Here is a 69,976-nt window from a genome sequence, read left to right as displayed (position 1 = left end):
AGGAGGATGCCCAGACTGGGCTCTCTTGCTGAGGACCTTCCTCACTCAGTCAAGTTGCTCCAGCACAACCTGGCAAGATAAGACTCAAACTTCCCAGGGCAAGAGGAGTCGAGGTGGGCTGCCAGGACCCATGGCACTGAAATGAGAGAAACTCCCCAAACTTCCCTCTTCCTCCTCCTCCTCCTCCTCCTCTCCAGCCCTGGCAGCACCTCTCTGCAATGGACACATAACAACAGTGCCCTGGCATTTGCCTAGCAGGGCTTCTACAACTGGCATTTCTGGGCACAGGCCTCCTGAGTACACCCATCTTACCTGACCCACATCTGTCCGCAAGCTGTCTCTGGGCAGCAGCAGCATGTTTTTTTAGTGCTGCTCATGTGGCCCCTGCCCTGCTAGGGCAGTTTTCCAGGCAGGGCAAACATTTCATCATCATCTCCTTCATGTTTCTTTTTCTTTCTCGTTTCCCTTTTTCCACCCCCATCTCTTTTCCTTAAATATTGCCTAATTTCCACACGGGTGCAGGCGGTGCGGTGAGCTCACTGTGCCGAGTGCTGCGTACCAGCCCAGGGGCCATGCAGAGCCAGCCCCCTCCATCCCACTGGAGACATGGGGGCTGCAGGGGCCACATCGAGCACCTTCACCCACGAAGACAATCCTCAGCTGCTGGCCCTGCTGCACATCCCATCATGACATTGGATGGAGGGAGCTGGGCCACTTCCATCAGCATCCCTGATGAGAAGACATGGCTCACTGGAGAGCAAAGAAAAGGGTCAGCCCCACCACGGTCCTCATCTCCACTCAACTGTGCAAAACCAACCCCTACCAAAAAGGCTCATCTTCTCATGTTCCCCACTACGGGAAAAGGAAAACCTTGTGTTTCCACAGGGCTGGTGACCTGGGCATGGGTGAAGCAGAAAGCGGGCAGGAACCACACACAGCTACCGAGGCAAGCTGCTGCCTTCCTGCACCTTCTCAACTTGTGCCTCCCAAGAGACAGAGTGGGAGCACACTGGTGACAGAGCTCACCAGGAAACGGTGCTTTCTGCAGGAAAAGCATTTTTTTGTTTCATTATTTTCTCTTTCTGCTCTTATTTTTTGGAGGGGGGAGGGGAATTGAGCTGGGGGATTTCACTGAAAGTATATATTACAGGTGAAAAAAGACCCATTTTTCTGTCTAATGCGGAGAATTTTCTTGATGCAGACAAATATCACTGCCCAGAGGGCTGAATTGCTTCTGCTTGCAGTTGCTGAGAACTACACTTTGTTAGATGGGAGTTTGATGAAAACCTTAAGTGGTGGCAAAAATGGAAATTTTGCAGAGATAGCTGCTGGAACCCTCAGAAAGGTCATGCTTTGTTGCTGAAAAGGCGCTTTAAACCTTTCTTTGGACCAGATCTTTCAGCAGGGTGGCTTTGCCAGAGAAGAAAGAAATGGGTTAGGAAGATGGGATGATGCCACTTCTTGGGGACAGACGTAGCAAGGAGAGATAGGGTAAGGAATGAAGGTTGCCTCATGCTAGCATATAGGCAGGAAGAGCAACCTGTGCCTGGAGGGTAAGAGTATGGCTGAGGTTTTGCTTGGGGACTTTTAGTCTTCTAATTCTAGATCTGGTACCAGTAACTTGCATTCTCCCCCCCAAAAAATATTGGTAGAGTAATTCAGAGTGCTACAAAGGTGGCGCTATGCAAATTTCTGGTGGGAAATACAGCTGTCTCAAAACATTGATAGCCTGTGGTTTCATTTATGTGGTGGATGTTAATGCGTCTAATGGTTCTGAGGAGAGCTGTCTGAACAAAAGGAATTTGGAGCTGTTTTGTTTCATGAATAGTTCTGAAAAGTCAGGAAGGAGGGAATTCAGATTGCAACTAGGACTATTTATTTAAATTACAGCAAACGTGAAAGGTGAGGAGAAAATGCTGCACTTTGATTTGGAACAATTTACAAGTAAAATGGAGGGGAATTTCAAACTGAAATAAACATTGCAAATGTACTTTCTTGGAATTTTTTTTCTCAGGACAAACAATTTAGTACAACCAGCACTAATGCTCAAAACTATTTGTCACCAAATTTGCATTTTTCACACAAGGGAACTTTCAGGTGAAAGAATTTCACCCATCCCCAGCTCAGAGCCTGGGAATTGAGGACAGCTCCCAGCCCTTTGCCATTGCATGACTTAACTCAGCTGGACGTGTGCACCCAACATCTCACTGCTGAGGATACATCTCCAAACCAGGCTTTGCATATTGTATTTGGGCAGCTCTGCCTTTTTAATGTTTTGGCAAGTTTTCCCCGGGATGTAGTATCACACAGAGAGCTCTCAGGTGGCACATGGAGGTCCTCCAGCTCCTGGCCGTGTTTGTGTGGGTCACCCTCCTTCCCATGATGGCAGAGGACACGAGGTCAGTCCCCAGTCTGAAGTCCAGGAAACCCATCCCAAGTCCCAGTCCCATGCTGAGACAACCTCTGTCTTGACCCTGTAGCAACCAGGTCATGGATCCAGAGACAAAAATATCACTCCCAAGCACCTAACAAGAGTTCCCTGCCTTGGCTGCATGGCTGCAGAAAACCTGACACTTCAGGGCTTTGCTCCCTGATGAAATTCTTCTCCCTACACCAGCACCCAGGGCTGGAGGGGATGAGCACCCTCCCAGGGGACAAGGGCAGGCGGTCGCACAGCCCAGCCCGGGTGGACCTCAGCCAGCCCTGGCTTTCTGAGGTCCCAGTGAAAATGACAGTAGTTAATAAAAGCAGGCAGCCAAGGTTAGGAGTAACATTTTTCTCAGAGATATGTTAAGTTAGAGGAAATAGCTTTTCATCCAAAATTACCTGAAAGTCCATTTTATAGCCATGTGCATTAACTCTTTAGCGGCAGCAAGGTTTGGAGACACCTCTAATGGCTTTCATGACTCTTTCAGAGCGGGATGAAACAGGGCAGCTTTGGAAATGGTTCGTATTTTCTGAAATGGCTCAAAAAGGCACCATTAGAGTAGCCTGAATTTCCCATGCTCCAGAAGCTAGGCAAAGAAACGTTAATAAAATCAGACATTTTTTTAATCCAACCCCCTATTTTTTCCCCATCACTTTAATCATTCCCTGTGACCTGCAACCCAAACAATGAAGCAGTATGCTGGGACCTGAGAACCATTCATTAATGTTTACAAGACACTAAGATAATAGGGGAAGAGAGCCACAGAAATAGCGTGTACGAATAAATGATAGAAACAGTATGTTCAGTCTCTGCGATCATTCATGCTTTCAGAGCTGAGCAGGTGCACAAGTTTTTACAGGTCTGGGTCTTGGTTTGATCCAAAGATGCCTTCAGAATAAGCTGTTTGATCTGTGAGATCCACTTGGCTGCTCTGGGTAGGAAGGGGGAAGCTGTCGGGTACCAGGAATTTGGCACTATCACTGCCCCACTTCAGCCATGCTAGTGATCCAGAGGAAGGTCACTCACCGAAACACTGTGTCGATAAATGCCACAGAAGTGTGGAGCTGGGGAGGTCCAGAAGGACAAACGCTGTTTAGGTTTTACAGTGCAAATTGCACTAGGAATGGAAAAATGTCTTTCCGTTTTCCTCATCCCAGACATTCCTGGCAGCATAGGCCATGGCTGCTTTATTTTTAAAATCAACAAGTTCTTCTGAAGAAAAAGCATTTCTTGATCTCGTGACTGCCACAATAGAAAGATCTGTCCCCTCGCAGCCAGGCAATGCGCTTCCTGCCAGCTGGACTCGCTCGCTGCCTAAGCCCTGTCCAGGCGATGCACAAGCTGTCTTTTTTCTGGCAGGTCGGGATGGAGCAATGGGATTGAGACATTTCAAGATATCATCTGGGAAACCAAGATAAATCAAGGTGAGTTGATTTGTCAATCTCTGCCACACACTGTAAAGCACGCAGCCCGTGCATTGCCCCTGCAGTATCGTCTGCACCGTGTGCTAACAGCACCTTTGTAGCACGCTGGGCCACCCACCCACCCCTGCACACCCGGACCTGGGCATGCTGCTCTCCGGGAACAGGGAGGCTGTTCTGCAAGGTCGGGGGATGCTATAGCCTCATCTAGCTCTCATCATGCAAACACACCACCATGCATGGGAAAGGCCAAGGCCACCCTTCCTAACTGCTTTGCCTTTGCATTCCCTGAGCAATCCGGAGGGCCTTGTACCAACTGGAGTAGCCATATCAAAGCTGGATTGTGGAAGAAAAGCAACTTTTTTCCCCTCACTGTGAAGTTGGATACAGTGCAATGGAAACGCCTGCACAATATGTTTTACATGGAAAAGTGTTTCACTCCAGGAAAATGCAAAACTCATCCTGCTTCCATTTTCTGGCTGTGTGCTTGTTCTCCCTTATCTCTGCATTACATCGCGGCACGCTGCGCCTGAAGGCTGCCGCCCCATCACCAGGCTGCACCACCTCAGAGATGCAGCCTTTTCTTGTTTTCAGTCCAGTTTTGTGCTGACTACTTTGCACCAGTTGAAACATCTCCTTTGCTGGATCAAGGTCTCCCTTCTCTGTGTCGCAGTTTAGCAGTCTGGCATATTAAAATTGGGTGATTTCCACTTTTTGGGGCAGAAATCCCTTTGCTCTGGAACCAGAAGGGCACACAGATGAGGTTGGGTCCCCAGCCTGAACAACACAGAGGTGTCTGAGAGGTGAAGGCAGAGCAGGATGGACAGCAAGCCCTGGCACCCCACTCTGGGTGAGCAGGGCGTGCTGCAATCACAAGCAAACTGTAAATCAGGTCTGGCAGAGAGAGCCCAGCAAAGCACAGCTGTGCCTGAGCGCAGCTCCTGGGAAAGCTGATCTGGGGAGCTGGGATCAAAGGGGCCTTCCCCTTTGCTGCTAGATGGTACAGTGCAGGCGCTGCTCCCCACAGCAACCTAACAGAGTAATGACACTGTGTAAGGACAGTAAAGCAACATTCACTATAACAACAACACTGTGCACTTGTGGTGACCTCCATCTGGAGGGCTTTGAGACATTATTTAACCTGTCCATCCTCCCCTAGATCATAAAAAACAGTTACCCGCCTTCTGCTGTAAGGTCAGCAAAGAGAAGAGATGGAGACCCATATTTCCCAAAGCCTCCCTTGACTTTCAGCCCTCTATTTTAGAATCATAGAATCATAGAATGCTTTGGGTTGGAAGGGACCTTTAGAGGTCATCTAGCCCAACCCCCCTGCAGTGAGCAGGGACAGCTTTAACTAGATCAGGTTGCTCAGAGCCCCATCCAACCTGACCTTGAATGTTTCCAGGGTTTTAACCCCAGCCATACAGGACCTGCTCGGGCACAGCCTGGCTCCGAGCCAGGGCACAGACAGTGCTCTGACCTGCTCAGTGCCAGCCCAGCAGGACCAGCCGCTGGGAACAAGCAGGGAACATCAAACAGGGGTTGTGTCTGAATATCTGCGAGGCTGGTGCTTATATCTGAGTCTATGCATCTGGACAGTCCATAAAGGCACTTGTAGGGCACAACCAGCTTACCATGGCCTGCTCCATCAGGATGAGATGAAGGGTCTCTTTGGTTTTCTGCACCCGTTATAAGAGAGGCACAGCTAGGCAGCCCCAGTGAAGAAGCTTATGCTGGGATACCTGCTCAGGTTCATGCTGCAGCCCAGCAGCAGGTTGAGGAGAACCGAACCATACCATCTGCCTGCTCCTGTCTTCACAGCCACTCCTCTCCCACCAGCTCTCAGACAGCAGAAGTTGTTCAAGTCTCCAGACCAAAATTCTCAGTATTATCGTTATTGTCACAGCATCTGGAGGGACCCAGCCAAGACCAAGGGACTTGTTTTGCTGGATCCCACGCATCACATGCTTGGAGGGAGTTTCTCTGCCTACGAACATACTCACTAAGCTCCTGGTCTCATAAATTCTTATAGGCATTACCATAAAACCTCTGAGAAATGACATGGAAAGGAAGATGACCAGGCCCTACGGAAGCTGTCTGTTCCTGTCCCTGAGTTTAATTAATCTGTTCGTGGGCTTAAGCTGTTCTGAAACACCTTGTAGAAGACAAAGGCAGAGCAGGGAGAGCTTGGGAGGAGTTAATGACCCAGAGAGCACTACTGAGCTGGCACCGGGGCTCTGCTTGTCATGGTCCTGTGGGCACATGCTGTTCTGGGGGCTGTGCTCATGTGTGGCTGGTGTCTCCCATGTATTTGACTCTATGCAGTCCACAAATGAGTTTGAATGTCTCTTCTGAGACACTCTCCCATCGAGGGTGCAGTTTCCTTGTTTTGCATTTCTGCTCATTGCACAAACATTTACTATCCCTGGGAGCCGTCTTCTGTAGACCCCCACGCCTGCGTGCAACAGCTGCAGTGCTGACCCCTCCAAAGCAGGATCTGCAGAGGGACTTGAAAGTCTGTGCACTGCCTCCCTCAGACACAGAGCTGAACTCTGTAGTGACCCACCGTGAGCCACATCGGTGGTGCCTGGCCGGTACCTACATGCTAGGAGCTTTCTCTAGCTAGTTCTCTCAATGACGGAGCTAGACCTGATCTGTATAACAGACCTGCTCCCTCCCGAGGGAAAGCTCTGCACCATCATCTTTTTGCCTTACCCAGACAGACAGACCGATGAACCCTTGAGATACTGGGAATGCTGGCTACTAATAAGGTTGGCCAATGCCTGGGATGTCTGGGGGCCGCAGGCGTCTTAGCTGAGCTCTTCCTGCTCAAAAGAAGGCTAATTAATCAGCTCTGCTATTCTGGCACCACCCAAAAGTGAAAATACTTTCTGGCAGAGCAGCAGGCACAAAATTAGCTGCTGCATTAAACTGCCAAATCTCCTTTACTCCTTTATTCGTTGCATTTGGTGATGATGAGGAGCGAGGCATTAACCTGTCCCTGATGGATAAAGAAACTATTACTCTGCTTTCTCTTTGCAGCAGGGAGGAGGAAATAGGTTTTATTACTGAGATTTCCTTGAAGACATTCACTTGACTTTGTGGCATCAGAGACGGAAGAGAAATGAAGAACACAGAAGTCTTGGCACAGCAGGAGAGATTGCACACAGATAATAAAAGAGAGAAGTACCAGGTCAATTGGGATCTGAAATGTACTTAGGTGATTCAATCCTTGTGTCAGGTCGAAGGTCTGACAATCTGCTGGGCTCAACTAATTTCGGCATTACAGCCAGGATCTCTGTGCTGGAGCTTATGGCCTAAACTGAGAAACTTGCTGGGAACACACATATGTGATGCATCAGAACCAAATGGAATAGAATGGAATGGAATGGAATAGAACAGAACAGAACAGAACAGAACAGAATTAATAGATTATTAAGTCTTTTTTTTTCTTTTTCTTTTTTTTTTTTCAAAATTAGATCTAGAATGAACTTACCCATCTTAGTTTTAGGCCTAGATCCTGGCTAACATGGCATGACACTGCTAAAGGAAGGTGCAGACTGGAAGAGCCCATGAGAATCACTTTATCCATGTCCTGAAATCTCAGAGGGTTCACTCCTCAGAGATCTGTGTCCTCCGCATACATCCATGAGTCACAGAATGGAATGGCAACTTCTTCAGCCACCACAGCTGTATCCAACAAGGGTCATGAACCAAAGCCCCATGTAGTAACTGCAGAAGGAGATTGTGATAAGGACATGGGGCAGGCTGCCAGGTTGGTGGCCAGGTTGCAGGACACATGGTGTGTTGTGCTCCAGGGCCAAAAAGAGGGGCAGGGATCAGTCAGTCAGAAATGGGCAGAGATCTATTAAATCACTTTGGAATGAGATGCTGAATTACCTAAGGCATAATCCCAAATTATTGAGTTTTCTAACCATTTTGAATCAAGACAAACACAGCCTGGACACAAATGTCCAAGAGACCTAGAGCATACAGGAGCAGGAGGGCAAAGCTGGTACAGATTTGGCCTAAGCAGGGTGGGGGACCAATGGTCTGTGAACAAACATAGGGTGGAAATTGGAAGAAGCACCCAAACAGTGTGGGGAAAGAAGTCCTGCAACAGGCAGCCAGAGGCAAAAAGCCGACCTGGTGAGTCTGTAGCTGTCAAAGAGGATGTGGTGGCCCAGAGCTGTGGGGACAGGGCTCCAAAGCCCACCAGGCCCCTCCTGTTCTTGGTCACTGAGGGACTGTCCTCATCCCGTGGGATTCTGGCATGTGGAGCCCAGGCACCAGGAGGGCTGGGAAGGGGAACCACATGAAACCATCTTGTCCCATCACTTCTGACACTGAGGGGAGATGACATGGGCTGGTGGCCAAGGGATACGCTCCTGGCCAGGGTGTGTTTGAACTTCCCAGGAGGGAAAGTTCAGGCTCCTGGCTCAGGAGCTGGCTCAAATATCAGCACGGCACGGTGAGATGAGCTTGCCTCGCAGGACAGGCCCACAAAGAGCCTGGCGGTGGCCGGAGCTTTGCTGGCTGCTGCTTGGGGCACCGCTCCCTGGCTCTGCGGCTCCTCCAATCCTCCTGCCTCCCTCCGCCTCACTTTCCACATCTACAACGCGGAGCTAAAGCTAATCACAGCCCCTAGAGCGGAGCTGCGTGGCTTGGCTTTACTCGCGTTTCGAAAACGCTCGGAGATGAAAGGTGCTTAAGAGAGCAGAGTATTGTTATTACTAATAATTACAAAAATTAACCAAATATTGGTCTAGCAGCATTCATCCCTGCTGCTGTTTCTTACATAAAATACACACATGCTCTGACTGCCAAACCAAAGCCCCAGAATCACTACATCAGCCCTACAGTATCGAGAAGGGGGGCAAAAAGTGCCTTAGGTCTAAAAAGGGTTGTCTGTTCCAGCAATTAATTTAATTGGCCTAAATATAACCCAGGTATACTGCAGATCCAAATTGCTCGCTGACAACAAACCCAAACAGGGCCCACAGGCTGCAAGGCAGCAGGTTAAACACTGCCTCTGAAGCTGCCGGGCTGATCCTGGCACCCGAGTATTTTTTTCTCCTGGTATTTGCCACCGCTTGCTGCTGTGGAGTCAGGCTCTTGTAAAATGTTTATCAATGCCTGGGCATCTTCCAAACCAAGAAAGGGTGCATGCGGAGAGAAGTGTCCCCTTGCAGTCAGCGGGGACTGGATTTCATCACTTGGTTTAATTCACGTCTTTATAATTTTATTGCTTTTTCCCCCCTGTTTTCTAATAAGCTCTTCTAACACCTAATAAAATCAGTCCTTTTCCCTTCTACTTACCTCCCCCTGCTGCCATTGCGATTACCTAGACAAGAAAAATACAGAGCACGGGGTCCTGCAGCCTGAGGTTTTAGTGACTGATTTCAATCGACGTGAGCAGAATCGGCAATAAACTTCAATGTCATGGTATCCTGATTCCTCTTTCTTCCGTATTGCGTGAAATATCTGAAGGGGACAAATGCCAAGGAGTGAGAAGAATTCTTTCGGGTCGTATAGCCAAAAATGAAACTAAGAAAGGAGCCATTTCCAGAGAGGGAGATGCAGTCAGCTGTGCAATAGTTATCTGTAATAGATGGCATCTCTCACTGACGTGATCTCTATTATCCTCCTGTCTCAGCATCTCGCAGTCTTTAATGGATTCCTTCCTCCAGCATCTTCGCGAGACCGTGCCATTGTCCTGTACGCATTTTACCAACTGGGGCCAGAAGCACCAACAGGCCAAGACCCAGCTCCCCTAACCTATGTTGGCACCCAGTTCCCACTGGTCACAGTCTAAAAATCCATCCGTAATCTGGGCGCTACACTGTTTAACCGTGAATTTATTCGCAAAGGTAGACAAAATGCTCTGTGACCACAGAGAGGCAAAAAAATCTCGTAAAACCCAAGTTTGTTATTTCCTGCTCTGCTTTCAAAACAAAACACAATAATTTTAGCAGACAATTAAACTCCCTGATTTCCAAGGGAGGGAGGCACACAAATACTTTTGAGGATCTGAGCCCACATGATTATGTAAGGAATTAGCAGGAGGGAATTAACCCAATCACTGGAGCATCCTTGTGAAGAGGATCTCATCCACACTCGGGGCTGCCATAAGGGAACGTGCTGGAGTGAAACATAAAACCCAGAAATACTTAAAATTTAAATTGGGGAAGTGCCAGAAAATATCCGAACATTGCTCCAGGTCAGGGGGACAGCTGACCTGACCCCCCTCTGTCTGCTGCCTCACCACCATGCTGCCTGTACTCCCCGAAGCCAGGAAAAACAAGCTCAAGTTTGCACGTACCCCTTCCAAGCACGCGGGACCTCTGTGCAGGGCAGACAGAGCAGCAGCAGCTACCTGTGGGCTAGTCGTCCACGCATTGCCCTCTGTGCATAGACACAGGGTCTGCATCGGGGCAGATGGTCCCGGGGCACCCACGGGAAATTTGGCAAGGGGGCCAGAAGCACCGATGTGCCGGCCCCACTCCGAGCAGCTGCAGGGATGTGGGGACAAGGCAGCGCAAGTGCAGGATTTCCACGACTCGGCAAGGATTTCGCATTCCTCCCTCCACCCCAGGGCTGCTTATTAAATATGCTGTCATATTAAAACAAAACTACTTTAAAAATAAATAGAAGCGAGCAGGATTCGGGGAAGTAATGGGGAAGGTTGTGGGCCTGATCCTGCTCTCCCTCAGGCCAGTGTAATGAGGAGCACTGGGTGAAGCCTCTGGGAAGACAGGTCGGAGGCGGGCTCCTTCATTCCAGCCTGGGTGGGACAGAAAGGAGATCTGGCCCCTTTCCCATATTTAATGCTGTCACAGTTGAATTTATCACGCTGAAACCGGTGGAGCTGTTTGCAGGAGCGAGGATGGCAGCAGCACCAGCCCTGGCAATGCAGAATGCAGCCGGAGGGAACCAACCCTCCCTGCCCGGGATGGATGCAGCTCCCAACGTGGCGCTGACAATAAAAGCATACCTTTCCCGGGCAGGCAAAGGCTGCCTGAACTGTCACTTTAATTGAAACCTTCTGCAGTCGTACACTTCACCTTATGTTTAATGATTCACCTCTTAAGCAGCCCACTTGTACCTTTGTAATCTTTCTGAAGGTTAACTTGTTGATCCTAGAAACTTGTCTGGAGAGAACGGAGGCAATTTGCAGGGAGGCTCGGAAGAAAAATGTATCATGTTTTCTGATGAAAAGTGTTTTTCTTGGGGGAGAAGGAAGGAGAAATAAATTGCAAAATTCAGAAGAGCCGATGAGACATTAGAAAGAAAAAAGAAAAGAATTAAAAAAAAAGAAAGAAAGAAAGAAAGAAAGAAAGAAATGTCTTTTAAAAAAGGAGGACTTCTGAGGGGAGCAGTTGGGTTTACTTCCCAGCTCTTGGGAGACGTTTTATTTCTGCTTTATAGGAATTAAAAATATATCTGTCATTTACCAGGTTAAATAAAAATAATCCCAGAGTTAAATTATTTTTAGGGCATTAAGAGTTACGTTCTTATGGGTAATAATCTATTTGTAACACTGTAATGGAGTAACTGGCCATTTCATACAGCTTCGAGATCGATCCTTCCCTATTTGCCATATACCTATGCGAATAAATATCCCATTCGATTCATGTCCATATCGTAGAATCTGCCTGCTTCTTTCTTACTCCTTTAATATTTAATTATTTGAAACAAGGAGAAATCCCATGGGGAATTTTTGTCTCAAAAAATAGCTGACTTATTCTTGTCATTTGAGAGTAACAGAAAAAGATGAGAAAATCGAATTCTTTTTAAGTCCTAAAACTGAAACTCAAATAAGAAGGACGAGGAGAAAAAGGTCTTAAACCCCAGAAACCAAACTTCCCCCCCATTTTCACATGAATATTCTGGGTTTTTTACTGTAGCTGTTCATAGTCGTATCTAAATGTAGTCTATAAATCTACTAATATATTATTTAACACTCTAACTACTGGTATAAAAAATTATAAAATATTCTGTTGGCAATACATTTAATTGAATTCTTTTAAGAGACAGCTTGTTATTGCCAGACATGCTTTTAGAGATAGTACAGAGAAATAAAAGAATTTCAGGAGGCAGTAAAACAAATAATTACCATTTTCACCATTACTTCCAGATACCCTCCCATCCAGTCACGAAATCCTTTAAGTCTAAATCAAAGGGTTTCAGTGAACAAAATTGTACAGATAATTTCAAAGAATATAAAAATTACGTTGATGTTTTATTTGAAGAGAGAAATTGAAATTCACGTAGCACTCTATGGGCTGAGACATCCGAGGAGTTGTTAAAAAAAAAAACAGGCTGGTTTAGCCTGAACTTTAGAGGCCTGTTTAAAAATGATCAGGATCGATGCAAATCCCTCTTAATTTCAGTGTGCTTGTGCCCATAAAAATTCAAGGCATCGTCCTTCTTAGGCTCTCTTCTGCTTTTCAATATCAGGGATCTGCAAAATTCTCCGAGGCATGAGTACAAGAGTAATAAATAATACTATTAACCATCCAAAGCACTGCCTTTATTCTTTTTATTTTTTTTTTTTTACCCAACAAAGCAACCACTTTCGCATTAGGTTTGAAGTACCTCAACATAAGTCCTTATCAGGAAAGTATCTGTAGGGGTTAGTGAGGTTTTTTTAATCTTGACAGCTGAAAGTTGACAGATCTGCTGAAAAGGAAAGAGGTCAGTGGTGCCGCTCAGCCACGGGCCAGGGATTTTCAGCTTCCGTGGGTCACATGCTTCATATTTTCATGGGTGCCAGGATGGCAAGATTTGGGGGCAAGCAAGGGAGTAGGCTGGGGGTGCTGGCTGGGCGAAGGCTCCCCCACCACATGCCCTGCCAGGGGGCTCCTCACCCGGCGTAGCCGCACCGAGGCACTGCCAGGCTTTGGTCCATAATCGGTTAAAAAGTGATTGGGACCAGGGAGGGGGTGGGAGGTAATTATCTGTGGCTGGAAAACCTCTGGATGAAGTTTCCCTTCGAAATCAAAGATGGGGCAGAGAAGGCACGGGGCTGTTGGCGCTCAGTGGGACAGGGACGATCCTCACGCACCTCCTGGTTTACTCACAGTCAGTGTTTGGGAGATTAGGCAGGCAGACAGGCAGATATCTTGCTCCTTTGCCTATGTGGGAGGAAAGTCATTTTTGACAGGCAAGTCTGCACTGTCTCCTGGCAGCAAGAGCCAAGCAGATACGCGAGTTATTTGGGCAGTTTCGCAGGAATATTATGCTGGGGTTTTATCTGAGCATGGCACAGACGCGCAGCCGTCCGTCATCGGAGCGGTTCTTCTCGTGGGGTATTGGTCCAAGTGCGGCTCGTAATCCCAAACAGGCTGTCTGCACGTGGCACGGAGGCGACAGTTTGCTCTCAGGCGGTGCGGGAAGCCACGTCGTTGCTCAGAGGCACTGCAGGCCGGCCGGCCGCACGCCCCTCCGCAGCCTTTGGCTGTCCCTCCCTCCCACCATCTCTCCATCCCTCTGGTCCTGTCCACCAGGGTGCCCTGTACCCCTCCCCCCCGACCCATACCAGTCCAGCTCCTGATGCCAGCAGATGCCGAATGGTACCCACAGCCATCTAAAGCCTCTGCACAAGGCGTGATGGGAGCAACACAAATTGGGCTGGGGGCTTGCAGATGGGCAAGCAGTCCATGGGCTGACTCGGAGCCAGGCTGGGCGGGGGCGAGGTATGGTCAGGTGAGCCCAGGGCGTGCTGGAACAGCCAGGCTCTACCACAACATTCAAGTTTTTCCACTTCCAGTCCTTTCCCTCACAGTAAGGACCAAGCCAGATCACAAACACTCCAATTAAAACCAAAAAAAAAAAAAAAAAAAAAAAAAGAGAGAGAGAGAAAAGAAAGCAGAAAAAGGAGCCCCGATGAGCATCACAGTACTCCACTCCCTGCCATTTCCATACGCCCGGCTGCTGCTCCCTCTTCTCCCAGCCAGAGCCCATGCCTCTTCCGATACCCAAGAAAACATTTTGTTCTGCGTTAAAGGCTAAAGCTAACACATGACCAGCAAGAGGCAGCAGTTTGTTTAACTCTTGGAGTTATTTTAATTGCGCCCTTGTTTTGTAATGAGGACGGCCACGGCAGGGGGAGCCTTCTGGGATCCAGGGGGCTGTTCTGGGGGAGTTTCCTTATCAATAAAAAGAAGTGTCATCTATTTAAATTAACAAGAACCGGATGGGATGCGTGCTCAGCTGCTTTGTTTTCTTGGAAGTTAAACTACACACATTTGCTTATTAAGGATTTCAGTGGCTGGCTGGGATCACAGGTCCCCTCCAAGTGCTACATTTAACATCCCCAACCTCGATCGGGGAGGAAGGAGGGGGAGAGAGACGGGCCCAGTGTTCATGCTGACAGGCAGAAAACAGCCTGGTAAACCTGAGTAGTTTGTTATGATGATGCATGAAAAAAGGAGGAAAAAGAGAAAAATCATGTGATTTTTATGCAAATCAGGTGAATTGGACGGTTAAAAAAACCCTAAATGTCAGGTAGATAAGATCACATACACCTAGAGCAGTGTCATGATATTCTTTGTACGTTACATTCATACTGGAAACCAAAACGTGTTACAGAAATCAGACACCCACAAAAAGCTCTGAGATTGCACTGAGAACAGGTTCCTGCAAAGCACCAACCTCTGACCAAAAAAAAAAAAAAAAAAAAAAAAGAGAAAAAAGAACAAGAAAAAAAGTAGGTTAGATTAGAAAACAAGATAGTTCAATTCAGCCAGGGAATAGGCTGTCCCTGTGCAGCGTGCAGCCTGGCCTCGGTGCACGCGCATTAGTTCGTGCAGCAGCACCCGGCTCTGAAATGGGCAGGCTGCTCCCGCAACCCATCCTCGACTGCCACGGGGAAGGGGAGAGACTTACGGGCTCTCTTCTGTCAGGCTAAACTTTTCTCTCCCAGACACGTTTTTTTTTTTTTTTTTTCTTCAAAAGTCCTGGCAACTATTTTGCGCAGGGATGGGTAAGCCTCATGGCCCGAAGGAGTTAATTTCAAAAGAAAAAATTACAGTGGGACACTGTTTATTTAAGCGGTATTTTGTAAAAGACGAGGCGCTTCTTTCCAGAGGTGCAGTTCACCTGGGAAAAATACGCACTGGCTTCAATGCTGCTTAAAATCCTGCTCCGTGCCCCCTGGGGGGACGACCCAAACCCCAGGGGCTCCCATGGCCGCCGAGCAGCCCCTCCAGCTCCGAGGGCCTTCAACATCAAACTGCAGCTCTCGGGGAGGGCTGAATAATTTCACACCACTTTGCGCCCCACACGCCAACATGCAGGCAGAGGGGTTGCTTTTCATCCGAGGAACTTTGCCCGGGGGTGGGGGGGAATGGCGAGGCTGGATCGGGACGCCCCGCAGGGGGGTGCGAGGCACCTGTAGCGATGCCCAGCGCTGCTCCTGCCTCCGCTCCCGCTCCTCGGACCCACCGCGGTGTGCCCAGAAACACCCCCGCCAATACCCACGGGAACCGTTTTCCAGCAGCATCGCCCCCGTCCCGGCGTCGCCGCCACTTCGCAGGGAGGCGAATCGGGGCTCAAACCCCTGCCTGGGTGAGGGGCTCTCTGCAGGGGGCGTGGGAAGGTGTCTTCGAGAGGGGGGTGCATGGGGCTGCCCCCCTCCAGGGGGGTTATGGCAGCCCCCCACCAGCGGGACGGAGCCGCTGCCCCTCCACGTGCCGCACGGGCACCTCGTGGGTGCGCGGGAGCTTCCCCGAGGCCGAGGCCGACGGGGAGCGTCCCGCAGCCAACATGGGGGCTGCTGGTGGCTTCCCCCCACCCCCCCGGCAACCCTCCCCGCCACGGGGCCACCTTGCCCCCAAAAGCGCGGCCACTTGCTGTCGGCTGGCGGAGGCGAGCAGGGACACTGCCGCCCTGCCCGCCTGGCAGCCACCAACGCTGCCGCCGGCCGCCAAGCTGCTCCCTGGAGCTGGGACGCAGATGGGACAGGCAAGGGAAGGGGGTGACAAGGCCTCGGTCGGCGCTGACCCCTCTGGCCGATGAGGGGAGAGGGGTCCCAGGGAAACGACCCCATCCCCAGCACCCCGAAGCCCCCGGCAAGGCACAGCAGGGACTGCTGCTGCTTTTGGGGGGCAGAAGGAAGCGGTGGGAGGTGGGAGTGGGTGGCAGGAGCTCCCGGGGAGCCGCGGCCAGGCCCCGGGTGACGGAGATGGGGGAAGAGAAGGTACAAAACCGGAGGAGAAAGGCCAAAAACCCCACGAAGGCGCCCAGGCCGCCCAGTTCCCAGCCCGGAGGGGATGCTGGTGGCTGCTCTCTACGTCCCCGTAATGACGGGGGTTAGAATGGAAACTCTGATGCAAGCCCAGCTTGGCAGCGGCCAGGCAGAGCGAGAAATCTCCCCCATAAAAGCGCTACTTAAACAGAAGCCGTGCTCGACCTCGGGTCTCCACCAAAAAAAAAAAAAAAAAACCCAAGCGGCAGCCCTCTCGCTGCTCCCGAACTTCCCGAGGGCTCCGGGCTCTGCCGGGCACACGCTCCGGCTAAAGCGAAAGCGTCACACGCTGCAGAGAAATGACAAACAGAAAAGATCTGCCCCCCCCGCCCAACAACTCCCTTCCTTTTAATTTCATTGCTGTTAAAAAAAAAAAAAAAATAAAATCCCAGAGCAGAGTTTATATTATTGGGTCCATTCCTCCTTCGGCCGCTCGCAGACACCCGGGGAGCCCGGGGAGCCCCCTCCCTGCCCGGGGCCGGGATCGGAGTCGCACAGCTTGAGCTGCACTCACTCGCTGGGAATTACATATTGCTTTTTAACTACAGGAAAGCCGTCTCTCCAGCATATCTGTACCATCTCAAGTGTCTCGGGAGTACCATCCTTGTCTTGCCACCGGGCTAGTTTTAATGATGAGTCGGATTAGCAGAAGGGCTTTCTTCCTAATTTTTTTTTTTTTTTCCCCCTCGTTGCTTTAAAGCATTTCGGTTCAAGAGCTCAGCTGCGAAATCAAAATAAAAGCAGCACCCGGGGACTTTGCGTCCAAGGTGGCCGCTCCGTGGGGCTCGGCAGTGGCAGAATCAGTAGCTCTGAGCAATTGCATTAGCGAACCGAGGGCACCGTGACCTGCGGTGGTTATTCTCGTAAACAAATTTCTATTAATTGCAACGGCCCGGGAATGCCATCGCAGCCCGGAGCGCGCCCTCCCGCTGCTCCCGGTCGCACCGAGCGGCCGCGGCACCTCGCAGCCCAAAAAACCGACGGGGAAAGAAAAATGAGACTTGCAATCTGCTGATCCACCCCCGCCCCGAGACAAACCCTCGCAGCAGGCCCACTCGAAATAAATACGCAAGGCTGGGGGATAGAGAGGCAGAAATCTCAACGGATTTACATACAGGGCGATACATTTCCGTACAGGACCGGGGGAAGGCTGGGGTGACGGGCCCCCTCCCTCTGCACCCCCCTGCAAAACCCAACCGAGATACGGATTGCGAAGGCTTTACATTATTCGCCCCCCGCCACCCCACACCTCCCAGCAAAGGCCTTTGCCCAGCAAGAGGCGAAAAGTGCCGAAATAAAACCCCTTCCAGAAAAGCCAACGCGGTTTTGCATACCCGGCACAGTCCGACATTTGCGTACAAGCAGAGTATTTACAGACTTACAGGTTATTTTGCAACAATAACAACAACAGCTACAAAGAATTAACCCACCACTCCAGAGTCCTGGAAAGGAAAAGAGAAAACGGATTAAAAAAAAAAAAAAAAAAAAAAGCAATTATTTTTTTTTTTTTTTAGGTCTGGAGAATCCCGGCAAAGAAATAAAATGAAAATAAAAATTAAAAACAAAAAGGAACAAGGGAAGGGTTGCGCATGGGGGGGTCTTTAAAGAAAAAGCTTCTTTCCCCGAGTGTAGATCCCGCTGGAGGCTGCGTGCCGAGTGTGGCTGTTTGCAAAAATTATTAAAAAAAAAAAAAAAAAAAAGCCGATCGAGGGAAAAATAATTTTTAAAAAAAGGTAAAAATCCAGTGCAATGCAGCAGGATCCTGGCTTTGCTCGCTGGGTTGGTTTTGGTTTGGTTTTTTTTTTTTAGGGGGGGAGGGTTGCTTTTTAAACGCGAAAGTGACCCCCCCCCAATTAAATATAAAAATAAATAGTAATTTTAAAAAAATATTAAAAGGCGTAATTTTGTTGGTTGTTTTTTTTTTTTTTTTTTCAGATCTCTTCCTTTTCTCTCTCTTTCGGAGAGAGATGGGGGGGTTGGGGTGGGATGTGTGTTTGCACCGCCCGGCGTTGCACCCGGGACCCCCCGTTCATCGTCGCTATCGTCGCTGTCGTCGCTTGTCGTCGCTTGTCGCCGCCGCCGCTGCTGCTGCTCCGCGCCGCGCCGCGCGCGCTGCTCCGCGGCCGCGCGCCACCACCCCGCCGCGCCCCCACGTCACACACAGCACCCGCCGCCACGTGACCCGCCGCCCGGGCGCGACCACTGGGAACGGGGAGGGGGGGGGGACGAAAAAGGGGGGGCGACTCGATGGGACCCCCGCCGCCGCCGCCGCCCTCCCGGGCCGCGCGTCCCCCCCCGCGCCGCCCCCGCAGGGGGCGGCGCGGGGGGGACCCGCGGCCCGGGAGGGCGGCGGCGGCGGCGACGGAGCGGCGGGGGGAGGTCCGCGTCCCTCCCCATGCTTAGCGCAATGGTAGAGTCTGCAGCTCAAATTCCGAGAATTGGGCTCTGTTGATTCTTAGAACTGGGGTTCTTAGAAGTGGTGATGCAAGGAGTTTCTAGGAAAGCCCGGAGACCAGGTGATTGCTGCTTCTATTGCCGCGGCCGATTTTACCCTTTAATTCTCTCTCGCGCTCTCTCTCTCTCTCTTTTTTTTTTTTTTTCCTCTCCATTTTTTTTTTTTCCCTCCTCTTTCCCTCCCTGCCCCGCTCCGACGCCTGGCGCGGAGCCGCCTCTATATATTTCTACCCATTTTTTTTTTTTTTTTACCCCCCTCTTTCCTTCCCCCCTTTTTCCCGCGGCAGGTGCCCCGACAACCTTGTAATATATATATATTTTTTATTATCATTGCGATGATTATCATCTCCTAAATTTTAATAATTATTTTTTCGCCTCTATTTATTTAATTCCCCACACACACACCTCCCCCCTTCTTCCCCTTGCCCGCTGTCAAGCGAAAAAAATCGGGGTGCCTGCATGTCTTAGCGCGGGGCGCGTGTGGCAGGGGAAAGGTGGTGGTGCTGCGGGGGGGGGGGTGTGCGCCTCCCCTCGCCGTCCTCTCCCGGGGATTATCGGTTATCGGGGATTATTGGCTTTCCCGCAGGCGTGACGGCCGGGTGGGGACGGGGAGGACGGCGGCGGCTGCTCTGCACCTGCAGCCGCCCCGCGGGCGCAGGACGGCGGGGAGCGCGGCCGCCGCCGGGCTTGTGCCGCTTTGCGTGACTCGGGGTCGGCTCCCGATGGCTGGATCCGCCGCTCGGGGTGTGTTATTTTTCTTTTCCCTAATTTTTTTTTTTTTTTCTTATGTTCTTCTTTTTTTTTTTTTTTTTAACTGCGCGTTGTGTCGCTGTTGTTTCGCCGCCGCACAAAGCCGCCGCGGAGCGGGGCTGGCGGCAGCGCGGGGGCTCGGCGGCACCGGGCACCGCCGCTCCGGCCTTTCCGCATCACTCCCCCCCCCCCCCCTCCATTTTCATTATTATATTAATATATCACTATTATCGCCATTCCGTCCCCGACGCGACTGCGAAACGGCTGGCGCGTTTTGCAACCTGTGGCGGGGCCGCGCCGTGATCTGTCAAGCCCCGGGCTAAGAGCGGGCGGTGATGGAGCAGACTTGCGGCATTTCTCTGCCCGGGGAAGGGGGGAGCCCGCGGGGAGGCTCGGCCGCCGCCGGCCCCGGAGCACCGCGGAGCGGCGGCCCGGGGCGGGGGGAGCCGCGCTCGCCTCGACGGCGTGCGGCGGGGCGGCCGCGACGGGCTCCCGCCGGCTGGGAAATAAAACGCGGTGCGAAGCTGGGGGCCGGGGGGGGGGGGGGAAGTGTATGGAGCAACTCTGAATATTACGCGCAGCGCTCAAAATAACGATAATATCATCGTGCCACCAGCCCCCGCGGGGAGGAGAGGGGGTCCTCCGCCGGGGGGAAGCGGGGTGCAGCCGTGCGAGGGACGGGGGTCCCGGGTGCGGTGCGGGGGGAGCCCCCCGCTGCCCCCATCGCAGCCCTTCCCCTGTGTTTACTACCGCGGCGGACTTGGCGCGGCGACAGGCGCTCGTAAATCTGCCGCCGGCAGCCGCGGGGCTGGCCCCCGGCCACACGCTATTCCTGGAGCGAGCGGCGCGGCCGGGCCGCGCAACCCCCGCGCAACCCCCGCGCAACCCCCGCGCCCGCCCCGCTGCGCCCCCCCAGCCTCCCTCCGGCGCCCCGAAAGGCTGAAAGCGAGCGGGGCAAGGGAGAAGGCTCTCTCGCGTCGTTAGGTGTTTTTGTGTGTGTGCATGTGTGTATATATATATATTTTTTTTTAAACCCCCCCCCCCCCCGAAAAAAAAAAAAGGGCAAAACAAAACCGAAAAAGCCCAACTTTGTTATGAAAACTTTCGTGGTCGGGCGGCAGCGACCTCTCCCGGCCGCCCCCCCCCCCCCCGGCCCTGCGCCTCGCCATTCTGCCCCCCCCCCCCCGCCTTTAGTTTGCAAAGTCACAGTATGAAATGTTATGAAATCGCCTCTTGGGAAGGAGGGAAACAGAAAGCAAGGCGTTTGTTTAGATAAATCTGCGGCGGCCTCTCAGATGTGCCTAAAAAGCTGCCTTTGACCCCCCTGTTGCATTTCCAGGGAAGAGGCAAATCTGGGCTTAAAATCATGAGTCAAAAACAACAAAAACAAACCCGGCCCGGGTTAGTTTTTTCCACTGACTTCAGTAGACACAGGATTGGTGCGAAGGGAGGCTGGGGCCAGACGGATGAAGCTCAGCAAGAAACGCTGCGTTGGTCCGACTGCTCCGGCTGGGGCCAAATTCGTACCTGTGCCAGTGGAAGTGTCAGCAGGGCCGGGTATGGGATCAGGCCCTCGTTCGATCTGGGGATGCTTATTGATTCCTCTCCTGAGGTTTTAAATGCTTTAAAAATTATTATATACCGTATTGTTTCAAAGGTTTAAAGGATAAGTGCTTTAAGAGCAAATACAGGCTTCTTCCTGCAGTCCTTGGGGGGGTTACGGTTCAAAAATTGCTTTAAAAATGTTTTAGGGGAAACCTCTCTTTATATGTACGTGGAGAGGCAGAACCTGACATTCTGTTATTTTTTTGTAATGATAGGATTGCAGGTTTAAAAACTTACATTATAGATAGCAATTTTCGCTCCATGAAACAAATCATCAAGCCATTAAAATATTCAAAGGGTGTCTAGCAATTTTCCAGAAGAATGGATTATTACATTGTTCCAGTAAGAAAAGACTTCATCTCTGAGCGTTCAATTTTGACTGGCAAAACAGATCAGAGATCTCTTGGGATGCATTTCAATTCCAATTTCCAGTCCCCCTCATTTCTGACTGACTGAGTCAATATTGGGAGAGGAAGTGGAGGTTAACTGGTTAGTTATTATTGCGAAGGAAGAAGTCGGAATGAGAAGTGATTCTTACAAATCCCACCCCGAAAAAAGAGAGAGAGAGAGGAAAAAAAAAAAAAATCAGAAGTCTTTATGATACTTTTTAGACATCCCTGTTTGCAGCGCTGGGAGGACTTCAGCCTGCTGTCTGATGAGACAAAAATAAACCTAGCAGAAACATTGAGTTTTTCAAAACAAGGCTGGAAAAGCTCATAAAAATAATGTTGCTCAGACGCGTTTTAAGAGAAACAGAATTACATCGACAAAATTATATGTTTTCCAGGTTTGGTTGGGGTGTTTTATTTTCCAAGGGGAAAAATTGCTCCTGCAGCAAAGCTGACTGGTGCCATCTAGTGTCACATCTTCTCCCTCCGCCCCGGCCAGGGCAGGGGCTGGCGGAGCCGGCGGCCTCGGGAGAGTGGGAACATGTTTATTAACTGCTTGTTTAAAAAAAGAAAAAAAAAATGCTTGCCAGCTAGGAGGAAGGTGGCAGAGGAAACTCTGGATGCCACTGAACTTACTTAAGGAGCCTAATTGGAAACAACCGAGTGCTTATTAAAGTCACTGACATTTCCATATGGAGTTCTCTCCGGCTCTGGTCATGAAATCACATGTGAAAATCTTTCCGAGTTGTGGTGTTAATCTACCCTTGAATTTCTGCCTAATTTAGGATGTATTGTAAAGCTATGCTTTTTTCCTTTTTTTTTTTTTCTTTTTTTTGGGGGAGGGCATCATGGTTTAACCTCAGCTGGCAACTAAGCCCCACACAGCCCCTTGCTCGCTCACTCCCCCCCAGTGGGATGAGGGAGAGAATCAGAAGAGTAAAAGTGAGAAAACTCATGGGTTGAGATAAAGACAATTTAATAGGTAAAGTAAAAGCTGTGCATGCAAGCAAGGCAAAACAAGGAATTCATTCCCTACTTCCCATGGGCAGGCAGGTGTTCAGCCATCTCCAGGAAAGCAGGGCTCAGCACTCGTAACGGTTACTTGGGAAAACAAAATGCTGTAACTCCGAAAGTCCCCCCTTCCCTCTTCTTCCCCCAGCTTTATATGCTAGGCATGACGTCATATGGTATGGAATATCCCTATGGTCAGCTGGGGTCAGCTGTCCCGGCTGTGTCCCCTCCCAGCTTCTTGTGCACCCCCAGCCTGCTCGCTGGTGGGGTGCGGTGAGAAGCAGAAAAGGCCTTGACTCTGTGTAAGCACTGCTCAGCGATAACTAAAACATCGCCGTGTTACCAACGGTGTTTCCAGCACAATCCAAAACACAGCCCCATACTAGCTACTATGAAGAAAATTAACTCTACCCCAGCCAAAACCAGCACAGGGGGAAAGCTTTCGGCCCCTGATGGCAGCAGCCTAATATTAACTTGTAGGAATGGTGGAGTGATGTTTGGTTGGTTTGGTTTTTTGGTGGGTTGGGTTTTTTTTAGTAAACAGTAACGTTGTCCTCAAAAACACATTACAAATACAGGTGGTAAAACTTCATGAGACAGTCTTGTGTTGTAGGAGCAGGGGTGGGTGTTCTCTCATTTTATGTGAATACTCTATTAAAAAGAAAATCTTGTTACAAAGTCTGTAAGTGAGTAAAATGAAGCTCTAGCCAGTAGGTACATTTCTCAGTGTGCAGCGTATGTACCTTCACGTGTTTATGGCATTGAAGTTGAAGAACTGTTTCACGCCTGTTTTAGTCCGTGTGCTGTAATGTTTGGGCTGCAAATTCCACACGAAGAGCTTTTACTGGTTCGGTTGGAGCCTGAAATGTTGTTTTCACGTTTCTCAGAAATTTGGTGAAAAGTTGCCGGCATGCTCGTAACCTCTTGCTCCATTTTATAGTAGCAGGGGAGTCTATAAATGGGAGCCCTGTATGCTGAGTGCCTGTATTCTTTTCTAGATCTATTTTTAAACCATTCTTCTGTTTGGCAAAAAGTGACACTTGGTTTCCATGTTTACAGCAGGCATTGGCAAACCTCAGGAGTTCACAGTTTGCAGTTTGGTTAGACGACTATCCAAAAGTCAGCATCTGACCGGTAAACTCCTTCAGACTGCAAATTTAGACTGCAAATGTAGTCCTCCCTGCAATTTTTTTTTTTTTTTTTTTTTTTTTAAATCCATGCTAGATCTTGTGTGTTCCCATTGCTACAGGACGCTGGCAGCCAAAAAGACACACACCTCTAAATCGGAGCAAGCGTGTAGTCTTCAGGACTGCTTTAAAACCCCAGCAATCTCAGTGGAGCTTCACATCTAAACACAGGGACAGCTAAGGGCGTTGGGAGAGGGGAGAAATATTGGGGCTGCATTGTGTTCCTCCCTCTCTTTCTCCTGGTCAGCACGCTGCCTTTGGGCTGTAGGCTGGGTATCCATGAGGAATGTGGGATCCCTGCTTACGGAGGGGAGAGCTTGAGGCAAGCACACTGCAGGACAGTGGGTCCTGAAGAACGTGTCCTGTAGGACTGGGCAGCCTCTGAAAGGGTCTCCTTAAATCTGTTTGATTAAATAAACATAGTGGTGAGGGGGTGCCTCTCCCCTGGCCACGGGACCCCAAGCTGCATACGTGTCTTGTCCCATCCAGGCAGGATGCCAGAGGAGTTCCTTGCTGCCAAGATGAGCTGTGCCACCCTTGGCCCCAGGAGGACAGGGACAGGGAGAGTCGGTGCCGGCTAGTGATTTACTGCCCCGGAACGTGGCGGGGATGATGGGACACCTCCTCTGAGCCCAGCCGGGCCAGAGACCTGGTTCAGCTGCGGGGGCCACCTGGCTCTGGCTACACCCTGCCATTGGGTCGACACCTCGGTGCAGGGCTCGGTGTTGGTAGGGCACAGTGTCTGTCTCTTGTTCTCTGGAGTAGCTCCCTCAACTTCAGCCAGGACACAATTCCTGCCTTCCCTTGAAAAATTAATGTGCCAAATTGCTTGGGGTCGTTTGAAACGCTGAAGAAGGCTTGACTCCTTGCTTCCCAAGGGCACGCGCTGCCTCTGCCTCGCAGTCAGAGCTTGGCTCCGTAGAGGGCAGGGGAGTCCTCTTTAGTGGAAAACATTGGAGGCAGTTTCAGTGTGCTTCCCCCCCCTCTACATTTTCTTCTGCAAAGACCAAAACAATGTAGAGACTTGAGCTGGGCCAGCTTTCAAGGGCAATCCTTTTAAACCCTCTTTTGAAGTACAAACTATAAAGTTCCCTGCAGCGCTCGAGAAAATATGCAGTTTTCCTGGTTCCAAATGCTGATAATAAACCCGTCCAGATAATGTATTGCATTTCCTAGAAACATTTGTTTGCTGGCAGGAAATTGGATCAGATTGAAAGTTAGCAGAGACCGCTCAATAGAGTGAGTGCAATCTGCTCACAGAAGGGTACGATGGAAAAAATGACAGGGCTTGCACTAGTGATGCTGCTTTTGATCTATGCTGACACTGTGCGCTAGGACTTCTCTTGGTCTCTTCTTGGGTTATTATTAATCCAGCCACGTTTTGGCCTAGACGCCAACCAGAAGCTACTAAATTAATAAAACTCTGCTGTGACAGCTAAAGGACATTTAGTGCCCCCTGATTGCATGACACCGGGAAAGCAGAGCTGGGCGCTTGCATACCCCCAGCCAAGTCTTCATCGTGGCTTGTAGCACCCATGACTGTTCCCCGGGGGGCCCCCATACCACCCCATTTTCTTGCTTGTCTCTCTGGTCCCTGTTCCGGATAAACCAGGCATCCCTTGGCAGGGAGGGGAGGGGGGGCAGCTGGCAGCGTGCCCTGGCAGGCGGGGGGCTGTTCCTATGGGGCTGGGACCCTGCAGGGTGCTGGGACTGGGGAGGAAGGGTGGGGGCAGGATGGAGCTTCCCCTGGGCGGGCAGTTTCGGAGCACTGTGTGGGATGAGGCTGTGGGGAAGGGAGACTTCACCCAGCCACCCCTCCAGGGTGATGTGAGGGAGTCGGCGCTGCAGGCTCTGGAGGGGTAGGAGACCGGGGCCCAGGGAGGGGGAGTGATCGGTGCTCTCCCCCGGACTATGCCTTTGGGGGTGGGAGAGGGGCAAAGACCACAGGGTATCCCCCTTGCAAAGAGGGGGAAGGGAGTCCCCCCTGTGCACAGGGTGGGAGGAGGATGGATGAAAAGGGATTCTGTATAAATGGGAGAGTGGGTGGATGGAGGGGTTTTCCTGTGCAGAAAGATGGATGGGGGGGTGGGGGGAGAAGTCCCTGGTTCTCCTCTCTGCCCTGGGGTGGGAGACCTGTGAGGGTCTCCCCTTTGTATGGGGTGGAGCTGAGAGGGGTTCCCCCACATGGAGGTGCAGCCTCCCCGTGCTCACCAAGCTGGCCGCAGGGAGCACAGAGCAGCCCTGGGCTCCCTTCCAGGAATGGGCTTTCTCGGGGAGGTGCCGGCAGGGAAGGGACGTTCCCTGAACCGCTGGGGCAGACCCATTGCCTTCCTGGAAGGCAGCAGCAGTGACAGTCCCATGCAGCCACCCCCGAAATGGGCCCCGTGCCTGGCCCAGACCTTCCTCTCCGGGCACAGCGAGCCCCGGCGTGCAGCCCCGAGCACTGCCGGAGAGCCCACACCTGCAAGGTACTGGGCAGGAAAACTGGAGTCGGGGGGGCTTGGGGTGATGTTCTGGCCCCAGCTGAGCCTGGGGGAGCCTCATGGGCTTTGAGGGGGGGAATGGAGAAGGCCATGCTTGGCCGTGGTGGTCTTCTCTGCTCCCCATCACTGGTCTCTGTTCCTGTCCCCTTCTCTGCTGGTCTCTGGTCGGAGCATCCTCCCATGCTGGGGTGCAGAACTGGTGCTGTGCAGAGGCCGGGAGGGGCAGGGTTAACCCAGCTCGGCATAGCGAGGGGAAGGAAGGTCCCTTTCCCTTTTGCGTGCCCACATCCTGTAGCCGGGAGCTGCTTGGGATGCACCTGCCTGGCTCCCGGGGCTGTGGGCGTTGCAGCAGCACTGCACTGGGGAGGCATAATTTGGGAGGGTGGGGAGGGGGCTGTGGTGGGCTCCAGCTCTGGGAGAGGAGCTGGGAGTGCAGTGGCCTCGCTGTGGGTAAGGGAATTTGGCGACAGCAGCAGCTTCTCACGTGATGCTCATGGGCGCAGAGTTCATCTCGCAGTTTGTAACTTTGTTGGTTTACGGATGGGTCACCTCCCTGTGTCTGTGACACCAGGGTAAATCCCTGGGAGCCCGGCAGAGCGCATCTGCTGGCGCGGCCGAGGTCAGAATGCCAGCTGGCTGCCCCAAATGCATACGTCCGCTCCTATGGACACATAGAGGCGTGCTGGGCTCCTTGCAGAGAGCTGCAAGTCCCTTGGCTTGCAATTGACGGTAGCGAGCGGCTGGCAGCGAGCGTGTACAGAAAGGTCAGAGTCTGCAGTATTTGGGAAATGAGTCACTTTTTGTGTTTGCATAAAGTTTTAAGCTAGCCAGGCTCAGGATGGCTTTGAAGATTTGCGTTTGATGGCTGGAACGGGGCTGTAAGACACCCCTCTGGGTTTTGTGTGCAATATCTTGCCTTAAATCTCACCTCTTCATCCCACCCCTGTGCCTCCGGGGATGTGAGGGGAGCTTGGGCTCCAGATCTGCGCATGTCCCGCAAGGGAGAGGGAAAGGGGACACTTGTCCTCAGAGGGCTGGATGGGCTCTCTGCAAGTGCTGGCAGTCTTACTGTCTCCATCCGGTTTCGGGGGGTCGGTCCTCAAAATAGTGTGATGAAGGTCTTGGGGTTTGTTAGTTCACTTACTTATTGTGCTTCTCCCTGCAGGGGCAACTGCCTGAGGACCTTCTTCCTGCATTAGTGCCAGGTCAATTGTCTTTGTTGGTTTTAAGTAAATTTGGGAGTAATAATGTGAGTTCTGGAAGGCAGTTAACTCCTGGGTTTCCTTGCCATGCTGCCCCTGCCGTGTTGCCCATGAAGCCAGCGGCTGGAGACAAAGCTTGCGGTTTAGGGGAAGGCTTTTGCAGCAGCCAGAGGAAGGCATTTGTTCTGGGTCCTCATCCGTCTCCGCCACTGGCTTCCTCTGTGATCTTGGCCAAATCACTTCAGTACTTGACGCCCATATCCTCCGAAGTCTGTTAAGCAGTCCCGTCCCAGCATTTTCACCGGTGACTGGAGCGTGTGGGTATTCTGAGAAGGGCAGTAGCTGTTTTGGAGGACTGGATTCAGGCTCTTTCCAGGTTTCTGAGCAGAGTGGCAGCAGATGTTTGTGTGTAAGTCATACCTGTTAACAAGGTGCTGGAAATATGGCATTGCTCTTGGATGTGGCACCATCTGGGAATTCGATCTTGGCAGGGGAAGAGTTATCTCCAAAAGAAGTGGTGAGAAAATGCTCACTTGACTTCCCTTCCCCACCTGCCTTTAAGTTCCTGAGTCATGGAAATGAAAATCTCCTTGGCATACGCCCATGGTTTGGGTAAAGGGTGTGGAAGAAGCTATGATTGGATTCTCAGAGCCTGTGGTTGTGATAAGAATGTACTGTACCGGAAGAAACAAATGTTAACCTTACTGGAGAGTAGAAGGTTTGTTATCTCTAGCTTTTATCCAACTGATACTAGAGTGAAACAGCAGGCTTGTGTCCTGCCGTGGCCAATTCATAATTACCAGCTAATGTGGCGTTTGTTTTCTTGTGCTTTATTTGTAGGTTTGAAAGAAACTTTTGGACTGTGAATTGAGGCATTGGGTATGTAAATTTAAATTTTGTTCTTCCCCTCCTAACCCACCCCCCTTCCCTTTACCATGTTGAATGAAATGTTTCATTAGACCCAGCTGGGATTTGTTTTCAGGAGAGCAGCTGCTCTGTAGAAAATACTGTATGTTCATATGCCACTGGGGAAGGAGGAGGAGGAGTTGGGGTTGTGGGAGGGGGTTGATCGTGGAGGAATTTGACGCTGAAGATGCACGTTCCAGTCTCAACTTCAGGCACGGGGAGATGTGGGCTCATGCTGGTTGGGAGGACACCTCTGAGATGGGTCAACGGGTGTTGTGCTGGGGGAAGGCTTCATGTTCCTCGACTAACCCAAGCCTTGCTCACTGGGAGAGACTGGGCTGCGGTTTGGGTAGCAGCCCAGCAGGTTAGATGAGTTCTGCTCCTCACTGCCACCACGGATTCATTGGGAAACTGTGGACAGGTCTTCTCCAGAGTGGCCACTACTTGGCAGCAAGAAAGCAGTTTGCTGGTGGATGAGGGTTGGTGCTTCACTGTGGGCTGGATTTTCCAGATGTTGAAATCCTTCAGCTTCAGTTGGGACCTTCAAGGCTTGTTTTGATTCCTATGGCTGGATTTGCAGCCAGCCAGCAGACAGATGAGGGGGATGGCTCCTGAGGAAGACCTGAAGGCTGGGAAGCTGTGTTGGGAGCTCATGGAGATGAACCCGAGTGGTGGTGGGAGGAGTGGGCTGGGGTGGAGCTGCCATGGGCGAGGCAGGGAGAAAGAGGAGCCGGTTAGCTAATCCTCAGGAGGGTCTGGTCGCCTTTGCCCGCCAGCTTGCTGGGTGGGTCTGAGACATGCCAGGTCTCGCTGCTGACCAGGAGACCTCACCAGGCAGCCTGGCAGGCACTCGGCGTGATGCAGGGCTGTTTGTCTTGGGACCAAGGAGCTGGTGCTGTTCTTACCAGAGACAGTTGGCCATCTGAGCACATCCCAGAGCAGCAGCTGTCTCTTTGCTGGGTTTAGGGTACTTGTGTGGCTGCTTCTCCATTCCCATCCTCCTCCCACTTCTGTTTCAAGCAGACTCGAGATGGCCTCGCCGGCAGACAGCTGCATCCAGTTTACCCGCCATGCGAGCGATGTCCTCCTCAATCTCAACCGCCTTAGAAGCCGGGATATCTTGACCGATGTCGTCATCATCGTGAACCGGGAGCAGTTCAGAGCCCACAAAACAGTCCTGATGGCCTGCAGGTGAGAGCAGGGTCCCTTCCCTGCCTTACTTCCCTGCTCCCTCTGCCTTTGGCCACCAGCAACACTGCTGCAGCCCTGGGGAGGCTTGTGAGGTTTACAGACAGGGAAACAGAGGCAGAGAAGCAGAACTGAAAGGGGCTGCCAAGAAATTTGTACCTGCAGTGGGATTAGAGCTGAGACCTTTGTCTCCAGCGTGGTGCCCACACCTCTCTCCTCTTTGCATGCCCACATCTGCCCACACGAAGCCCATGGAGACCAACAGCAGCACAGCAGACGTGAGGCACATCCCTGAAGGCAAAGCACAGGGACAGGACAGGAGAGGGGAGGGAGGGCTGGATGCTTGCTGGGGTGAGCAAGTCCTCTGTGACCGCAGTGTCCGCTGCTGCTGCTATTTTTAGAGCTATTCCTCCCTGATTTCCAGGCTGCTGGCTGCACCCACCTTGGCTGATTTTTTTTTCCAACTGGTGGAGTCTGAAATCCCTTTCCAGCTCCTAAGATTGCTGGAATTGCTTCCTAGTGAATGCTAATAAACATCCCACCATTGCCCAGTTGAGTTATGGTAGATGCCTTCCAGGGTCTCCTGCCGACAAGGTATACAGATTTGAAAAAGCCAAGGTTTGACTGTTAAGACATCTGAAAAATGTTTTGCCAACATTCCGGTTTTGGTTGGGTTTTTTTTCCCCCCTGGTTAGAGAGTGAGCGTGGATGCCCCAAGAGGCTTCTGAAAGAAATGAGTCACAGTGGGAAGGGGTTGGTGGTAACAACAACAACAAAAAAGGGGAATTTCTAAATGGAGGCAGTGGGGAGTTGTTGAGCAGGTGAGATCTAAAAGCAGGCTGTTCCAGTTGGGAAAAGTGCAGTGCAGAAGACGCTTACTAAGCTGAGAAACCAAGCTTGATAATAAGGGGGAAGCTCAGGGAATTCTGTAATTGCCTCCTTCTCCCTTCCCATTCATGAACCCCTCTGTGCCAAGGGATTTTGGACAAATTTTCCTTTCTTCCTCTGAATTGTCGTAACACTCATCTTCCTTCCTGTCTCCTCTTTGCAGTGGCCTCTTCTACAGCATCTTCACTGACCAGCTCAAGTGCAACTTGAATGTCATCAACCTGGACCCTGAAATTAACCCTGAGGGGTTTTGCATCCTCTTGGACTTCATGTATACGTCCCGCCTGAACTTGAGGGAGAGCAATATCATGGCCGTGATGGCCACAGCGCTGTACCTGCAGATGGAGCATGTGGTTGATACCTGCCGAAGGTTTGTCAAATCTAGGTGAGTGCAGTGAGTGAATTTTGGAGAGCCTGGGATGGTGTGTTTGGGTGGGAGGGGGGAAAACTGGCAAAGTATCTGCAAACTTAAGCTTACGGGCTGCAAATGACTGCATCTCCCTCCTTTTTGCCTGGTTCCAGTGAAGCAGAGATAGTGTCTGCTGTGAAGACCCCAAGGGAAGAGTTTTTGGCTGGACGGATGCTGAGCCACCCAGAGGTGATGGCTTATCGGAGCAGAGATGTCTCGGAGAATGGCATGCCTCTCCAAAATGGGTCCCTCTGCAATGGGAGGGCTTTTGCACCTGGCTTGATCAATAGTTTGTCTGGATCCCCCATTTCCTACCATGGATACAGCCCTCTCCCTCTAAACAGCTTCCTTGTGGATGATGAGTTGCGGGAGATGAGGATGCCTCTCTCCGAACTCTCAAGGGCAGGTGCCTTCCCCAAGGAGAGGATCCTGCCATGTGACAGCTCCAGGACAATCCCCACCGAGTACATGAGAACCATTACCGACATCTCGGCTAACATGTGCCACGCTACCATCTATGCTCCGAAAGAAGGTGCTGCTGAAGAAGCCAGGAGCGACATGCACTACAGCGTAGCCTCTGGCCCCAAACCTGTCGTCCCTTCAATCCGGAACAATCCCTATTTCTCTTGTGACAAAGTGGCCAAAGAGGAGGAGCGGACCTCTTCAGAGGATGAGATCAGCCAGCACTTTGAGCCCACCAACACCCCCCTGGACCGCAAGGGACTCATCAGCCCTCAGAGCCCCCAGAAGTCAGACTGTCAGCCCAACTCGCCAACCGAGTCCAGCAGCAGCAAGAACGCCCGTATCAGTCAGAGCTCCAGCTCCCTCTTCACCAAGAGCCCCACAGACCCCAAAGCCTGCAACTGGAAGAAATACAAGTTCATTGTCCTCAACTCTCTCAATCAGAGCACCAAGCAAGACAGTGCTGACCAGAACGAGATGGGAACCCTCTCTCCTCGTACCTATATGCCCATGTCCACTTGCCAGCAGTCCATGGAGCCGGAGCATCTCAACGTGCAATCCCCCACCAAGATGAGCGTGAATGGAGAAGACTCTACTATCCCACAAGCGAGCAGACTCAACAATATTGTTAACAGGTGAGAAGATTTCCCCCACCACCACCACAAGAGACAGGACTCCCTGTGGTGTTGGTGAGGGTTTGGAAGTATGTGAAATAGCTATAGCGTTGGGCTGGGGAGTCCAGCCATGACCAGGTGGAAGCCTCTGCATTTGGTGGAGCACTGCCGGTGACATCGGCTGGGTGCCAGCCATCCCAACCTTAGTGGTGCTAGCCTGGCCTGGCAATGGAATTGGGAATATTGGGTCAGGAATCCCTGGCTCACTTTGGTAGCTCTGGATGGTTTCTGGAACCTGGATTTGCCCAACCCGTTTTTTACCAGACTCCCTATGCCTCGAGCTTTTTGTTGGCTGTAAGCATTGGAAAGGCCAAACTACCAGGGCTAAACTACCATATGCTATCCTCTGGACCTGGATGTTCCTAGAGAGCTTTGAGGTCGTTTGGTGATGGGCGCCTGAAGGATTGAGGCTCAGGGACTTGTTGATCAGGGCTATGCTGTGCGTCTCACCACAAAAGTGTGCCGATAAAACATGGCTGTCCTTTGTGTCTGGAAGGGTGCAAGCAAGGGCCCAGTAGCTCAAGCACAGCCAGAGCCTTCTCACAGCTGTGTGTGTTGCTGTCCTTCCACAGGTCCCGGGATGGGTCCCCTCGGAGCAGCGAAGGGCAGTCTCCGCTGTACATGCATTCATCGAAGTGCAGCTCCTGCGGCTGCCAGTCCCCACAACATGCTGAGATGTGCCTTCATACCCCTGGCTCAAACTTTGGAGAGGAGATGGGGGAAACCCAGTCTGAATATTCTGACTCCAGCTGCGGTGAGTCTTGCATCCCTGGTTGCATTTTTCAGCCAGCTGGCAAGGGGGATGTGCAGTCTGGGGACCCATCCAATTGGTGCCCTATGTCCAGTCGCTGTCCCTGATGCTGGTGGATCCCAAGGTGCTTTACATTCCCCTCTTAACTGGCTGACCGGCTGTGTGCATGCGAGGGACACGCGCAGATGGGAACTGCTTCCTTCCTCCCCTTCCCCAGCACCGTCCAGATACCTTGTGCAGGGAGTTAGTCACCTGCTGCAAACTTGGTAGCTAAGGACAGGAAACAGAGTGCACCCCGCCCCACCAGAACCATGGGAGAACAAGCTTGGCAGATGTAATGACCCTAATGGGGATTGGGCAACATGGTGTGTCTCATGCATCTGTCATGGTATCTTGATTATCAGGGAGCCCAATGTGCACATCTGGAGAAATGCAGATAATGAGGCCTGCAATCTTGTTGCAAAACTCCACAAGCCGAGAGACAAGTATCTGTACGCCAATCTGCCTGTAGCTCAGGGAGGGGGAATGCAGAATTGTCACCTGTGGTGTGGGCAGAGATCCACCGAGGGAACCCCACTGTGGTGATGCTCAAAGCTACATACAGCATTTAAGAGCCAGGCACCCTCCTACTGGGGGGACCTGCCTTGCGCTTTCAGACGATGATGGTTTTCCCATGCTCAAGGGAGCACATCTGTACATGTAAAGGTTTAACACCTCTAAAGGTGCTGGAGTTGCTCCAGAACTGAGCATCCATCTTTCGGAGGATGCCTGATAACTTGGGTGCCTTTGTGCACCTCTCTGAAAGATGGCCAGGCGAGATGCTGGCTTCTTGGAAGCAGCTTGTGTCGCACTGAAGGAGAGGTGGCTCGTGATGACTTTGCTCTCTCAAACCATGCATGTTGTTGCTGTGTGCACAAGGTCAGGAGGTAATGGCACAGTGCAAACACCGCTGACCGTGAACGTCCGCACTCGGCTTCTTGTTCCAACACTTGCTCTGGCTGCCCCTTTCCACCATCCCAAACCCATCCCATGGCCCATCGAGGAGCTGGCCCACGCATGGCCCATCTCATTGCTCTCTTCTGTGCTCTCCCAGAGAACGGAGCCTTCTTCTGCAACGAGTGCGACTGCCGGTTCTCTGAGGAGGCCTCTCTCAAGAGACACTCTCTGCAAGTCCACAGTGACAAGCCCTACAAGTGTGACCGCTGCCAGGCCTCCTTCCGCTACAAGGGGAACCTTGCCAGCCACAAAACCGTCCACACAGGTACATTGTTGGCTATGGGGACAAATTACTGAGGAGGCTGTGGGTTGCTGGGCATGCGGGTGTTTATGACTGAGTTTGTCCCAGCTGCAGCGTCCCCTGCTCTGTGTCACAAGCTGTCCCTGATGGGAAGAGCAAGGTGCTTTTCTTGGTGCTGCCAGGGAGCCCTTGGGCAGAGCACCAAACTTGGGAATGGGGGAGATGCTGCCTGGCCTCATAGCAGGGATGGAGCTCAAGCCACCGTTTCTAAAGGCGGCTTGCAAAACGCATGGCTGGGAGCAGATGCATGGCTTCCAGGTTACTTCATGGTAGACTTTGGAAAAAAAAAAAATTAAAAAAAAAATCAAAAGACCATTTAGGGAGAAGTCCGGGATTTTTTTTTTTTCCCTTGCATCCTAGAAATCCAGATCATATCTAGCTTGGCAGAAACTCTGCTGATGTGAACATCTGTGAATGGATGGACTCTGTGAATCAGCACAGTGAAATCTGAGAAAGGAAGGGGATATTAAGGGTTTAGTTATTTGCTGACAAACCTAGGGATTTTTTTTTTTCATGCTTTTATTAATGCTTAACATGTCAACAGCCAGTTCACTAGCTGGGGAAGGGAAGTCTCTGCTGACGATTCAGTGCTGCTGCACTGAATTAGGCACAAATTCCCACAGTCTCAGCTGAGCTCCAGGAGGGTGGCACAGGTGAATGAGATGACAGAAGTGCCAGGATTCAAGGGTACATGGGCTCGAAGCCTGGAAACAGAAGAAAAAGGCAGGAAGGCATAGATGATGGCTGTTTCCCACTCCCCATCAAGCCCCTCTTCAACCACCCAAAAGAAAGCAGTTAAAACCTTTTTGCAGCTGCCCCCATTGCCAGGGGCCAGCAGCAGTGATTGTAACAGAATAATGACTTGGGAGCCAGGTCACGGGGTGTGCCTTGGCTTTCTGCTCTATCAGCTCTTTTCACTCCTCTAAAGAGGTGACGAATGTCCAAGGGGGGATGTGCTGGGGACCAGGAGGAGCCCAAAAGGAGCCAGGTGACCGTACATGGCTTACTGATGGCACTGATGCAGGCACCAGCTGCTGTTGCTGGGCCAGGAGGAGCAACGCTGTTAATCCTCACTGGCAGAGCTGCCTGACTTTCTCTCTTGCCCTGAAGGCCGCAGCTCCCAACCCAAAAAATAAAAGGTATCTGCAACGCCTGGGTACCTCCTGAGCTGTCCTGACCAATGCTGCTTGTCCACAGCCATCTCCAAAAGGGACAGGAGTCAGGGCTAGCACTTCATGCCACGGGATCTGGCACCTGAAGGGACTTAGTTTTGGGGAGCACCATGGATCATGGGGGCTGAGCACGTCTGTACTTAATCCCTCCCCCTTTCTTTCGGGCTCTGCAGGAGAGAAGCCGTACCGCTGCAACATCTGTGGGGCACAGTTCAACCGGCCGGCTAACCTGAAAACCCACACGCGCATCCACTCTGGAGAGAAACCCTACAAATGCGAGACCTGTGGGGCCAGATTTGTCCAGGTGCATGTGGCCTCTGGGACCTCCACTGCCTGGGGAGGTGGGACATGGCCGGACCTCCTGCCTGAGACCGGTGATGCCTTGTGGCAGGGAGGAGGCTGATGGGCTGTGCTCGCTGCCTTGGGCAGCTTCCTGTGGTCTTGTGGGATAAATAGGGGCCTCAAGGTCCCTGTGGGCCAGTTTGCCTTAGTAGGAAGCCTGATTGCTGGTTTTAGCTCCTCTCCGCCATTTGCTGTTAAGGATTGGAGATACCAGACCTCAGACATGGTGTGGCCCTGATTCCCAGCTAGAACCCAATAGACCAAAAAAAGGCGGCTGGGCAGAACCCCGCTCCTGGTGGGATGCCCTTGCTCCCAGTGGGATGCCCTCATCCCTGGGGCTGTCCTCACCCAGAGCTGCTCTCTCTAGGTGGCCCACCTCCGTGCTCACGTGCTCATTCACACTGGGGAGAAGCCGTACCCCTGTGAGATCTGCGGCACACGCTTCCGGCACCTGCAGACCCTCAAAAGCCACCTTCGAATCCACACAGGAGAGAAACCATATCATGTGAGTGCCCCTGCTTTATTTTTTTGCCGGCGGGGGGGAGCAGTGCTCAGCTGGGGCTGAGGGAGGATGCTGCCAAAACTGGGGGCTGTGAAAACACCAGGGCATTTGCATGGGCTGGTTGCAGCACCCTAGTGCCCTTCGCCAGCCTCATCAGGCCCCATGCCAAGGGTCACGTCCCTGCTCCTTGAGCTCCGTCCCCGTCTCGTGCATTAGCCAATGCCGACATGGTATTTTGTCATGAGCAGCTGCGTTGGAAACACTGATGTGCAGCCCAGGCTGGGTACATCTTAGCTGCTTTTCTTCCATCCCATCTGGAAGAAGGTCACACTTCTCCAAATAGCTGTGGCTTAAATTACAGCTACCCGCTGTGTGTGGGGATGGGGGAAAGGAGCGGACAGCCTGGCCTGGGGTCCCCTGTGCTGGTGGCACCCACGCTGAGCGAGCAGCCTGCCCTGCCTTGCTTGCAGCCCTGGGGTCTCCCAGCTCTTTGCTGAGGCTTTTCTAGCTTTCGCCATCTGCTAGAGAGGGAATCGGAGCAGGGGTTATCATCCAAGCATCCCTCTGGAGTCATTCAGCTTGGCAGGGGTCAAAAGCAGCTCCCGAAATAGCCCTGTAGCTGGTTTGAGCATCTTGATAAGGAGCTTGGCGCTACATCCATCAGAGCCAGGGTTCTCTCCTAAGGGACCTCAGCCTTTGTGCATCCCATAAACCAAAATGTGCTGCTGAAAGCCTGGGATGGGGTGTCCCCGGGTGCTGCTTCTCCCACCATGCCCACGCTTTTTCCTCATCCACCAGTATAATAGGCGCAGCATCCTGGGGTAGCTGGCAGAGGACAGGCATTTGCTGCAGGACCCCCACCCTGAAGGGCAGGACGTGTCACCTACCATCCCCTACCACCCCTACCTACCCTCTGCCTTTGCCTCTTGCCCCACAGTGTGAGAAGTGCAACCTGCATTTCCGCCACAAAAGCCAGCTGCGGCTTCACCTCCGGCAGAAGCACGGGGCCATCACCAACACCAAGGTGCAGTACCGCATCTCGGCGAGCGAGGTGCCTCCGGAGCTCCCCAAGGCCTGCTGAAGGCAGAGGATTTCCCAGGAGGAGGTCATCTTGGTGGGTGGAGAAGCTGTCCAAAGGATACTTGCAACACTTTAAAAGAAAAAGGAGAAAAAAAAAAAAAAAAATTTCATCACATGATGGAGTGCCTCTAAACCCATAGTGCAGATAGGTGGAAAAACATTAGAAATTTAAAAAAAAAATTACAAGTACACGGGTTTTATTTTTCCCAGTTATGTGAAACAAAAAGAAAAATAAAATTATTCAGATCTTATTGTATATAAAACAAAAAATAAAAATAGTCATTTTAAATGTCTGTGCAGTGGAGTGTTGATAAACTCTGGAGTCTAACCTTCACAGCCTTTGCCGTTTGAAGATGAGGAATGTAATGTTGATTTATGGGAACAGATTTTTTCTTTTGTATGCAAAATGTGTGTTCTTTTAAAGAGAAAGTATGCTATTAAAGAGAGGGCTTTAACTTTTTTAACCAAAGGTGAAGGAATCTATGGCAGAGTTGTAAATATATATAGATATAAATATATAAATATATATATAAAATAAATATATATAGACCTTTAAAAAAGCTATATTAAAAATATATAAAATGCATTAAAGGCTCAGTTGGATTCTGCAGGCAGAAGCCACTCTGAGAATCTTTATTATGATAGAGCACTTAATGAGATATTTTAAAGTATTGCATCTGTACAAGTAAGAAAATATTTTGTCTAAATGCATCAGTGTATTTGTATTTTTTTGCAAGTGAAGGTTTACAATTTACAAAAAAGTGTGTATTAAACCAACAAAGCTGCAGAAGGAATTTAAAATAATAATAAAGTGTAATTTTTTTTTTGTTCTAGTTCTCAGTCTGTATATATGTAAAATGTGGTTTCGCACGGTGCCTTTCTTTTCAATGGAAGTTTTCAATGTATGGACTATATTGAGCTCAGTTTCTTCAAGGTACGGCCTGATGTTGCAAAAGGAGTTTTGGTGGAACTCTCTATCGGGGAATGTTTTATTTTTTTGTTTTTGGTTTTTTTTTGGTCTTATTTTACATGCTTGTGTTATAAACAATCTCGGGAGACAGGGTTTGGGCTGTGTCTAAACTGCATTAATGCGTTCTGTAAAATATAGCTGTACAAATAAAAGAATAAAATGAAGAAAAGTGAAGTATGATGGAGTGAGGGGTCTGTTCTTGCATGTCCTTCTCCTTAAGTGCCTTGAAGGTCAGGCGGTGCCCCAGGAAGGGGCTGAGCATCCTGAGCCCTAGCACAAGCTCTTGGCTTGGTGCAGCTCTGGTGCTGCATCGAAGGCAGGGCTGGCTGAAGCAGCCTTTTCCAGGGTCGAGTGAAGATGATCTCTGGTATGAGGTCAGAGGAAGACTCAGCTCGCTGCTCTGCATCCTGGTGGGGACTGTCCCACTGTGCCACCTCCTTGATAATTTCTGCCTTTGCACAGAGTAGCCAGCAGAAATAGGGCAGAGCCTGGGAGAGACCTTTTGCTGACCAGCCCGGGGCCGGTTCCAGATGGCTGGGTAGTTATTTATATTTCATGGAAACCAATGCAATTGCCAGAATTGCTCAGGAAAGAAGGCTGCCTGCTGCTCCTCTCACTTTCCAGTGCCTGGAGCAGGGGGGTCTGCTGGTTCGGCTGCCTTGTGCAATGGTTTGGTGGAGCAGGGTCTGTAACCCCCTCCAAGAACTCACTGGCCGATAGCATCTCTGGGCTTCCAGCCATTGCACGCTGGCTGCGGGCCAGAGCTGAGAAAGCCCAGCTCAAGGGAGTCCCACTGCTCTCCCCCAGTAGGGAGAGGAGAGGCTTTGGTCCATTTGGGTGGCTGTGCAGAGCTGGGGGCTGAAGCCACGGGGTGACCAGGGCTTTAAGAAGTGGGGATGCCTGGGGTGCATGCAAATGCCTTGTGCTCTGTACAAGCAACCCAGCAGCTCTTTGCTGGTGAGGGCTCACTAGCTGCAGAAACCCAAAGAGCCTCATGCAAAAAGCTTCTCCAAATTACACAGGCAGGACTGGCTGCAACCAGCGCTGCTGTGGAGCAGAGCCACTGCTCAGCATGGCCTGGGGTGGGGTCTGAGCCACAAAGGGCTTGTTTCAGTTTTAGTTTAGTTAATTCTTGATAATTTTGGTGCAGGGCTTGGCAGGGGATTCACAGTGAGGGGACTTGGAAACACCAGCTGAAAGGGGAGGGCCTGGCTGTTTGCAGGGTCAGGAGGGACTGCAGAAAGGAGGAGCTGGAGGTGAAGAGGAAGACGGGCTTTTCAGCTCACCACGGGGCAGAGGTGGTCATGAGGCAATCAAAGCCAGCCCTGCATGGGAGGCAAATGCCAAGGAGCCGGGGAGCCAATTTGCAGCACTGCTTTGCAGGACCCCCAGCTCCTCTGGCTTGTCTCCCAGCAGACCAGATCTGCCAGCATGTGAAGAAGCCCCCCAAAACTGAGGACTGAGCACTGAGCTGGAGCCAGCGTCTCCCTCCTCCTGCTGTTTTATTTGGCCGGGCAGGACAGCTGCCTGGCAGCCTGCAGCAAGCGCTCGCCTGCTGCAGGGCAGGCTTTTCGTGGGGTGAGGTCCTCTCGGCCGCAAAACCTCTCCTCGTGTGCATCCTTCCACGGCAGAAGCCTATTCCTCACCCCACAGGCAGGGCGCACCCCCCTGACTGCCGGGCAGTGCTAAGCCCGGCACAGGGTGCGGGAACAATGACAACAAATGGGCATTGCCTGAGTGCTGGGAATAGCAAAAACCTGCTTTCCCACCTTGCTCCCTCACTTGCTTCCTCTCTCCACCTCTCCCTGGTTTCCAGGAAATATAAATAACTACCCGGCCATCTGGAACTGGCCCTGGGCTGGTCAGCAAAAGGTCTCTCCCAGGCTCTGCCCTATTTCTGCCATTTTTTAATGTTTAGTGAAGTTGGTTGTCCTCATGATGGGGTTTTGACACATATTGTCCTCATTTGACACACATACTGAGGTTTCTCCCCTCTCTGTCAGGAGCTGCCTGTCTTTGAGCTCCCACCTCTCTGATTACTGCATTGTCACTTTCGGAAGTGGCTGGGCTGGGCTGAAAGCCCCACTTGCCCCAAACAAGCAAGCTGCGTAGCCACGACCTCTATTTCCCATTGACTTGCTCAGCTGCATCTGCAAAATAAATACTGTATTTTCCTGGATCATGGCTGCGTTTCCTCCTTCTGACAGATTTATTATTTTTTTTAAAACAATGATGTCACGGCTTTTCCAGGCAGTTCAGCTGAAGCGATAGCAATCACTCCCTTATTATCCACAGGGCAGAGGTCTGCAGGCATCTGGCACAGTCAGCCCGTGCCTGCGAGATTTGCTCAGCACGAACGGTGTTTGCAGAGGCGAGGGAGCAGTCACACACAGGACTACACTACACATGTTTTACGGCTGTGGAGCACACAAACACTGAACTGGTCAGGCCTGCCTGGGTCAGTCCCACTGGGTTATTTGCCCTTTGAAAAACCTGGCTCCAAATACAGGGTCTGGACTCTTGCCAAGCCTCAGAAGAACGCACAAAACCAATCCGGTAAACTGGCTGGTTTCCAGGAAGCTTCCCAGAATGTGTTTGAACAGTTCCTTTGGTACCCATCTCCCCCTCCTCCCACATAAAACCCCGCCCAATAGATGGAGAGGTGGTCGAGCTTTTGGTCTAGCCCATCTTCTGCACTGAAGAAAAGAACCCATCACCACGCTGCCAGCTCCTTCCCCATTTTACATCTCAGCACAGGCTTTGGGAAGACCCAGCAGAGAAACGAGGATTCAAGTTTCCTGGGGCTGAGCAGGGCTCTAGGGGTGCCCACGGCGATGCTGTGAACTGCTGTGCTGAACCTGCTGCTCTCACCAATTTGTCCTCTAGTCCTTGACCCTGGTTTTGGTGCTGAAAAACCTGTGCTAAGTCAAAATGACACTAAAGGGGGCCTGTAGGAAAGATGGAGACAATCATTTTAGCAACGCCTGTTGTGACAGGACAAGAAGTAATGGTTTTAAACTAAAGGAGGGTAGACTTAGAACTGGATATAAGGAAGAAATTTTTTACAATGAGGGTGGTGAAGCACTGGAACAGGTTGCCCAGAGAGGTAGTGGAGGCCCCATCCCTGGAAACATTCCAGGTCGGGTTGGATGGGGCTCTGAGCACCCTGATCTGGTTAAAGCTGTCCCTGCTCACTGCAGGGGGCTGGGCTAGATGACCTCTAAAGGTCCCTTCCAACCCAAGGCATTCTATGATTCTATGAGTTTATAAAATGTGGAAGGCTTAAATGTAGGCACCAAGGCTGTCAGGCTGTCACTTCCCAAGATGTGGATGTTTGACCGGCGTACAGCTGGACTCGACGGCACCGTCGGTGCTTGCTTTCTCTTGGCAGCGTTGCTGGCCGCCCTGCCCGGGCCTCGCACATCCCGCAGCAGCCCCGGCCCCAGGCTCGGCACGGCGGGGCCGAGCCCCGCACCGCCCCGGCGGGCCCGGCGGGAGGGCTCGGGGGCTCCGCTGCATTCTGCCGGGTCTCCACGAGAGGGCAGGCGAAGACGGAGTTTAAGCAAGGAGTCCCGGGAATAAAGATATCGGTCCAAAAAAAAAAAAAAAAACAACAAAAAAAAGCTGCAGCCCGACCTGGACATCTGCTGCTGTCGGGGAAAAAATCTTACAATCCCGGGCGAGGTTTGCAGGGAGAAGGTCTGCAGGTGCTTGCCTGCAGCTTGTCCCCAGGGCCAGCCCGTCCTCCTCAGCGTGCATCTACTGTGGGGAACGAGCAGCCGCAGCCCAAGGCAGCCGGGAGCAGCCTGAGAGCCACTGGGATGCCACAGGCAGGATCCTGTGTCACGGGGGTGCACCTGCCTGTTTGTGGGGTTGGAGCCAAGTGCCCATGGCCACCTAGAGCCTCCTGGCCTGGCCCCTCTGTGAGGGGGTCAGTGTCACAGCCAGAGGGGAAGGAGGCCTAAGCTCTTGTTGCGGAGCTTATAGAGGAGAGTTACGGAATCATAGAATCATAGAATGCTTTGGGCTGGAAGGGACCTTTAGAGATCATCTAGCCCAACCCCCCTGCAGTGAGCAGGGACAGCTTTAACCAGATCAGGGTGCTCAGAGCCCCGTCCAACTTGACCTTGAATGTTTCCAGGGATGGGGCCTCCACTACCTCTCTGGGCAACCTGTTCCAGTGCTTCACCACTCTCATTGTAAAAAATTTCTCCCTTATATCCAGTCTAAATCTATTCTTCTTTAGTTTAAATCCATTATTCCTTGCCCTGTCACAACAGGCCTTGCTAAAAAAGATTGTCCCCATCCTTCCTATAGATCCCCTTCAAGTACTGAAAGGCTGCAATAAGGTCTCCCCGGAGCCTTCTCTTCTCCAGGCTGAACAACCCCAACTCTCTCAGCCTGTCCTCACAGGAGAGGTGCTCCAGCCCTCAGATAATAAGAAAAAAAGCAAGCTTATATAGAGACAGAAAGCAGAACCCTGTATTATTTCACAATTTCATGTGCTCACCCATCTGTATCCATCATCTCTTGCCTTACGCTGACAACTCCTTGCAGTACAGGCCAGCATCTGTTTGTACAGTCTCTAACACAGCCCCATCCATGGCTCCTAGTAGTCACCACAGTGGTACAGGTAAATACCCTGGTACTGCTCTTAGCTCATCCTGTTCACCTTTGCTTCTGCACATGTTTGTGTGATCTTTCCCTTGTCTGACTTCAAGGGGGCTGCTTTCAACCCTACAAATGCCGTGGCAACATCCTAGGAGCCTGAGACCAGGAATGAATCTCAGGTAGCAGCAACAGATATCCTGAACACAGCTCAGGCTCTTAGACAGAGACATCAGAAAAATGAGGTAGCAGGATCCCTCCTCTGTGAACCTCCACAGCCTGGCTCCCATCTCACTTTGCTACCTGGAGGAGAAATGCCAGAGGGCTGTAATTAATGGAGAGTCTGAGTCTTCTGGATTTGTGCCCAAGTTTTACTATAGAAACAGCATTTTACCCAGAAACCTCTCAGGGCTGTTGCAAGTCCATGTATGACCCCAACACCGCTGCTCTCCGCATGGCCCGTCCCAGGGACACATGGTACCAGTCGGTGGGAGCTTCTCTCCCTTGTTGAGCTCTTGTTTCTCATTATCATTCAGGCATGACTGACTGCTCTTCCTCTGTTCATCTGTATCTCCTGGGGTACATCAGCCCTCCACAAGGAAGCTGCTCCATTAGGTTTTTGGCAGGCTGCAAGAGCTGTGGGGCTGTGGCAGCTTCCTCACTACCCCGCAGCGCGGGATGCATGTCCAGAGCCAGGATGAGGAATTTCACAGCCCCGGCTCCCAGATCACAGCTTGGCCCTACCAAGTTGAGTGCTAGAATATAAGAAAAAGTGGTTTTCCCTGCTGGCAAGGTAGTCAAACATGGCAAAACTGTCCTGCTCATGAAAGCAGAGCTAAGAAAGTCTGGAGAGCATTTTGTAGGTGATAGCCAGGGAGGCAAGGTGTGATGAGAGCTGGTCTTGCGGCTGCGGTGACAGCAGAGGGCACGCTTCGCCGGTGCGGAGCTGAGCGTGCAGCCTGTGCACACAGTCCCGGGCACTGCTGGACTGCTTTGGATCTGTGGAGCAAGCTGGAAACGTGGGGATAAGGAAGCAGTCACAGGAATTCAATGCAATTCAATCGTCTGCAAAGCCACATGCCCCGCAGCGCTGCGGCAGAAAGAAAGGAACAGAATCACCTTCGCCACAGCCGAGCTGATGATGGATTTATCTGGCTGGGGAATGAGCGTAAAAAAATTCAGAGCACAGTGATCCCATAGAGGAGCTGGGGGAGGGGGAACTGGTAAATCAATCTGCAATGTAATTCAACCCTCCATGCCTGCACCAGAGTCATAAGGACGTCTGGAGGTCTGCCCTTACCTAGGAGACAGTCTGAAGATGTACGGAGCAGATGGACTTCCTTTCTCCACTCCCTCATTGCTGGTTCCTTCAGGACAGCGCAAGATGGTTTTCTGAATCACAGTGCATGTTTCCATCTTCATTTAGATTGTATTTTTCCTTTAGACTTTCTTTGAAATGAAATATCAAAACTTTCCAGCTGGAGATCAGAGCGATTGTCACAAATTCTACCTGAGGGCACCAGGAATTTTGGTCCATTCAACATTTTATCCAGCAACAAGGCTCAGACCTAGTGGGAACTCAATTTTTCCTTCTTTAAACTGGCTGAGATGTCTCTAGGGGAACTTTCCCACCAAAGCCCTGGCTCTGGTCCTGCCTCCACCAGCTTCACAACCTCAGCTGAATCCTGGGAAGAGAAAACCAGCCAAGGTGGACATCAGAGCCTTCCTGAGGCTGCTCTGGCTCAGGATCCAAATCGTCTTCTGATGGGGTGCAGGACCAGAGAGCAGAAAATGAGCACACCATTGCTTTCCTCAGGTAAACATCTGAAATTCAGTGGGACAAATCCAAGACATTTCCCTGCAGTAATATTTTTCCTGTTGCTAGAGGACACCGCTGTAATTCCTCCAGCCTCCCCGAGGCAGAGGGGGGAGCAGGGGCACAGCTGCTCAGCTCCAGTGCTGGACAGAGAGGTGGAGTCAGAGCCAACCTGGTCTTCCAAATCTTGTCCCCATGTGGCTGGAAGAGCTACAGTAGCCAGAGTGACCATCAAAACCAGGGATCTGCAACGTGACTGAGGGTCTGTGATTGCCAGGGACTACACTGCGGGGAGCACATCTCTCCAACTGCAGTGACATTGCTCCTAGCCCAAAGCCCTGTTGGGCATCATTGTTCTGCAGCAGGATGCCCTGCACTGCCAGATGGCCAGGGAGGGTTGGCAGGGCAGGGTTGGTGCGGATAGATGTTAAAATGAAAAACAAAGGGTGGGTGAGGACAGGGGCCAGCAAGGAACAGCCCTGGGCTGAAAGTTTTTTGTAGGGCTGAACTTATGCACACGGAGGTGCTGCAGGTAGCTGGAGAAGAATGGGGTGCTGAGCAGTCTGGATTTGGGCAGGACATCAAGTATGGCCTCTCAAAATCCCTTAAGAGCTCAAACCTGATGCTTTCCCCCATTTTATATGAGCATGACCATACCAGCTTCCTAAAAACAGCCCTGCTGGCCCGCCCAGAGCCCACCCATCTCAGACTGAGCTCTGCACCTCTGCAAAATCCCCTTAAAAGTGTCTGAGTCCTGCTGGCCCTGCACAAAGCTGGCAGAAAACAAGAAGGATGGGGAAATCAACAAGGAGGTTGTTCCTGCACTGTGCCAACTCCTACAGCTCCCAGCTCCATACTGGTTTACAGATGGGTCCTAACGGTGCCGAAATGTAGCAGAGCTTTCCATCCCGTGCAGCAGTCCAAGTCTGTGCTCCAGCCCATTGCTATAGCCTGAGAAATCAGACACTGAATTGATCCCTGTGGCACATCAGTGCAGGCCCATAGCTGTGGCAGCCCAAGGAGCTGGTAGCCATTCTTACCCATTCAGGAGTGATGGGGGTTCTCAGTGTCCCCTTCCCTTTGGGGTGACAAGCTGAATGGCAAAAGCGTGCCAGGCTGGACAGTTGCCTGCTCTGTGAAGTGGCAGGGGACATTAGGTACACAGCTTCCAGTAGCCAGAGGGGAGTCTGAAATAACCCAGTGCTGCCTCCCATTTCCATCTCTGCTCCTCCCTGATGTGGAACCCAAGCAGGCTGCTCTGCCCGGGGCCCTGGGAGATGGGACGAGCTGCTGGGGAGTTGGTGCCCTTTGCAAAGCTGGTCCAGGCTGGCACTGCAGCATGGCACAGCTGGGTTGTGCTGTGCCAAGGATGAGAGCCTGGGGGCTACAAAATCAGTCCAGTCCCAGTGCAAGTAAACTGGGAGAGCCCAGCTTGCTGCTACTGGCACAGCTGGGACAGTTGGGGAAATTACTGGTGCTGGGAGAAACCATCCCTAGGAAATCTCTCTTGAAGGCAGGCAAGAGGGCCAGGATAGGTTTGATACCCTGGCATCTGCTGCCTTGGCCATTTGCCATGCCCAGGACTGGCTCTGCTTCTTTGACTGCAGGAGGAGAGAGATGTCAGTCCAGCTGCTAGCACAGGGACATGGTGGAGAGAGAAGCTCTGGGAAACATGGCCCTTGGAGCCAGTCTGCTCTTTCTGGGTCCAAATCACTGCTGTTGGCCTTGGCAGAAGACTGTGTCCTGTGCCCGAAACAAAGGAATGTGTCTGAACCAGAGCAGGGGCTGATTCCTACACCAGTCCTAGAAGACAGACAGGGTCCCAGGAGTGCAGGGCTTGGCCTCATTCAGGTCAGGCAGCTGGAGAAAAGCTGGCTGTAAAAGCAGCACAAGTCAACCCAACACACAGGGTCTCCTGGTCTACAAATGAAGGCTTCTTCTCTCATGGGTGTCATTCATTTTGCACCATGATTTGGGGAGTATGCAGAAGATGAAGGCTATGTGTCGCTGCAGATGTCTGCACAAAGGAAGGGAGGTCCTGTCCAGGGAGGGCAGCCCCAGTTCAGCCCAGAGGTCTGCCTGGTCTGGAACCAGCAACCAGCACCAATTGCTCTTGCTGGACTGTAAAGCAGAGCAGGAACGCCTTGGTTCATGCTCCATGATCCCAGATCAGATTCAGCAAACCCGGCCAGCAGCACCAGGGTTGAAGGAGGGCGGGGGGGGGGGCACGGGGAGGGAGGCACATTAATTCAACATGAAAAGAAACATCCTTTTGGAGATTTCTGGAAACCTTTGTGCAGTACTTGAGTCCTCATTCCCACAAGCCTTTGACTTTCCTCAGCTGGAAATTGAGACGGGAGAGATCCCTTGATGCCCCTTTTCTGGGTGGTAGCAAAGCCCCTTCCTTGCACATCCTGCTCTGCACCTGCTAGCTGGGAGACAGCTGAAGAGGCCTGTCCTTTCGGGGTGATAGGGGCTTGCAGCAGCTTTGCCCAGTGCGGGCATCAGCCAGCTCCCAGGGACAGGCTGCAGGAGTGGGGGAGACCGACCATGCCGGTGGGACAGGTGCATCCCCGATGGGGCGGCAGGTCCCATGACCCCGGGACAGGGACAGGGGTCCCTGCAGACTCAGCCAGGGACCTGCCCTCCCCGACAGAGGCACAGATTTGTCACTGCTTCCCCGAGCTGTAGAGCTATCGCAGAGCCAGGACACTCTCCCGGCAGGCTGCTGGCTGCCAGCAGAGCTGCCCCGACGGCCGAGGGAGCAGGCCGGGATCGGAGGGAGGGTCTGGGCGAGGACCGGTGCCGGAGAGCTCCGCGGGGGCCATGGAAGGCAGGAAGGACCCCCGGGGGCAGCTCAGCATCCCTCACTCCCTGCTGGAGCCGAGGGCAAATCCGCCCTTAAGCGAAGCCTCTCCGCCTCCCCAGGCCCTGCAGCCCTTTCTTAACCGACGGGGCGCGATGCCGCGCTAGGGCGAGGGGCTTTGGCGCCGGGCCTGCTGGGGGGCTTCGCCGTCCGGCGTGGGGGTCAGACCCGCGGGGCGGGCGGTGCACAGCCGGGACCCCCCACCGCCGCTCCCGGGGGCTTGTGGCTGGGGACGAGGGAGCGGACGACCAGGGTCGGGGGCTCCGGAGGGGTGGTGATTTGGGCAGAAAACGAGCCGGGGGCCGGGGGGGTTCATCGGGAGGGGGGGGCACAGCGGACGCTTGGCCAGCCCCAGGCAGAGCGGAGCATCCCCGGCCCCGGCCCCCCCGGCCCCGGGCAGGGACCCACCCCCGGCGGCGTGGGGCGAGGGGGGCGCCCCCGCCTGACGTCAGGAGAAGGGTTTATAAAGGCGGCGGGCGGCGAGGAGATCCCCAACGCCGGAGCCGAGCCGCAGCGGAGCCGCCAGCGCCTCCCCGCCGCCGCCTCTCCGCGCCCGACCCGCCGGCGAGATGCTGTCTTGCCGCCTCCAGTGCGCCCTGGCCCTGCTCTCCATCGCCCTGGCCCTCGGCACCGTCTCGGCCGCCCCCTCGGACCCCCGGCTCCGGCAGTTCCTGCAGAAGTCGCTGGCTGCCGCCGCCGGGAAGCAGGTGAGAGCCCCGCGACGGAGCGGCTGCCCCGAGCACCCCTAGGGCACCCCGCTGGGCACCCCGACCCCCCAGCGCTGCTTCTCCGCTGCAGACCCCCGCTTCTCCTCTGGAGACCCCCCCCAGTTCTCCGCTGCAGACCCTCCCTTTCCCCGCCAGAGCCCCTGGCATCCCCATTGCAGACCCCCGGCTTCCCTGCTGCAGACCCTTCCAGTTCCCCACTGGGCACCCCAGTACCCTCAGTGCAGACCTCCAGTTCCTCACCAGACCTCCACCCATGGCCTCGTTTCAGAACCCAGTTGCTTGTTGCAGACCCCGGTTCCCCGGCAGATCCCCTGGTTCCCTGCCGGGGCTGAGCCAGGGACGGGCTGGGCAGCTGGGGGTGGGAAGAGGAGACCCCCCGAGCCCAGCCCAGCTGGGTGCTGGCGGGGGATGAGGAGCAGCTGCTGCCAGGGCAGAGGGCAGAGCCCTTGGTGAAGCTCTCCAGGGCTTCTCTGGGGCGCTGAACCAAGGCGGCTGCCTAGGTGCAGCAGGAGGATGTCCTTAGCCGTGCAAGCCAGAGCTTGGAGGGGCAAGAGGAAAAATAACCCCCAGTTAGAAGGTTCCCCAAGTCAGCTTCCCCTGCAAGCTCCCCTAAAGACCTTTCCCATGTCGCTTTAGCAGCATCCTCGTGGCATCCTTGCCGAGTCCAGCACCAGGTGCTGGACCAGTAGGAAGGGAAGGTGGGGTGGTGCTCAGATAAGCTCATTCCCTGCCATGGCCCAGAAAGCAGTCTCTTCCCCACACCAGGTAGATGTCAGCGCTCTTCTGCTCCGCTTTATTTCGTAGGCGCAGCTGCTGCGTAGCAGCTGTGGAGCTGGGCTCTTTGGAAAGATGGGGCTCCCCTCCTCCTCCAGAGTCGAGCATGTCTCTAATCTGGGCACAAAGGTGTCTTAGAGGGACAGTGGTTAGCCCCCAAAAGCCAAAGAGTAATTGTGGTCTCTCTCTATCTTTCTCTCTCTTCTCCCCCAAGGAACTGGCCAAGTACTTTTTGGCAGAACTGCTCTCAGAGCCAAGTCAGACAGAAAATGAAGCCCTGGAGTCTGAGGACTTGTCCCGAGGGGCCGAGCAGGATGAAGTGAGATTGGAGCTGGAGCGCTCGGCTAACTCAAACCCCGCTCTGGCACCCCGGGAACGCAAAGCGGGCTGCAAGAACTTCTTCTGGAAAACTTTCACATCCTGTTAGCTTTTGAAACCCACCTCTCCTCCCCATCCATCCCTGCCTTCTTCCTAGCCCCCCGCCCTGAGCAGAACCTTCACCACAAGAGGCGAAGACTGTAAATACACAATCCACGGTTATGGTGAAATTAAACAAACAAGGAAAATTTGAGTTTGATTTCCAGTTGTTTTAATAAAACTTTCTGTTCCAATTGTACACGATTTGCTTGAGTTGTGATTTCTGACTAGTTCTTTAATGACATGCACTCTGCAACTCTTTCAGATGTACTATTTTTAATTCTTTGTTGCAATAAAGTTTATGTTCCAAAAGGTGATGCTGAGATTTGGTGGTCAATGAGAAAACCTAAGTCACCTCTCTCAGACTGCTTGTCCTCAAAATGCTGCCCGTCTCAGGGCAGCAACAGCAAACAGCATCCACATGCACACATATGCACACGCACACAGTATCTCTTAAAGTGAATTTTTTTGCTGTGGTCTTTCTAAGGGACCTAGAGACACAGCGGTATTTTAGATATCAAATCCCTGCAATTGTGGCTGCATCAAATCCACAGCACCGGCACTTCAGTCAGTCTAGAGGATTTACACCAATCACCAAAGACATCACTATAAATCACAGCTGTGTATTCCAAGCGATGGGGATCATAAAAGTTGTTCACAGTACAGGTTTACCCCACACATAACTCATTCCCTCCTCAGCCACAAACCCTAAAAGGTTTTCTTACCTGCCATATTTTACTCCTTGCAACATCCCCGACAAACACTGCTTCTGGGATTCCTTTGGAAAGTTTTCCTTTGTTCTGCCGCACAGAGGGAGGTTTGCACCCCTGTAAAGCTGGGATGTTAATCCCATGCTGTCAGCCCCTCTCCATCTAATAAACTGGTTACAGCAGGTTTTTTAGCCACCACATCATCATTAAAGGCAATATTAAAAGGTTCAGTAGGGCAGGAGATAGCATTGGGAAAAAGACATGCTGCTCTCAACGGAAGACAAATTTGTGCTTCTGCAGAGTCTCTTTCCTTTCCAGCCGTGCTGGTTTGTGACATGCAATCGGGGGTGAGTTGGAGCTGTAGAGCATGCATCCTGCGTGAGGGCCAGGCATCACTTTGATGAGAAATTCATCATTCAGGACTAAAGAAAACAAATTTTTTATAGCCATCATATATGAACGAAAGGTGAAAAACAGGGGATCTTGGAGATGTTCATGAGTGGAGGGCTGAGCACGACCCCAGTGGGGGTGGATTCCCCAGCTGAGGACGTGTTAAGTCGCCTCTGGTCGGTGCTGAGCATAGCTTTCTGTGGGGCATCATTCTTGATGGCTCATGGGCCATTGCCTTTATTCTTGGTCTGCACCTCCTTTCCCTGCGGGCAGGGGTTTGTTAGATTCGAGTTGGGGGAAGGTGAATCCCTTGTCATTAGGAACTATAGCAGTGCCAATGTGAAAATCCCAGCCCTGCCACGCTCACTCACTGCAGGGCTCGACTGGGCTGCTCCGCAGCCGACCGGCAGCAGGCAAGGGCAGCAGGGGATGCGCATGGGGAGCGGAGCTGCTGGTATCGGCCCCTCCGAGCCCAGAGGCAGGACTGGATGCTGCCCTCCCTCCCTGGAGCAGGGCACCCGTGGCTGCTGCCTGTGCTGCAGGACACCCTTTTTCACCCACTGGATTTCTGTGGCAGGTGCAGCTGGGGAGGGTGCAGGATGGTGCTGTGGCTCCTAGCAATCATTACACCCTGGGAGAGGGGTAGGGCTAGCGTTGTTGTGGGGGAAGCCTCCAAAAAGACATTTGAGAAGTGCAGGTAATGTAGATCATTTCTCAGTCTTAAAAGCAGACAGGGTGAGAATAGGACCCCGTTTGAAAGTGTGGAGACAGACTCTCTGAGGAGACAGCAACAGCCCTAGCTCACGTCTGATTCCTTTTCTGCTGTGCATGGTCAAGGGAGCAGATTTTAGAGGATTCAGTAAAGCAGAGACCTCCCCATCCCTGGCTGCTCGCTCCTGTCTTGACTGAGGTTCCACTTAGCTTTCAAAAAGCAGCTAATTCTTCAGTGCTGAGACCGCCTCAAGACAGCAGCTACAGGAACAGAAAGGGGGTGGAGGTGCCAGGGGCTTGAATATTCTTATGCACCAAGTCCATCTTTCATGGGATATAAATAGACCTCTACTTGCCTGAGGTTTTTCCTCTTGGTCACTATGCTCAGCCAGTGCTTCTGAAGGGAGTTTAATCCTGCCAATTGCTGGAGTGAAACACATCACAAATAGGGATGCGGATGATCCTCAAGCACAAGCAGGAATTAAAGACAGAGTGATTCACATGCTACACCAACCTGTTTCAGCAATACAGCTGGCATCACGTCACGGCACCTTCTGTGAAACTTAAGAAGATATAGTGGTGGAGGCACATCCGAGTGTCCTCAGTTCAGAGGCAGAAAGACAAACCTGCTCCTTATGTCAACTCAGGAACTCCTGGAGTTTGGGGAGATGGCTCCCAGGGCATTAAATACAGTATCACCACATGTAATTGCACTGCAGCAGCGCCAGCAATCCCAGGTGCTGGGAGCCATACAAACACAACACAAGACACAGTCTTGCCCTGCTAAGCTAAAAAGGCTAGAAAGACAAAGAAAGATTTACTGCTTCTCTTTGATAGGTGGGAATTATGGGGTAAAGAGATTAAATGGCTCTATTTAACCCCTGGCCACACAGCCATGGAACAGTGTCCAGGGCTGGGAAGACTCTTGCTGGGCAAGGCTGAATCTGGGATGAGCACATACGGATGGTCAGCTCCCACGGGCCAGAACTGCTGATGGAGGGAGCAATTTTTGAGAGAGGTTTTCAAGCAATGTTGTCTGCAGCTCAGAGCCGAGGCTCCATGGAGGAGCAGCCTCAGCATGGGCCTGGGGAAGGTTAGGGGCTCTGATGATCCACACACAGCTGATTCATGTCCCCTCTTACACTTGGTGTCACGGGCAGACCTAGAGCAATCCCCATTCCAGCAGGTACCTTCAACCTGGTGATTCATCTGAGGCAGTGCAGGGAAATATCCATGAGGAACCACATAAAAGGGCTTGAAACTGCTGTCTGAAGAGTTACTTTTAATGAAAACCAGAAAAGGTTGTATAAGGCCGGGAAACACACATTCCCGCAACGGGAAGTCAGTGATGATCTTAGCCGTCCCCAGCAGCAAACTCTCCAGCTAACGATGCCAGGGAGGGTACATTCATTGTAGCAAGCAGGCTGGGATCTTTTTTATGTGCAGCCCAAATTGGTAAAGGCAAGTCTTCCTTGGCCCATAAGGCTTGCTGGTGACAGGTAGCTTGAAGCGATCCTAGCTGTGGTGTAGAGGAAACACTTGTGGGATCCAGATTTCATAGCCTGGGTCCACTCTGGCGCCAGCTAACTCCTTTTGGCTCTGCAGAAAAGACCAAAAGCCCGGACCCATGGGCACAACTACCCTTCACCCAGAATAGCCTGTAAGATGCTCTGCGCTGCCTTTCTATTTACTCTGCCACTGTGGCTCCTAGCAATCATTACACTGTCGCTCTGAACGGCAACCACTGGGAGCATCTCAGATTCCCAGGTCTCTGCTCTCAACATAGGAATCTTCTTCCCTTTCATCCTGCCCAACTCCCAGCACCTCTGGGGAGCACTGGAGCAACCCTCAGCCCCCATATGGGTCATCATCAGGCATTTGGAAAGAAGTATTTGCTGCTGCAACCGAGTCCTAATTCTCTGAAAGCAAAGCAGCAGGATGTTTATTGACCAGGGTGAGAAAAGCTATACCTAGGCAATAAAAGTTATTATGATAAAGGAACAGACTGTACTCTCTGCTCTCTGAACACCTTCTGACTCTTTGACAGCTTCTCACCAGAATAATGCAATAAAACTCACTTACACTGAGCATTTTCTTCTCCTTTATCTTTGTTTTATTAGGGAATGGTTTGCTACTTTTTGTCAGCATCTAACTGCATTTCCGAGAATAGCTGTTTGGCCAGATGCTGTGAGTACCTCAGAAGACTTTCTGGATCCCCGTCTTAGGAGACTTACCCCATAAACAACTTGTAGACCACAAAGAAAATTAACAAGGTCACAAAAAAATCACTAAGTTAACTTTTTCTCATATGTATGGTACAAATGCCAGTTTGTGCTATGAACTAATATTTCCAACATCATCTGACAATGAAACCCACCTGGTCATTCAATTAACAAAATTAACTTAATGAAGGTGCCCATTATTTCCTACAGAGACTCCCTGAGAAAGCATAAAATGATGCACTGAAATTCACACTTTGCTCATCACCTGGGTTGGCTGCTGGACCAGAGAGAGAGGGACTTGGTCCGGCACACAACGCCAGAGCATCCCTCCTGATGCTCTCCACTGCCTGCCTCCCCCTCCACGCAGCTGGCTCTTGCTGACGGCAGCCTGCTGCGCTCCACTGTGTGGAGGGAGGAAACACTCCTTGTCTCCAGCCCTGGCAAAGCACTCCCGGGAGGTGAGCCAAGAGATGCTCCTGGGCCCTCCCTTGCTCATCCTTCAACCCTTGTTAGGAGATTCCCCTGGGCACAGAGCAGAAGTTGGTGAATCCCTCCAGGCCAGGCAATAAGTCCGGTGCTGCTGTCCCCCGAAGTAGAGTGTTTGCTGCCTTACACAGCTTTGTATTCTGCCTTCAAGAAAAATCTCTCCTTTTCCTCAGGGCTGATGTTTAAGGAAGAAAAAAAGATCTCCCTGGAAATTGGCTGTCACATTCGCAAGGCTCTTTTGTAAAACTTCACTGCCACCTCTTTCCTTCCCTATTTTACTTCTTGTGCTCGTCAGGGTTTGTGATTCTTCCCAGAGGCTCAAACGCAATATTTCTTTCCCTGCTGCTCTGCTCACTATGCCAGCCTGTTCCCCAAAGGGTGCAATGTGGGGGGACATCGCTGAGCACTAGCCCAGGAATGGGGTGCGCTGCAGCCAGCAGAGAGAGCCAAAGAGCACAGATTGTCCTGTTTATGGTCTATATCTGTAAGAACAGAAGCTCAGGACGGGTGTCCTCTGTGCCGGGGCTGTCCAAGCTCTGGACACAGCCCCACTGCAGAGAGGCAGGCTGGAGATAAGGGTCCTGAGAAGAGAGGCTTTCCCCAGAGCAGCACTTCTGGGGGCCAGAGCCGTGTGAGGATGCAGGCAGTGCTGCTGCACTGACAAAGATTTTTCCCCAAACTAAGTGCCTGCTTTTCATTTCTAAAGGGCATTTCTCATGTCAGAGTTCCCAATTTTTAACAGGTTAGAAGAAAGTTAAATAACATGAAAGTAAGTGAACTGTTTTATCTAGGGTTAAACACAGTGGGGTTTGTTCTAATGGCAACCTGTATGAAATTGCTTCCATCCAAATCTTCTTCCCCCGGCATTTTTTGTTGTTGTTCAGCATCCAAAACAACTCCTTATTCACTCAGCTATTCTGAATCTTCGCAGTCTAAGCAGCAATGGCAGGGGCAGAGGGAGGAAGGGCTATGCCCAGTTAAAGGCTGAGGGGACCAGATGGCCTGTGGCAGTGGCACTTTGGCACAATGTGTGGCAGTCACTGTTTCCCAGACATGAGAGCTCCAGGCTGCAGGAGACTACATCTTCCACAGCTTGAATAAACAGCCCCTGGAGGCAATGGGGACTGGAGGTGATGTTACCTGTGCTGATGCCCTCTCCTCCCAGCTGCAAGAAGTGGTCCTGGACCTTGGAGTCTAAGACCCCACTGTGGGAAGAGCAGTAGCTGCTTGTGGCAATGGGACACCAGCGCACCGGTGTGGCTCCCCATGGGCTATACCCCCAGCACAGCCAGGGTTGCACCAACCTCATAATGGCTGATGCTTTCCGGGGCTGTCCATGGGCTCCATGCACCCTGCCAGGAGGGGCCCGAAGCCGCTGCCCTAACATCTCCATCCCCTCAGCATGGTCTAGTGGCAGGGACACCCTGTAATATTGTCTTGCTCCTGGTTTAGGGTCCTTGGAAGGAAACCCCACCATCCCTGGAAGGACAGAGGCCAACAGCAAACAGGAAAATTGGGCTCAAGTAACATGTTTAAACGGGAGCTCACCACAGAAGAGTGTGGGGAAAAGGTGGCAGCTGTTCTCCCTGAAACCTGCATACAGCATTTGACATTTGGAAAGCAACAATTGGAAAGAGAGAATTTCCAGCATAGATACCCTTCAGAAGACTGTCAGGGAGATGAAGAAAAGCAAGATACCATGCCAAGCCCTGGTGAGACTGCTGTCACAAGGACAAAAGGAAACAAAGCTCCAGGTGATGCAAAAGAAAATTCACACCACAACCTTGCTAGCCGAGAAAGGGGACTTCTCCAGAACACACACCAAAGCAGGTCCGAGGGAGATGACTTGAGGGTTGCAGTTGTTCAGCCAGCCACTGCACCAGCTTCTTGCTTCTGCAAAGGCATTTCTTCACCTAGATCTTCTGAAATATCCTGCCCATCCAACGACTCCAATACGTTGATCTGCGCAGCCCAGGCATTCACGGCAGCCAAGGCGGCAGCTCTCATGCTGCTCTTGCTTTCCCTGAACAGAGCAATGAGGGGGGAGCCCAAGTCCTTCATGTGTTGTTTGACATTTGAACCCATGACTGTTGACACCAACACATGGGTGCCTATCAAGAGCCTAGATCACCTCAATCTGCTGCTAACCTTGCTGATCCAAGAAAAGTACCAGATGATGGACAACGAGGCCTTTTCTTTCCTCCCACACCTGGTCTTGTAGATGGGGGAGCCGTCTTAATTCTTGTTCTTAAATTCATGTGTGCTGTCCTGAAGAGGATGTGCCTGGTGTATCCAGCTAAGAAGGTGTTTGGCTTCCTCATGGAAGGCATTAAGTCCAATAACACTAAGCAGCAGGAAGGCTGCCTGGTGGAGATGGGTTATCTCCTTGAAACATACAGCCTGGATGTATGTGAGCCGAGCCCTAGCAAAGCCTTGAAGAGGATAGCTGCCTTCCTTGGAGACAAAGACAGTGCTGTCATAGTGCTGCTCTAAACATTATGGTCGTAGCTTGCAAAACTCATGGGGAAGCCCTGTTCAAAATGGATGGGGATCTTCCTGAAGAACACATGAGGATGCTGGGACAAATTGCAAAAGAGGAACCTGGCAGGTCAAGAGTTTCTTCAGCAGAGCATTTCAGTGAGTAATGTCAGCATGATTCAAACATGAGATCTGAAGTCACCTGTCAGCACGCAGGAGATGCACCCTCAAAACTAGAGCCCACCTGCTCTCAAGGAGGAAATTTCAGTATGGTAGATGTGGCTCCCCAGACACTACCTCCACATGTAGGTGAGCAAGCGAGCAGGCTGGTCTCCAGAAAATATAATCTCTTTAGAGTGAAGGATATAATTCAGTTAGAAACAATCCCTGAATCCCAAACCCTGCCTATCTCCTCAGATACTGATGACACATGTCATAACATCACCTCCACCATTACTTCCCTTATTTGTTGCATTAGCAGTGGTGATACTGACACCAGCATCCAGGTGATGAAAGAAACTGAGAGGATCCTGAGACAGAACAATGTAGAAGACATGTCTGGGCACATTAATGAGTTCCTTGTAGCGAGCTTTCAATCACTCAAGTTTATCAACCACCAAAAGGAAGCAGATAAGAAATGGGGGAAGGAACAAATCATTCTGCAATGTAACTGTGTCATCCAGGCTTGTAACTGTGTCTTCCAGGAGAAGAAACTGGCTCAGGAGGCCTCAGTGGAAATGCTTAAGGATGTAATGAACAATCTCTTTACCTTAATGCTAGCCTTCCTGGACGGAGATCCAGGGGAAGATCAGAAGCTCATACAGTCTATTAATGTCCTCATGAAGAGGGTGTTGGAAAAATCTGACCAGATGAGGATTTTTTGTGCCTTGCTGAAGCTGCTCCAAGGCAGCCTGACCTGCTGGCCAAGTGCTTGTGGAGGGCTGCATGGCTTCTCCCAGGCACCATCAGCACCATCAACCTGGATGAAATCCTGCTGGATGCCCACATGCTCATGAAGGTTCTCTCAAAGGAAAAACTGAGGCAGCACACAAACACCTGCTGTGGACCCTGAAAACTCTGCTGCACAATTTGTGCAAGCTGAAAGGAGTGAAGATCCCGGACCACCTCACCCTGATTGAGGATGCAGCAGGCTCCGAGGTGGAGGCTTACCTCCAAAAGACAGTCAGTCCTACTGCCAATCAGGGGGCAAACGAAACAGCTGTAGGAGCAGGGGAGGAGGTCCCCTGGGCAGCTCGCAGGGTTGCAAAGGACAAAGCAGGTGGTGTTTTAGAAAGCATCGTCCAGAAAAATTGCTCAAAGGAGAGTTTGAGGAAGGGTCTAGAGGAATTATATGAATGTAGGAAAAAATGGCCTGAGGGAAAGTTGGAGTCTTTCCTAGAAAACCTCTCCCTCTTCTTGCAGAGCTATGTGAAGCAAAGCCTGGCCATCATCCAGACAGAACAGGACACCAGTGATCATCTTCCTCCTCCTGCCTTGGGGATGTACCCTGAGGTGGAAGCATCTCCCCTTAGATCAACGGGGATCCCAGGAGGGACCATAAAGGGGAAGGATGTGATGCCATCCTGTCACCTGGAAAACCTGCCGTTCACCTGCAGCAGCAACACAGCCTTGAGAGCAGATGGTGTGAACAACAAACCAATAAAGAAAAGATTCCAGCATGAAGACCGTGTGAGTTACCTGTGCACTGGCACCCCAGGGCTGCAGCCCCCAGGAGCTGGTCCCTGTTTCTGGTTGCTGTCTCTGTTGCTGTTGTTCAGAAGAGCAAAGACTGGTCCAGGCAGCGCTGGGGCACAGGTACTCAGCTGGGGAGCATTAAAAGCATGTGCGTACCTAGGGAGGTGTCACTCCAGCTCAGGCTGCGCAACTTGGGTGAGCATGTGGAGGCTGATCCCTTCCCCAAGGGGTGCAGGTAAATAGAAAGAAGAGTGAATTGCTACTCTTTCCAAAGCCAAAGAGGAGATAGGTGTTAAGACCAGGAGATGAGCAACCCAGGCAAAGGGAAGAGGGTGTCCCAAGTTCCCTGTGCACTGCAGGGAACAGCTACAGGGTTAGCTTGTTTCCAGAGCTCAAAGTCTTCATGTTTCTGTGTCACAGCACAACTTCTTAGTGTTAAAAAAAAATAATGTGGGGGAGATCAATGTCTTGGGGCAAAACTGAACCCAGAGTATACAAATATAGCCAGGGCACAGGGCAGAGAACCAGTCAGGGTGCTGACCTTGCCCAGAAAACCTCCATGGGGGTCCTTCTGACATGAGATTTTCTAGCAGTCAAAACATTCATGTTCAGTAAAGTATCAGACCAACAGTGCCCTGGTTCCCAGCTGGGAGCTGCCTGAAGAGATTGGGGCTTTCAAACAGCATCTCTGCCTTTCTGTACAACGACCACCAGTTGCACAATAAGCCTACCAAAGGCAAAGGTTGCAATAGGAAATTCGTTAAGAATAGCGATTTGTACAAGTTTCTGTTTTCTCTTAGGTAAATCAATAAGACGTAGACTTTCAAACCCAGTTCCACTTGTCAAACTGAAAGAGTTCAAGAGAGCAGAGTTGCTATGGACAACTGCAGAATGCCAGTGCCTTATCCCAGCCCATCCCTTCCATGTTTCCCAAGGAGCACGCTGATATTCTCATGTAAAACCACCTTGATTCATCTTTCACCGCCCTCTTGCCTGTAAGTTCCTGAAGGTAGGAGTCCTCAGCTTTGTGTCAGGTATAACAGTAAGCACTTCAAGGATGCTCACTGAATTGCAAGGCTTATTTACTAATAGACAATTCAGCCAATTACAAAATGCTATTAAGTGTTTGTACTCAGGCAGAATGAGCTAGCCACTTGGTGAACATGGCAAACCAATATTTTTAATTAAAATAAGAAAAAAGGAATATACAGTGTGATTACTGGCCAACAAGAAAAATACACCCCAGAGATCTCAAAGTGTAATTACCCTTTCCAAACGGCCAAAATGACTTGTTTGCTGCAGACTATAATTCTCTCTAATGTTGCTACAAAGTCATGGCCACCCCCTCACCTACCCCACTCATCCAGTGCTGTACCTGCCCAGGGGCTGCTCCAGTACCCATGAAATCATTCTCTGGTACTACGTCCATATCTCATTTCTGCCTTATTTTGTGGCTGGGTAGCTGGAGGATTCACAATGAGAACATGGCTGAAGCCTCCACAGTTTCTATTCTTTGATTCCTTCCTGCTCTGTCCTTGGGATGCCCTCTCTTTTTATGCCAAAGGACATAAGCTTTGAGGGTGGAGTGGAGCTGTGTAGCTTACATGCAACACAATTGGGTGCCCTTCATGTGACCTTCCAAAAGTAAATTCATATCCATGTTGAGCTGTGAGGTCAGGCGACTGGGCGTGCTGTTCCAGCAGGTTTCCTTCAATGCTGTGCTCCCATTCTGCTGGTAGCCAGTGCCCCATGAGCAGCCCCTTTTATAGCTTCCTCTCCACCAAGTCCTGGAAATGCTCTATACAGATGCACAAACATCATTCCAGACAGTTACCTGGGAGGGCTGTCCACCTACTGCCCTGTCACTCAATCCACACTGGAACTTGCCCAGTAATAGTGTTCCCCTCACAAAAGCCTTTCTGGCAATGTGCTATCACCAGGCTGCCCTGCTGACCCATGCTGCAGCTGCAGTGCTGCATCTGGCAGGCTGCTAGAGGAAAAGGCATTAACCAGCAGACAGCGCTGATATGCTGAGGCCACACACTATGTTGTAGCCAGGGGACACAGGCAGACTCCTACTCTATAATGCTGCAGGCCTGATGCATTCCTTAAGGGTTCCGGAGACTGTAGAAAATGGGGGAAAGTCAAGTGTTTGGAAGCCTTGCATTATTTGCCAAGCAGGCAGGCTATTCATTGTGATGCATCACATTGTGAGTGCCTCAGGGCCCTTGTCAGCAGTCAGAAACCTCCCGTAGTGGGTGCAGCACAAAGTCAGAGCAAGTGACAGTCCCTGTCCTGCAGATACTACATGTGATAGGAGATAAGTGCATCAGCAGAGATGCCCTGGAGTCCTACAGGAGTAAGCAGCCTCTTGAATATTCTCAGTGTGTTCTCAGATGTGCCCCTCAGCACAGCCCCAAACAGCAATCAGAAGTGCCCTGAACATCAAGATGATGATCTACAAGTTATTCCTGCTTGCACCTCCTTGCCTCTGGCAGAGAACAGCATGCAATGGGGTATCATGGTCCAGCAAGGGTCTAGGTCCTTATTCTGGATTTTACCCGACAGTCACATTTGGGTGGCGTTAAGAAAGAGACCAAGGCTTAGAAATATGATTTGCACTCAGATCTGGACAGTGGAGTCTTGTGCCCTGGAAGAGCTATTTCCAGCACGTGTAACCCAGCCTGCCAGGAAATCACGCCTTCTGCCAGGGAAATTTTACATTTTTAGAGAGTCCCCCAGAGACAGAGGAGCAGGTTCCTGCCTGTGAAGCAATGGTTAAGGAATGGGTCCTAACACACAGGACAAAACCTTTGGGTCCTGGGATGCTCCTGCCAGCACCACATCCTGAGGTTTGCTGGATGACTATTCAATTTTCCCCTATCTTGCCTCCAAGACAGTCAGTCCTCCAGGCTGTTCATCCTCCCTCACAGCCCTGGGGAAGATCAAAGAGCAAAAGAGCACCTGGGTCGGGAGACGAAGAAGGAAAGCTGCAAAGAGCTCATAAGGGAAAGCTGACCTGGTACCTTTTGCACTTTCCTGGTTTGGTCCTCTTCCATTTGCTGGAATCATGACCAAACTGCATGCTCAAGAGATAGCAGGGCCAGGGAGATCAATGTATTATAAATAAATACAGTATAAACAAATCAATCAGAGGGATAAAAACATTTGACAGAGCCACACTAATTAAAAATATAATAATCCAGATAGCAGACATTTATTTAAAATGGTGCAATTACAGCTTTTAATCATCCAGGTTTAAATTAACAGCAGCAGCAAAGTGGCTATGTAAACGTGTTCTCTGTAATGAACTGATATTAGAAAGCCAGCTTGGTGATCTCTCCCTCTCTCAGGCTAATTCTCCCTCCTCTCGTTGTAAAATAACCTTTTGGTGTCGTTTTCTTGTAGAGTCTTGAAGATGAAGACACAATATTGGAGCTAAATTAAATCCCCTTCACACATTTCTCTTCTTTCAAGCTGTAAAAATTGCTGGTATCAGTCATTCAGTCTCTAGTGCTGACGCAACCACACTTGAGGAGAACATCTGGGGGGCCCAAGAGTCATTATAGGGAAAATAAAATCCTATATTACAATCAGTCAGCAATTAAAAGGCAGGATGCAGGAGGGCCAATCCTGCAAGATGCTGAGCAGGCTTGGTAGGGAAATCAAATGGTAGACTTGTGATGCTCTGGGGCTCTTTTCTTCTTCACTGGGTCAATTGAAAGGAGACTAGAAATTTTCTAAATCTGCTCCTGTCCAGCACAAATGGCCTTGGAAGTAGCTTGTGTTAATTTGGGTCAGTGCTGATCCAGAGGTCACAGGTTTAGTACCTATTCACCACCAGCTCGCCCGGTCTGCAGAGCTGTGGGGCCAATCTTGCCTTGGCTTGGCAGGTCCCAGCCAGGTTGGCATTCAAACAGACATGGTGTGGCTGAAGGCAACACTCAGCTTGCCATGTGAAGCCACCATGGGCTTGATGCAGGCACAGGCAAATCAGAGACATGAAAGCTCTCTGCACCTGGCATGGGTTCTGATTTAGCAAAGTGATGGGTCTTACCTGCCCTGGGCAACTGTCATGATCTTTCTCCCACATATGGATCTACAACTGCCCTGTAAAGGCATCTTTCCTACAGAAGAGTCCCGTGTCTACCAGCCAAGATGCTGACAAGTGCTCAATGCGGTGATGGAAGTGAGCAGATTTACAGACACATGGCAAGTAAAACTGTTGAAGGCGAAGCCTTACAGACACAGCTGTTCTGAGGTGAACCAGCAGCCAAGGAGAGGCAATTATCCACTGGCTGCAAAAGTTCTCCTGGTCCGCAGCCTCTCCTCCCTGCCAGCCAGCACACTCAGCCCCTGCCTTGGCTCTGTCCCCTTGCCACGCTCTGCACAGGGAGAGTCACAGCAGGGCAGAAACAGCCCCAAAAGTTCCTGAGCTCAAGACTCAGCTTCCAGCAATGCCCCTGACACATCCGTCCCACAGCTCATGCTGGTGACAGTGTGGTGCTGGTCCTGCTCACAACGTTAGGATGCTCTACGTCACAGCTGGATTTGCTTAAAGGCTGCAAGGAAAGGACAGAAAGAGAAAAACATGGGGAAAAAAAATAATTTTGGAAGCGTGGAAAGATTTCTGTGTGGGAAATGAACAGCCCACAGGGAGAGCGTGTGACTCTGTGTGTGTGTGTGCATGTGTGCATGCCTACACACGTACTTCTGCATGCGTAAGTCTGGGCTCCTTCCGGAGCTGCTCACCCATTCCTGGTTTTTACCCATTGTCACCAAACACAATTACCTACCTGCACCCATAGTCCTGAGCACACGATTAAAACCAGGAGCCCTTTGGAAAGAGAATTTCATCTCTCTAATTAGCACCAAACCCTCCTCTCTTTCCTGTTTACCCGAAGGGTGTGCAAACATACAGAGAGAGTAAGTGAGAGTCACAGCAAGTGAGAGTCACGCAGTCCTCACTGCCGCAATGGGCAATGTAATTACCTGGCCTGCACATTAAGATTAATAAATATTAACTTTACTTGTGTTTTTACTGTCCACCTAAGATGGAAACAATGAGCTTTACTACTTAATCGAATTAGAGCTATAAAATTATTTCCCTTTTAGAAGGTTCATTTCTGTTTTGCTGGCAATTAATGTTGATGATTTGAGTCCCATCTTTAAAACATTTTGAAATATGGAAAATGGCAGAAGTGCCACAGAACATTAATGGAGCCATAATACACATCAGGTAATAAAGCATGAAGAGCCTGTTTACTTTGAGTACTCTAATTATTTGAGAGCTTTTTTAAAAAAACAAACCCAACATGTGAAAACTTTCATTTCATTTGAATTAATTTTTAAAAACAAACGGGGGGGGGGGGGGAAGGAACCAACAAAAACCAAAACCAAAAAACCCTTTTTGAAACATTGTTTTCAAATTCCCTGCATCTGGGCCAGGTCCCAGGCAGACACTGAGGAACAAATTTTCCTTTTTGTTTTTCTCTTGCTTTTGTCTTTTCAGGGTGTGCAGGGCAGGGGGGACCATTCGCATGCTGGATGCTCACACAGCCGCTCCTTCACTGTCTCTGAAAACATCTCAAGGAATCAACGCACCATCTCGTAGGAGACTCCCACCCCTTGCTGAGCTGCAGGGGACAGAGTGGCTGTCATCGCCTGGTCTAAGAGATCCAAAACCTCCTTCAAACCTTTAGCACCACCAAGAAAGTATTCAGCAGCTGAACCTTAGTCTGAGACACAACTTTCCAGTGAGGCAGACTGGAGCTCCTGTGCTTCCTCGCCTCTGCAGAACTAGCAAGGTTTAATTCCTCTTCTTTACAAATCAGCACCAAAGCAGCAGCATTACTGAGGCAGGATGGGACCTCTTATGAGGTCCCTGGTCATACCACCTGCACAAAGGGGCCAGCTTCCAAGTCAGGTCATATTGCTCTGGGCCTTGTCCTGCTGTGTTTTTAATATCTCCAAAGACAGAGATTCCCCCACCACTTCCCTGTCCTGGGGCCGCAACGCTCATTATGAAGGTGTTTTTTCACTACACCTTGTTGGCATTGCCCCAGCTGTAGCCTGTGTCCGTGGCCTCTTGTCCTGTTGCTGTGCCCCTCTGAGGACAGTCTGGCTCTGGCCTCTCAGTTCCCTTGGTGGTAGCGGAAGCTAGCAGTGAGATCCTCCTTGTCCTTCTCGTCTTCAGGCTCAAACAAACCCAACCCTTCCACCTCACTGTGTACATCTGCCTCCACCATATCAGTGGCTTCTGATGGGCTTTCTCAGCTCACTGTACTTTGAGCCAGGTGATCCAGCCAGTCCTGCCACACCTGCTGGTCCTCCCATCCTGCTTCCACCTCCACCATTCGGCTATGGCCACAGAGAAGACGAAATTACATGGAAGAGACCAAATGGCTGATACCAGAGAGAGGAAGCATGGCCAAATCCTTGCGGTCTCCCTTGACATGACTCAGTAATGCCATTGGGTTGGCTAGGGCCAACCTCTCCCACACAGCACTTATGCTGCTGTTTATATCCAACCACACTGTTTCCCTGACCGGTTGCCTGCAGCTTAGTGGGTTCTCCTCCATGGCCTGGGAGATCTTAGCCTGCCCCAGCCCAGATGACATGTTAGCTTGCACACTCTCACCCTGGTCTGATCAGGTAGCACCGTACAGCTGGTTGGCATGGGATTAGCTCAAGACCTTTGCAACCGCACAAAGAACAAGGAGGTGCAGAATCTGACCCCAGATCTGATGGCCTGGTTTTTCTAAAGCACGGCTGTTCTCCCTGTTGCAGAACATGGATTGCTTCACCAGTCAAGTGTATTTGCAAGGCTATACAAGCCAAGATAAATTTGCCCCCAAAGTAATAACTTTTCAATTACCTTCATTATTCCTTGCTCAACAGAAGAACAGCACAGCACCTCTTGAGGGAGCAGCTGAGTATTTCTCTCCAGGGTGCACATTTATTATTTTAAGAATCATTTAATTTTCCATCTGAACAAAAGGGCGAATGTAGGTCCTGAATGACTCCAGGGCCCCGTTCAATACCTTGCTGCGTTATCCATCATGGCAATTACACATGGTAATTCATCTCTTAGAAACTTCAATATGTGGACTTGAGAGCATTTGAGGTACCTGGCATGGCTCACAACTCTGGGAGCCCATGGAAAGAAGGCATCATGACTGGGAAGCATGCCATTATGCCCAAGAAACTTAGGCAAAGTCTTTAGTAATGGGACTTTTAGCATACCAGCAACCTGCAGCCTGGCTTTCCAGTGCCTCTCCCAAACTCTGCCCTCCCACAACACACACCCATCCCTGCAAGTCCCATTGCTGAGGCCAATGTGATTTACAGTATTTATGCAGTGACGTTCTTCACAACAAGTTGCCTGTTGGGTTAGGCTGAAGGTGCTGCCAGTGTGAGAAATGTGACTAAATTGGCACCACAGCAAATAGTCCAGTAGAGAAACCATTTACTCTCTGGGGTCTGCAGAGCAGCACTGTCTCTTCATCAAAGTGACCTGCACGGCTTGAATCAAAACCCACTGAGGGATGAGGGGAAAATTTTAATTACAATTTCCATACCTAAAGGAAATACCAAGACAGCTGATAGGTCTGATATGGTATGATAACTGAGATCTTTCCCTGCCTCCAACTGGTCTCTGCCACCTTTATTTGCCTTCCAGTATCAATTTAGAAAAGGCTGCCTGGGCTAGAGATGCTACTGTGGGCTGTGAGTTCGTCTTTGGCACAGGATTAGGTCTCCAGGATATTCTCCAGATCCTCCTTATGTGGCTGCTTATTGGTGGTGTCAATACAGTCCTGGTCTGTAAAGCAATTCAGGGATCAAGCTGGGCCCTGCAGGAGTCCACATAGCTGCAGGGTGCTTATTCAGGAGCTCTCCCCACTGACTGGGAGTGGGTGGACTCCTGTCAGCTCCTCAGAAGCACAAGAAACAGCCTTAGATGAAGTAACAGTGCAGTTGCCAGGCTCAGAAAATAATGAGAACCTTAGCTTGCTTCAAAGTGCTTCAGTAATAGGTACTTGCCTCATGGTGAGAGGCCACTTTGCATGACTGCATCCTTGCGCAAGCAGAAGTGCTGGTGCCCAAGGACAGGCACGCCCGAGAGATTCCCCTCCGTGTTGCTAACACATGTCAGCTCTCAGCAGCGATGAAAGCAGCCCATACCCCGGGTACACAAGTGACGTCCTGACTCTGTGCTCACACCTCTAAGGAACATGCCCCCTCCGGCCCCCTGAGCCCATCACATGGGCAGACTGGCTGTTCATCACCTGCCACCAGACACAAGAGATGGAAAGTTTCATTGGAAAGTTAAAGGTTAGCAGAACAGACCAGTATTTTTCATCATGTGACACTTGCCTCCTTATGGTTATTTCTTATCCAGCACGCTCCTCTGCCCAGGCAGGTCACTGGAGTGAGCATCCTCGCAGACCCCAAGGAAGGGATGGCTTGAGTCCTTACAAAAGAAAAAGGTGAAAGTCAGTCCCTCGGATTTTATTTCTCTGAGTCTCAGGAAATTAAAGGCAGCAGAAAATCTGGTTGCATGTTGATCTTTGGTCGGGGGAAGCCAAGCAACAGAGGAGCAGGGGATTTTAGCAAATTCTTAGGACTACAAATACTAATCTGATCATTTCTTTTGACCCTCTGGACTACACAGTTCAGAAAACTTCACCCAGAAATCCAATGAGCACTCCTGATTGAAGGGACCATATATTTTTAGGGAGGTTTCCCATCAGTGTTCAGGCTGTTGGACACTTGCAAACCTGAAAAGTCCTGGTGCTGTTGCAACTCCAAGACTAACTCAGAACAGCCTGAGTTACTTTGGCATGGTACTTTGCAGGCACAGAAGGTCCTGAAGGCCACATCGAAAAAGCCATGTGAAAGCCTCCAAGGTACAGATTCAGGGAAGAAAATGTATTAGATAAGCTGGTATTCACAGACTGTGTGTGCTCAGAGCAAGACCCACCCATGAGGCTATGGCGATTTGCATCCATCAGCAAGGAATCACTGCTGTAAATAAGGCAGTGGGTTTCTTTAGTTTTCACCTGGGCAGTCAGGTTTCTCTGTGGCCTTGCAGGAGCTGATTGATCTAAAGGGATTGCTGAGCTCACTGGGTGCCTTCTTGCTTGGGGACCAGCAGATCATCTCCCTGAGCCCGACCCCTTTGCTGCAGCGGTCCCTGAGACTGGCATTGATCCGGTAGCATTTGCAGAGGTCCAACACTCAGGGCAGGCCCCAGACAGAGAGGCAGAGCTCTCTTTACCTTCATTTGTTCCTCATTGCCACAACTGTTGTAAAGCAGCTCTATGGCGCAGAGTACATTTCCTGGGTACAAGGACATGTCCAGGTATGAACCTGTGCCCGGCTCTCGTGTGTTTTGCAAGGAGGAGAAGGCAGTTGAAAGGGTAGAAATGACAAGCAGGGCTGCATAATGCATCAGTGAGTTCTCCACAGAGCTCACGGGAGGCAACCTGAAAGTTTGGCTAATTGGAAAATCATCTCAATCGGCTGTGGAGGTAAAGGGCTGCTCCTGAATTATCACTGCTCAGAGAACCATTACTAACAGGGGAGTGGAGAAAAAATATCTCAAGTGTTTGCATTCCCTGCTATTTTCCTCTCTTTTCTCTATTCAACTGGTAAACAATTTATTCCTTTACAATTTGCTAAATTATCACAAGCCTGGAAATGACTACCCATTGTCTCATTTAGCAAACAGTTCCCCATGGTGCCAAAAAGCGTAGGGGTCATTCAGCTCAGTTAGGAGAGAAGCATGACAATGCTCAGATGCTATCATTATTCCCAGTATGATCCCCCATCAAATTGTCCAAGGAATATCACTTTTCCACAGCCCATGCCAAAGTTGCACTGCTTTTGCTGAAAGTGCGTGCAACCATGAGGAACCATCTCCTCTGCCTGTATGAACAGAAGCAATCTCCCTGTTGCCCTGCTGCCACTCGCTGCCTGGCGTGATACCATGTTTGTGCCTAGAAGGGCAAGAACAGCTCTGAAATTGGGCTTAATCTGTAACGTGCATGTTCTCTGCCTAAGATGAGGTCTCACGTCCTCTGAAAGAGCCAGGCGCCAAGTAACTGATGACCATTGAGTCTTTTGTATGCCCAGTTCCTCCCACTTCTGAAGGTTCAGCTTTGTGCACCAAAACATTTGGGTGGGTTATTTTAAGCCAACAGCTTGTTCTCCAATACAAACCAGGATACCATATGCAGGCAAACATTTCCCAAACTCTAGTGAGGTTTGCAAGAGGACTTACATTCTCCTCTAACCATCTCAGTGCACTTCTGCTGCACAAAATACATAGAGGGTTCAGTGAGGCAATGTCAGGACCCAGGTCCCTTTGCCAGCAAGGTGCTTTAGAGTGTCCAGAAGAGCTTCTTTGCTGCTCTGCTTAAACCTTTGCAAGAGGCTAGATGAGCATGTGTGCAAATACAAAACATGTGGCATGTGTAGCTCTTTCGTCTCTGCCTCCGTCTTCCTCTTGAAAAACAAAGCACTTAACTCTAATTGTGTAGACTGACTGTCAGCTAAGGATATGACAGCAGTGTGAGCTGCAGAGGAAGGAACTTAGCGGATTTTTCAAGCAGTGTGGGGTGGGCTTTTTCCAGGAAGACCAAAGCATTTCAGCACTGCCAGACACATGAAACAAGGAGAACCGCTGTGTTTTGGTAGCACCGACAGACCAAGGAGCTGTGTAGAGATGCTGATCTCACTGGGTCTTGCATAGACCCAGTTATGACCCAGTTATGTGGTGTAACGAACTTGCTTCCAGCATAGTGTTTAGAGGATGCCCTTTGTTTCCTTTTGCTGGTGATTGGAGAATAGTCACTATCAAACATTTGACACCATGCAGGGGACCCAGCAATAACAAGAAAATAACATGGCTAATTATCTTCATGGATTATTTTATCCAGCTCCCTCTGGAATACCCTTGTTGAACAGGGTTAGATTTCTCCCATCCCCCCCATAACTGATCCTCACATTTAATTACACTGGCAACCTGGCTGTGCCTGGCTCAGATGGAGTGTTTTACTGCTTATATGGTCTTTGCAGATAAGAGACACTGCTGCTATTGCACAAGTGGAGAAGTGGCTTTGAGGGGTTTTATATCTCCTTTGGGAGGCTGCAGCTCCAGCCACCTCAAGCGGTAAGACCAAGGCAGAGGCAGAAATCTATGAGTAGAAGCAATATTTCCCACACCTTGTATAGGTGAAACAACACTGTCATTGTCTTGATCCTTTCACCTAATTGGAGAGGCTAAAAATGATAAATTGTCAGGAGAATGGTCCATGTGGGAGAGAGGAAATAGGATCAGTTCCAGCAGAGGTCAGACAGATCTCACAAGGATAGTGAGCTTCCTGAATAGCTTACTCAAAAAATGATGTCAGGCAGTGTTTGGAGAAAACAGGATGGACATCCTTTCCAGACAAAGGTATTCATGGCAATGAAATTGGTACAGTCAGCAGCCAAGGTGAAATTGCAGTGTACAAATTCTTTCATCCCATGAGTTGATCAATACATTTTCAAAGAACACAAAACTGGGTCACTCCAGAGAGGGCCTCATCATCCCATGGATAAGAGAAGATACTGGACTGGAAACTCAGCATTTGATCCAGAATTTTTTTTTGTACCAGCCACAGAGATCTTTAAAATGGAAACAACATTATGCTTATTTCCCAAAAACACCGTGTCTATTTAGATCACAAATTCTTTAATATCAAGACCTTGACATCATCCTCTTTTCTGTGCTGTCACCGTTTGTCACCCCGCTATTTAATACACTGTGTCCACCCACAGCCAGGGACTGTGTCTGCCCCAAGACAAGCCTAGCAGAGGGCTCAGCAGGGTCCTAGAGCTCTTTATTATACAGTCAGACTTGGTTTCCATGTTAGACTAGAAAAAATTATGTTTGAGTCACATAATCATACAAAATTTTCACCTTCTCAAAATTCATTTTCTTCTGACAGGCTGAATCCCTCCCCTTCTTACACTAATATGGAGCTTTTCAGACAAAGATTTCAAACTAATTGTGCACAGTGGCAGGTTAATATGATCAAAGGAGCTAATAGGCTTTCGTATGTATTTACATGATACAAGGCTCCCAAATTCAAAGACTGGATCAAGAGATTTGTGATAAATTGTGTGAGGATTATTTGTCTGCCTATTGTGTAGTGGAGAACTTGTCTCTGCTCTGTTGCAAAGGTCAGTGGAGTATTTGCCTGGGC

General features: G+C 51.0%; 2 protein-coding genes and 1 pseudogene across 3 annotated transcripts; all 3 read left to right on the top strand.

Moving 5' to 3' along the window:
• The first annotated feature begins 18,510 nt into the window (after positions 1–18,510).
• BCL6 (BCL6 transcription repressor) lies at positions 18,511–37,998 on the top strand. Of its 2 annotated transcripts, none has more exons than XM_075716581.1 (10): positions 18,511–18,615; positions 28,021–28,059; positions 29,110–29,277; positions 30,326–30,547; positions 30,685–31,668; positions 32,280–32,461; positions 33,552–33,719; positions 35,101–35,231; positions 35,637–35,774; positions 36,709–37,998. In XM_075716581.1, exons 3-10 carry the CDS (start codon positions 29,117–29,119, stop codon positions 36,850–36,852), a joined length of 2,130 nt encoding a protein of 709 aa, XP_075572696.1. In that variant the 5' UTR covers positions 18,511–18,615; positions 28,021–28,059; positions 29,110–29,116; the 3' UTR covers positions 36,853–37,998. The 2 variants fall into 2 exon arrangements, with proteins under 2 accessions (XP_075572696.1, XP_075572697.1); XM_075716582.1 differs by lacking the exon at positions 18,511–18,615 and adding an exon at positions 27,241–27,898.
• Positions 37,999–47,680: 9,682 nt separating this feature from the next.
• Positions 47,681–49,040, top strand: SST (somatostatin). The gene is made up of 2 exons (XM_075717092.1): positions 47,681–47,818; positions 48,828–49,040. Exons 1-2 carry the CDS (start codon positions 47,681–47,683, stop codon positions 49,038–49,040), a joined length of 351 nt encoding a protein of 116 aa, XP_075573207.1.
• A 6,592-nt stretch (positions 49,041–55,632) lies between these two features.
• LOC104027041 (cytoskeleton-associated protein 5-like) lies at positions 55,633–61,169 on the top strand (annotated as a pseudogene).
• The last annotated feature ends 8,807 nt before the right edge of the window (positions 61,170–69,976 follow it).

Source organism: Pelecanus crispus, chromosome 9 (assembly GCF_030463565.1).
Source record: "Pelecanus crispus isolate bPelCri1 chromosome 9, bPelCri1.pri, whole genome shotgun sequence".
NCBI classification, from domain to species: Eukaryota; Metazoa; Chordata; class Aves; order Pelecaniformes; family Pelecanidae; genus Pelecanus; species Pelecanus crispus.
The sequence above is the reverse complement of the archived record's forward strand: the minus strand, read 5'-3'. Positions and strand labels throughout refer to the sequence as shown.

Excerpts from the sequence above, each read along its gene's own strand:
- BCL6 (XM_075716581.1), top strand. The coding sequence starts at position 29,117 with ATGGCCTCGCCGGCAGACAGCTGCATCCAGTTTACCCGCCATGCGAGC. Across the intron at positions 32,462-33,551 it reads ATATTCTGACTCCAGCTGCG|AGAACGGAGCCTTCTTCTGC; the intron begins GTGAGTCTTGCA and ends GTGCTCTCCCAG. Across the intron at positions 35,232-35,636 it reads GTGGGGCCAGATTTGTCCAG|GTGGCCCACCTCCGTGCTCA; the intron begins GTGCATGTGGCC and ends TGCTCTCTCTAG.
- SST (XM_075717092.1), top strand. The coding sequence starts at position 47,681 with ATGCTGTCTTGCCGCCTCCAGTGCGCCCTGGCCCTGCTCTCCATCGCC. Across the intron at positions 47,819-48,827 it reads CTGCCGCCGCCGGGAAGCAG|GAACTGGCCAAGTACTTTTT; the intron begins GTGAGAGCCCCG and ends TTCTCCCCCAAG.